This window comes from Mesoplodon bidens (genome assembly GCF_964165515.1).
Source record: "Mesoplodon bidens genome assembly, chromosome: 17".
NCBI classification, from domain to species: domain Eukaryota; kingdom Metazoa; phylum Chordata; class Mammalia; order Artiodactyla; family Ziphiidae; genus Mesoplodon; species Mesoplodon bidens.
In genome coordinates, this window is record NC_138174.1 from 72,365,086 (window position 1) to 72,437,174 (window position 72,089).

Consider the following 72,089-nt stretch of genomic DNA (forward strand, 5'->3'; position numbering starts at 1 on the left):
ACCGCGCCACCAGGGAAGCCCTCTTGTAGGTTTTACAGTACATCACAGAGGAAAAATGTAAACAAACTGGAGAAAGGAGGCAATGGAGCGAAGCAGAAGTTATATATTTAAACCAGAAAAAAAAAAAGGAAAAGAAGAAGGAAATTGGAAGGCAACCCGGCAGTATTTATCAAAATTCCAAATGTGCATTTCCTTTTGGACAGCAATTTCACCACTAGGAATTTACTTTAAGGCTATCCTTGGAAAAATACCTGACAATGGTGAGCAGGTATAAATGAGGGCAGGTCAGCACATGGTGCGGTAACAGACAGCACCCCGGATCTTCTGGCTTACCGCGTAAATTGGAGTCGTCACACGCAGAGCACAGTAAGTAAGGCAGACCAGCAGGAGGCTCTGCTCCATACAGTGACTCGGGACCCAGGCAGCCGAGCCTTCACCGCTTTTGAGCTGTGCCCTCCAGAACTTGTGACATCTTCAGTGAAGCAGCAGGGGGGCAGGGAGCCCTGGATCCCACACCTGCTCTTTTGTCCTTCACACGACATCCCCATTGCCCTCAACCTAACTGCAAGTGAACCTGAGGAAAACAGACGAGTATGTAATTACCTGATGAGCCCCACTGTCTCTGCCGTTAACCATGAGATACGCGTGATGTATTGTGTGTAGGAGCTTAAAAACCAAATTTTGCTAGTGGGTGATGATTTAAATGAACTGTGGTGGTTGAAAAAAAGTGAATCTGAATGTACCAATGAGGAAAGATCTCCTAGATGTATTATTTACCAAAAAAGCATGAACAATGTGAATAGTGTGATCTCTAGAGACATCATTTAAAATAGATAGATAGGGGCTTCCCTGGTGGCGCAGTGGTTGAGAGTCCGCCTGCCGATGCAGGGGACACGGGTTTGTGCCCCGGGCCGGGAAGATCCCACATGCCGCAAAGTGGCTGGGCCCGTGAGCCATGGCCGCTGAGCCTGCACGTCCGGAGCCTGTGCTCCGCAAGCAGGAGAGGCCACAGCAGTGAGAGGCCTGCGTACCGCAAAAACAAAACAAAACAAAACAAAAAAAACCTATATATATATATATAGATAGATAGATAGATAGATAAATAGATAGATGCAAGTATGTACATACAATAACTTTCGAAACAGGTAGACAATATTCTGGTTATGACGGTTGCTTTAAGGAATGGAGGAAGGGATGGGAAAGGAAACATAATTTTTCCCAGATGCAAGCACAGTACTAATTCTTTTTTAAAATTTATCAAATGAATAGTTCTTCAGATAGTAAGTGATTAACACTTTTCTAAATATGTACAAATTGTTTTAACAACTAATAAACGAAAACTTTCAGGTTTAACCACTTAGACAAGTTTTCAAGCATTTAAACATTATAACTTAAATACTTCTAAGCATTTAAACTCCCCCAATTAGTACAGTTGACTCTTGGACAACACAGGGGTTAGGGGCACTGGCCCTCTACACAGGCAAATATCTGCGTATAACTTATGATCTATATCTCTGCTCTTTCAAGTTTTCTGGATAGCTGAACATTTTCAAAGTAAAAAGCTAAGGAAAATGAAATGAAATGATAAAAAGCTTAGCACCTAAGAACAGAGAGCTTCACGAATCTCCTGTCTTTCTGAGGTAGGTGGAGTTCAGAGGTTGTCATATTAAAACGTCAGAAATCAGGCCTCAAAATCTGAAGTCAAGGCACATCACAGGAAACAGTGGTGACAACGGTCTAGTGGAAGGAGTTCTCTAAAAGGATTTCTGTTCAGGCCTATAAAAAGCTGGGCAACCTTGTTAAGCGAAACCAGACCCTTCAAACTGCTTCATCGCAGTCATAAACATGGTACCTGCTTGGCTGGAGCTGCCGTTTGAAAAATTCAGTTGCCCTATTTCAAACACTCTTCTGGAATCTGATCTTCAAGTTAATATAAAGGAGACGCTGAAAAACAAATGCACGGGGGATGAAGAGCCATAGGACTGTAATCCATTCTCTCCTGCGTCCTTGGGGTGGTGGTGACTCACGGAGAAGGTATGTCCCTCCAGGTCATTCTCGGAGAGGCAGGGATGCCGCCATCAGAGTTGACAGCTGCCTCTCTCTGTATCCTTGATGATGCTGCACACAGAGGTTTATGAGTCCTGCCCGCTGAGTTCCATGCAAACCCTGATATTTCCCACATTCATTTCGCTGCAGCCAAACCCTGTCCCCATGGCACAGAGCCGTGGTGGCCGGAGAGAAGGAACTATCAAGGGGTATTTTCCATCATCTGACAAAGTGAATCGTAGCTTCCACTTTGGGTGGTGAGTGGTGCTTCTACCACGTGCTGGAGACCCTTTTAATGAACCTGACACATGTGCTCCTGGAAGGAACACATGTGGCGTGTCCTTGTCTTTTTCTGACACTCAGACAACAGTATAGCGGAACCCGTGTGTGTCAATTACAGTGAGATTAACACAGTCATTATTTTTGTCTAAGGTAGTTAAGGGAGTTGGTAGGCACCCCTTATCTTTTCCTCTCTCCTTTACAAGGAGAGAAGTTAAACGGCAGAGACCCAGGTCTCAGCAGGAAGGGCCCTGTGTCTGCTTGGCTGGAATTCTTCTACTGCACGCAACTTGGAGGTCAGTCTGGCAACCATCCCAGATGCTCAGACTTCATTTTTTTTCCTGCTCTTTTTGAGCTCAGTGCTCACCACTGTTAGCAGACATAAAGCTCGCTGCAATTCTTTCCTCAGACCTAGCTACAAGAAAACTACCAATTATAGCCAAGAAACAGTCTTTCAAATACACATACACATTGTAATGTGGGCTGGAAACCAATTGGAAACGTTTTGATTTGCCCTTTAAGGCCAGAGGCAGGCACTTAAGCAAACTCCAAAGATGTTTTGAAGAAACGTTATACTAAATTTAGCATCCGAACCAGCCATTTGGCATATATGTAATGAAAGATTTAAAAGGAAAGACATGCAAACCACAGTAACAAAGACATAGGTTACTAATGGACAAATACTTTTTAAAAAAGATGCTCCAGGAATAACACATAGAGTGGTTATTATCGTTATTACTTCTTTTCTTTACACGTTTGAGATGCTTCGTTTTTATTCATGAAAGTTTTGAATTGCCGAATGGACCGTGAGGTCCCCATAGGAGGAATCTTGTCTTTCATGTTGCCCTCTCCAAGGCTTAGGATGCTGCCTGGCATATATTAAGTGCTAAATCGATGCATGACGGGTAAGTGAACAAATTAAGTGTGTGTGGGTGTTCACTGGACAGAAGCTTCTAGACTTGTGTAGGGTCTGCTTGGGTGGGCCTCTTGTTAGTGTCTTGGACCGGTGTGATGAAAAGGCTCTTGCTGAGAATGGCTGAAGCCAGTGGCGCTCCTGCCTTTGTGTCTTAAGTGTTCACTGCGGATGAGCTACAGAGATAATAGTTTTTGATTTGTTGCTGTGTTTTATAAGCTACGCTTCAAAATTGGATGCATGTAACTGAGTTTAACCTTAGCAAGTCTCCGTGAGTGTCCCAAAGAATCCAAGTTCAGATGATTGGCCTCAGGGGAGAAGCAGATATGCAGTTTGTCTGGGGGGTCATACAAGGAACCAGAAGTTCCAGACAGGGGTCCCCAGTTCCGTGGGGTGTATGCTTTCTCTCAGGCAAATGACACTTCATCAAAAGGATGCAAAGGAATCCAAATACAGTAAATTGCACATGTAAAACAAAGACAATTGGGGTTATGTTCATAGAAACCTCTTACACCTTTCTCAGCATCCTGAGCAATATGCAGATTTCCCAGGTGATAAAGAACTAACGGACCCAATAACTTACAGACTCGAGTGAAGGATGTAGCAAGTTGGGAGCTTTTCCTGTAGCATTGTTTTTTCTCCCACTTGAGAGATCCTGGAGCTAGACATTCATCTCCACTACTTTTTTGGTTTTCCTTTCATGTTGCATTAATGAAGCTACTATACAAAAATGATATACCTCAGAGGCGTCCTGTGTTTGCCTTACGGTTTCAGTCGATTTTAAGCAGCTTTCTTTGATGACGTGTATCTCCTCTACTGTTCTTGAACTTTTTAAGATAGAGCCACGATGGCTTTAACAACAAAACACACACAAAAACTCTAATCTCTTTATTAAGCATGAATGGCACGTAGGAAATAATAGTTCCACTATCAACCAAAGGATGTTTTTTAGTCAGGCAGTTCTTTGCCACAGACTACAGAATCAGAGGTGTAAATAATAGAGGAGGTATAAATAATAAGGACGTGTTCCAGATGCCAGTGTGGAAAGAATGACAAGTAAACAAATGGATCTCAAGTGCAGCGAAGACAAAGCAGACTTGGGCTCAGTTAACTGCTGCAAGAGAACATTGCCAACAGCTAACACATTGCCTGGCCCCTGGTGGACCTTCGAGAAATGTTTAAATAGAAGCTGGGGGCCTGCTCGCAGTGACTTCACAATGTTTTTAAATAAAGACAAAAGAGTTACAGGCATGCCTCGTTTTGCTGCGCTTGGCTTGCCATTTTTACAAACTGAACGTTTGGGGCAATCCTGAGTCAAGCAAGTCTATCGGAGCCATTTTTCTAACAGCATTCGCTCACTTCATGTCTCTATGTTACATTTTGGTAATTCTTACAATATTTCAAACTTTTTCATTATTGTTATATTTGTTATGGTGATTTGTGGTCCGTGATCTTTGATGCTACTCTTATAATTGTGTTGGCCTTTTTTTTTTAGCAAGAAAGCAATTTTTAAATTAAGGTCTATACATTTTTTAAGACATAATGCTATTGCACACTTACTAGCCTACAGTATAGTGTAAATATAACATTTATATGCATTGGAGAATCAAACAATTCATGTGACTCGCTTTATTGCGGTATTTGCTTTGTTTTGGTTTGGACCCAAACCTGAAATATCTCTGAGGTGTGCCTGTACTTAAAAATTATAGATAAAAGGCTGAAAACACAAGAGCAGGGCTCCCAGTTCAATCAGTATGTGTAGATGGTTAGTTATTGGATCTTTCTGAGATTTAATGCAAGGAAGGGGTGGAGAACAGCAGAGCTCAGAGTCCGGATGCAGGCTCTTGATGGGCAGGGGGTGAACGGTCAAGTGCAGCCCAAAGCGGGGTGGGGCTTGGCTGTGAACAGTCTTCAGAGCTTTGCCCGTGGGATGCCAGGACAAATAGAAGCTTGCATCGAGATGCTTTTGAACAGCTGAAAAGACTAATGGCTTTGCTTCGAATCCTATAAAAAGTTGAAAGCAACCTTCGGTGTGTTAGAGGCCCACCCTCTCACTTTATAGGTGAGGATCTGGGGCGCAGAACACAAAGCAATTTGCTAAAAGGCCATGGAGACAACAGTAGCAGGAAGAGAGCAGGAAGCCAGGTCTCACTTTCATTCATTGGACACATTTATCAACAATTTATGATTGTCCATAAACTGTGCGGGTATCATTATTTCTCATGCTGTGTACTTATGTCTCTGGAGATTTTTTATGAGGAGGTTGGTTGTTTCTTAAAATATAATTAAGGGGAAGCTGGGACGAAGTGAGAGAGTAGCATTGACATATATACACTAACAAATCAGCTCGCTGCTTTGTGACCACCTAGAGGGGTGGGATAGGGAGGGTGGGAGGGAGGGGATATGGGGATATATGTATACATATGGCTGATTCACTTTGCTGTACAGCAGGAACTAACACAACATCGTGGGGCAATTATATTCCAATAAAGATATTAAAATATATATATACATATAATTAACTTCATATGAAGAATTGTTTCTAAGAGGTTCCATTAGTCAGTCCATTTGCCACAGTATAAAAATCTTGAGATGAATATATCTTCAGCTTTGGGGGCACAGTACTAAAAACTTGATTCATCTCCCTGGTATGCTATACTTTACTACAAAAATACAACATTTTAATATCCCCCCAATCTTTGATAAATCATTCTCTACCTGGAAAAATGAGGGGTAGGAAATACTCTTCTATTACAACGCAGAAAATTTGCCTTCGAGGACGTCTATTGTGTAAATATCACAAACATAATCCCAAATTCATTGAAAACAGAAACAAAAGAACATCCAGGTCCTCTGTACTACAGAAGCAATTATGTCTCCTTTTGGGCCACCTGAAGACCTATTTGCTACCCAACCAAAAAGTGGGGAAATTATCCTTTTCTGCATATATTAGGAAGTCAGTTTTACTCCTCTGGGTTTTATTTTTTTTCTTCTTTCGCTGATTCTTCTCTGGGTTGGGTCCAGAGACTGGCAGCAAGCTGCAGAGTCCTGAGACTGATATTTTATTGATTTTTTTTCTCATTTCCATTGTGAACCTTTATCACAGTGTTTGAACGGGCAACTGTTTTTACCAAAAAGGAAATGGACAACAGTGAGAGATGTTCCGAAGAGTTACCAGCTGGCTGGTCAACACTTAGCAACGCAGGGCAGGCATGTTTCAACAGCAGGGTCACTTTTCAAACAAAACGAGGAGTGGCTGCTTTTACAACCTCTGCGAGATGTTTCTGTATGTGAGATTCCTTCTCGCTGGTTGAAAAGAATAAACACCGGGCACATTTTATTTTCCTCAGTTGAGGTTGGCTTATTCAGTTTGGAAAGTGTGGTTTCAAAAACAAGGTGGAAAAGATGACACTTAAATCGTTAACAGGGGTCACAAAGTCAAAGTTGTAAATGCAATATTTCGTCATTGTTTTCTTTTACTCAGACTAATCATTTGTGACCCTGGTAGGTGGGGTCCAGCATTCAGCCTAGTGACGTGGCTGTAAACTGTGCCCCGAAACTTGGATTTGCAGTGGACGGGCAGTTAGGGAAAGTGAAATAACGTGATGGAGAAAATGAAACTACTATTCAAGCATCAACTGAAACTGCGGGCCTCTGGAGAATTTTGTTTTTGTTTTTTGGAAGGAGAGCATTTGTTCGACAAACATTCCTTTAGTACAAGTCTGCTGGGCCAGTGCTGCAGAGATGCAGCCTTTCATGAGAATCTCCTGAGGGGCTTGTGAAACACAGATTCTTCATTTACTGGGGCTGTGATCTCGGGCAAATCAGCCTGGGCTGGAACAATCTCTGGCTCCTTACTTCAGGGGGCCCTTTCTCATCCTCCCAACCTAAAGTACTTCACTCCTTAAGGTAAGGACTAACCAGAGTTAATGCAGCTAGAGATCTGCGCACTTCATGGTGACTAGTAGCTGCTTCTGCCTTGACCACAGCTCTGCCCTCAGATCTCAAAGGAAGATGAGGGTGGGTGTCTGATGATCAATCTTAAGACCTCAAAGACAATGAGAGCGGGGAAAACACTCAGGGCACCTGGTCACCTTCCCCAGGAAGGCAAAAATGGAAAGGGTGGTTACATTCACCACTGGCCCCTGGCTTGCCTCAATCCAGTATCACAACACATGCTTTCACCCATGTTACATTTTTACAGAACGTTAAGACTGTTTCCTTCCTCCTGGGATTATTTTGTGAAGAAAAGTAAAGCAGTCAATAGCAAACTGCTTTGCTTGCATGGAAACTAGATCATCTTGGAACTAAGCGTTGGGATAAGAGCCCCTCTTCTTCTCCTGGCTACTTTCACTCAGTGCAGGTCAAACTGCTCAGGATGAAGAGGATTTTATAAAACTGTATGCTAAAACGTGAGTTCAAAAATTTATGGGGAAACCAGTGGGCTCATGCTGCAATGTTGCAAGATTAACCTTCACGTGTGTGCACGGCCTGATTTGAAAAATGGGCATACACATGCCCGTGGGCGGAAGGGTCTCGATAACTGTAATCACAGAGAAACAGAGAAGGCAAATTAAAATAACAAACAAAAAAGAAAGAAAAAGGAAAAGAAAACAAGAAGGAAAGGAAAATACTTTGAAGGCGCTTTTTCCATAGGAAAAAAGTATTTTATTTTTTTAAGAACAAATTCAGTTTGAAACAGATTTGGAATGTGACTTCACGGATTTCATTTTCGGGGGGCTAACTGCAATGTGGAACTAAAGCAGATCAAAAACTTATGACAGGCTATCAAAATAAAACAAAGAAAAGAAAAAATATTTATAACTCAAGCATAATACTGCGTTACTTACAAATTGGACAACGAAATTTTAAATAAATATTCATGGTACATAATTACGGCACAAATATGCAGCAATTTGGCAACCTTTTATACCATTTTTTTTCCTCATTACAGTGCAAAGGGGAATGACACTGCCGTTTAACAAGCTGTAGCTAAATACATTGCAAAATTCAGATTTTATACAAAACATCTTGCTTAGACTTTATAAAAAACCAACATTGCTCTATGTACACAATCTGGGTAAGAAAAGCCATTTCTGTCTTGTTTTCATGTGTATTTTTATTAAAAAGGTGAATAAGGCTACTGTAACACCCCAAATCCATATACAGTAAAATCTGAACCTATTTACAGCATCTTCACTTAAACATTATGGTGCAAATTCCAAAGTCGGATGACTAGGGATGAGAATACAAGGAAGGCATTTACAGTAACTTTCCAAAGCTGAACCAACTTCAAATAAAGGGACAGTTGGTAGATTGTCATATCCTGCACCACACACAAAACAGACGCACAGAACACTGGTCAATTGCTTGCAGGTAACTCTTCAACAACTCATCTGATTTTTCACAGTTTAGCATATACCCAAAATGTAGCCAACCGATGATACACACCTTTGATTTCAATAAAATCAGACTGTTTCCCATTTTTCCCCTACTTGCCCCTCTCCCCGATCCTAAAGGTAATTTTCGATGGCTTACAAGAAAACCTTGTAGGGATGCACGTACAGGAGAGGTTAGGGTGACGGAAAGAATGACATATGTACTGTGGCCGATCACCATGGCAACCGTCCACAGAAATATGATATATATATAATATATATTGCAGATATATATTATACATATATATACACATGTATATCACACACCCACTCACGCACACACACACGCACTTTGGACCAACATCATTTTCAGGTTCAGGAAATAGAGAAGAATTCCTGTGACAACTCATTTTTGCAGGTATTCACTGGAGGTTTGAGAACCTTAAAATGCTGTTGCTACATTTTTCTTTTCTCCCAATTCAGAAAGCAAAGTGTTACCATAGTAACAGGACTATGTTAAAGATGTCTATTTTGCATAGCACATAAAAAGTAGGTTTCCTGTTTACTCACTTCTTTTCCCAGAAGGGAGGGGGAGAGGGGAGGGGGAGAGAGGAAGGAACGGGGTCAGGCTGAACTTTCAGCCGAAACCCCCTCGATGTGACCCGGTGGATTCTAGCGAACACTTCAGCCCACAGGGCAAGGGAAAACACAGCACAGAAAAGAAATGCCGGCACATCTTGTCATTGTCGAAAACGATGCAGTAACACCGATTTCCTGGTATTTGGGGCTTGCATTTCCTAATCTACGGTGACGCAAGATGCCTTCAGAGGACTGGGTTATTTTTGTGTTTGCTCCCATTATTGTTATTTTTGGAGTGATGTTGTTTTTCCCAGAAGTAGCTGTCCAATTTTTTTTTTTTTAAAGCACGGAGCATTGGGACCACTTAATCGCCACAAATGAATTTCCCATCTTCTGGTGTGGACTGTGTGCAATCTTAAAGTATATATTAGTAAAAATCTTTCACTTTATATCCCTTGTGTTCTATATATCTATTATAAATACATCCTACCTTCCTTCTCCCCCTCGACATCATAATTTATTTCGGTCCTCGGGACTCTTAAGAGGTTTGCCATGTGTGCCTCACCTTGATACAGGGCCCCGAGCTGTGGCCTCGCTCAGTACCTACCCCTCGGCCCTCGCGGCCAGGACAGCACCGCCATAAACCAAAGTGTCGTAAGGCGCAGTGGGGAGGGGCGCGGCGGGGAGGGGGCACTGGGGGGGGCCGGGGAGTCTGACCTACCTTTTATATATGAGAATGCCTTAATAACGTCAAAGATGATGGAATTACAGCCTGTGTGACCTTTGGCTTTTAAACTTCTAGGTCAGATTGGGCTCTCTGCTCATCTCCTACATGCTCTCCCTGTGTTGAATAAAATGTGATAAGTATAGCAGCTGAGTCTGCCTTAAACCTCCCCCGAAGCAGACCGACGACTTTCCTGCAGCTTCACCGCTGCGCATCCTGTTGCAGTACCACGGGAGTCCTGCCGGTGCCCATCCATCCCTCCAAGCCTGGCCCTCTACCAACAATGCCCCTTTGTTCCACCCAGCGTAGAGGGACTATTTTTCTTTTTTTTCCTGTGCATTGCTCCTTGATAAGAGTGAATTCCTTCAAATGCACCCGAATCTACCGTGTGTGTCGTTGTGTCTCCTACTTGCCTCTTAAAATCTTAGCAAAACCAAAGTGCTGTGCTATCTAATTGGAGTTTTCCCTCCCAGCGCTGTTGCAGAGGTGGCAGCGCTGAACTGCCTTCGCAGACGGCCTTTCCCCCGGCCCTCCCTCCCGAGAACCCCTCCCCTTCCCGGGCTGACAGCCTAGTATCTGGCTGGAAGGCTCCTTATTAGCAAACGCAATTTCTATCCTTGCGTCGCCCATTCGGCGGTAGCTGTTGCAAACAGATGAAGCACGAGACGCCAGACGCTAATGTCTCATTAGTGATACGGAGTGTGGCGTGAGAAGAAATCTCATGTGAAGGCCTGCAGCGCCCCGGATGACAGGAGTGTGTGCAACAGTGAGGACTAAAAGCTAGCGCTCTCCGAAGGCCTCACGCGGCCAGAGTCTGTGCGACAAGTCCGGGGTGCAGCTCGTGTGGGAGGGGGGAAGGGCCACGCCCGAGGCGGAGGACGGCCTTTCCAGGCCCAGCAGCCTGGGGGACCTGGGACACCTGCCCGGGATGCTCCCGCCCACCGACCGCTCTGTCTCCCCTCGGCTCCTGCGGAGGCCCGAACGCCCGTGGTACCCGGAAGAGGAGGGGGCGGGGCGCGTGCCGTCCCCACGCGCATCTTCCACGCGAGTCTTCCAGCCGCCGGGGCGCATCCTTCGTCACCGCGGCCGAAACGCTACAGACTAGTAAGCTGTCCGACTCCACAGGGCTCTCCCCAGAAGGAGTGTCCCCTCTCCCCGCTGTGCGCCAGTCCGTCGCAGACACAGGGGGCCTCGGACCCTCCGCGGGCGGCAGCGGGACAGTAAGTTTCCTCCGGGAAAGCGAAGGCACCGCCGAGGCTCAGACCTTGTAGTAAATGTTCGCCGGGCTCTGCGGCGGCATCTCCTGGACTATGTACACGGGATGCCCGTAGTCCCCGCTGACCTTCTCGTAGTGAGGGCAGAAGACACTGTCCGCAGTCCTCAGCGGGATGATGATGTCGCTGGGCTCCGAGCCGTTGTTGTTGCCGCCGCGCTTGGGCGTGGCCAGCGTGCTGAGCGACAGCGTGGCCGTGTGCTGCGGCGAGTGCTTGCGGTGCCGTCTCCGGTACTTGAGCAGCAGGACCACCAGCGTGATGATGATGACGATGAAGATGATGCACCCTGAAGCAATCCCTGCGAATAAGGCCACTTCGGAACCGAGGATATTGTTCCCAGAATGTCCGGCGCTGTTGCCGTCTGTGCTGGAACCTGCAGGGGGTGGGAAAGAGCAGCCAGAAGAGTCACCGCTCTCGCCAGGGCTGGCCGGCTGCTGGCAGGCCAAAGACTTCCCTGGCAGCTAGACTGGCAAACCAAGCGCCTCGTTTAATAGCTAAATGCAGGGATAAATTTAGGAGGTTGGGAATTAACAGATACACACTACTATATATAAAAGAGATAACCAACAAGGACCTACTGTATAGCACCGGGAATTCTACTCAATATTTTGTAATAACTTACAAGGGAAAAGAATCGGAAAAAGAATATATGTGTGTATATATAACTGAATATCTAATATATATATACATAACTGAATCACTGTGCCGTACAACTGAAACTAACACGGCATTGTAAGTCAGTTATACTTCAATTAAAAAAAATAGCTAAATGCAAACGGCAGGAGCCAGCCATCGGGGAGACGGGACTCCAGGTGGGACTCTGATGCTGCTCCCAGACCTCATCGCTTCCCTTCTATACATCATCATCCATCAGCTGCGTGGACAGGCTGTGACAGCCAGCCCTTGATCTTGCCCCACGTCTTAACCCCGGCCAGCCAGCCTGCAGCCACCACCAGGAGGAAAAAGGGAAGTGGCTGATTCTCCAGGTCAGCATCTGCTGCCCAGGCCACGCTGTTCTCGTGCCCTCTCTGGCTACGGTGGCTTCATGGGAATATCCAAACCGCCTGCCTTTAAAGACAAGCCCTGCTGACGGCTGGCGGGAGAGCTTGCAAAGAGGGATGGGGCCTGGGAAAACGTTCAACCCGTAACTCGTTTGTATTATTTGATTTACACTTAAAATATATTTGGAAGGCAGCAGAAACTCTCACACGGAACAGACTGCCAACCCAAATGTTAAGCACTAAAAAATTGCCTGGCATCATCATATTATCCATTTATCAGTTTGTCATAAGAATTTGACACATCTTGTCATTGAAAGTTAGAAATAACAACTTCCCTCCTTGAAGCTTGGAAAGAGATGGAATATTGCTACAGATGCTAAATTCGCACGACTACCAACCAGGCATGCGGATCCCTAATACGGAACTGCTGACGTCTGCTCAGCGACCACCATATAAAAAATTCATTCCCGTGGTAACAAACACATAGCTATAGCTTTGTTCAAAGACTGCTAACAAAACGAAGTTAAACGGCAGTCAATTTTATCCAGTATTCTAAACTTCTGCCAGGAATCCATGTAATATTTTATTTTACACTGAAAATGTGAAAAAAATTTTTGACGAAACTACCTGAAAAATGTGGCCTTATGCAATATTTTAAGATGTTACCATCTCAAATGTAGAAGAGGATCAATCAGGTGCTCTGTGGATTAGATAAAACTAGATGAAACACTGGTACAATTATATATACGTTAACACTGGCTTGAAGCTAGGTTTACAAACAGCACGATAAAGTGTCAGCCAATGAAAGTAGCTTTGATCTGAAAGAGCAGTGCTAATAATTGGCACTTACAGCTGATGAATTCTACTCTTTTGAATGTAAGACTTTTGTGGGAATTAATTATTTTATTCTGGTTGAGTAATTGATAACAACTAACCGAGAGCAAAGCTTACTGACTGCGGGAGCTACAAGTTCATCCTCCTGGTGCAGAAGTACTTGGACTCTGTTCTACCCACTGGGATCCGAGCAGTGTGGAACACACAGACCTAGGCACACATGGGTCACGCTGCTATACCTGGATTTGGTTTGACAAAAGGACTCGTTGTTGAACTTCTCCCATTTGTACCAGCTTCAAGTTCTGGCCGTCTTGTTGGATCATTATGCCTGGTTGACCCAGCGGAACTCGCATCTATATGAAAAACAAGCGGTTACTTACAGCACAGACATCTGATGGGCTCTAGCTTTAGGAGCTGGATCTATATCTCAAGAGGCACAAATAGAAATGAACATAAGATTCTTTATGCAAAGTACTGTGAGATGCAAGAATATAATTTTCCTTTGAAAACAAAACGGTTCTACTAGTTATTTCAGAGGTTTAGATGGTGAGGCCATCTGTGGAAACCGTAGGGATTCTTGCATTTGGCAGGCAGAGCGCTGCAGATGACATTTTAATTTAACTGAGTGAGTTGACTGACTACTATCCCAATTTCTAATTAGGAGAATATTTCTTTCTGCACAAGAGGTCATCTTTGTGTGAAAAGGCTCAGTGAACACAAGTCTTCTGTAGTCACGATGCAGAAATGGGCAAAATGGCAGAAACTTAGTTTGCATTCTGGATATTTTAATGGTGAACCAAAGAGGTGTTTTGCTTTTAAGAAGGAAAAATATATCTGTAGATACAGACATGGCAATAGACATTGTACCTGGCTGACCTCAACTTTTAGAAGTATCTCCAGTAAAAGAAGTGGGTTGCAACAACTTGAGGAAATCTGTCAGTGGCTCAAGGTGCAGAGAAAAGTTTACTTTGGAAACTGAACTGCAGAGTGAGTGAAGGCACCTGTGGGCAACACTGGCGCCATACTAGCTGGGGGCTCGACCAGATCAGTGGCTCCGTGAAGCAGCAGACGGTCTTTACCTTGTCCAACTTTCATGAGGATCTTCATGGCTCTTGTCTGGCACACCCCTCCCTCCTGGTTATCCAGGCCCTCCAAAGACCCATTTGATGTAGCTGATTAAAAATAAAATGGACAAAACAAAAAAATAAAGAAAAAATCAGGAAATCAATAAGCCAAGTTTACATGAACATGAAATGTCTGAAAACAATTTGGAAAATAAGAATTCACTCTTAGTCACAAGTTTTCTGAAAGTATGGGATGCTGAAAGGCAAAACGAAAAAAATAAAGAAATAAAGAAAGATGGATATCGTCCACACTGCCGCACGTATGACCTCTGGTTTCCAATGTACTTAAGTGCCTTCTCCTCCCTTTATAATTAACGGATTTTGTCTGATACTACAGATAAAAGGGACAGCATCTTCCAAAAACCTGACTAGTTTGGAGTCAACCTCCTAAAAGCAGAATAGTAAATACGGTAATTTCAAAACGTGGTAATCATCACACAGCACCTGCTTCCTCTACTATAGATTTCCTGCCTCAAGAACAATTACCTTGATGCTCCCTGTTTGTCAAGCATCCAAGTTCTATAAACACTTGGAGAGGAGACTCCCACGCCCCTTTTCTTTCCTCAGCTTTGCTTGAGCTTAAAGGTTGTACTAGAATGCAAGCGTTCAAATTCTGGAGTTTTCCTCCATCATTTTGTACTCGACCCGAAAGAACGGATGTGTTATTACCACCACCATCGACCTTGGTCAAACTCTTCAACCAAGCTCCCTGGTGCAGAAGAACTCTGGATGCACAGAGGGACTCACAGGTGCCCACTGCTCTATGAGGGGCCTGGGACGGCTCAGGACCTAAGGTGAGGACTTGGCTCAGGTCCACCAGCTTGATGCCCTTTCCACCTCGAGAAGGAGGAGGAGGAAAGACAGAACATTTGACCATTTTCAGTGTCTGTTTTTTTTTCCAACAGCCTATGCCCTACTCTGTTTCAACCCATTGTTCTATCTCTTTAGGATGGTGAGTTCTCTGAAGAGCGCTGTAACTAAAGCTGTAAAAAGATAGGCTGCCAGGTACCTTGCTGAGGGACAGGATTTAAATTACAGGTCAAGTTTCAGAAGAGAAAAGGAGGTGGGGAGTTAGACGTTTTCATTCCTCCACAGTTCAAGGGGCAGGGAACGTAAATGTTTCATAAACAATTCTGCCAGGTAAATCCTTCTCTACTTTAATTATCAAAGTTTTGTCAACTAACTCTACACTTTTAAAAGCACTGAAAAAGGGACAGATTTTCTGAAAAAAAAAAAAAAAACATCCAAAGACATTCTTTTAATGGGCTGTTTGTTTTCCAAATGGTGGGGCAGCAGACAAGTTGGACAGGCATGCATGGAAATATGTATGCTGTGGGTAATTATCTTGGCTGGAAAACAAGGCCAGGATTGACTTGTCTTTGTGTTCTCAAGTTAGCGACTTTTACTTTCTCTGTTTTCCTTAATAATAATCGCTGCCTCTTGTGTGTAAAAATATCTCTTTGCTTATCTGAGTGTTTCCTTAAAGTCCAGCCTCACAATCATATCTCACTCTTCTTCTATTGCTGACACTGAGTTTCTCCTGGGAAACTGGGCAAAAATTGCCATCATAGTTTTTTTTTTTTAGAGTAGATAAAAGTAGATAGTATCCTCTTGTAGATTGTTGAGAAAATGTTTGGCAGATAAATTAGAACAAATACCTAAGAACTCTGCATGCTTCTGCGACTCTTACAAAAAAATCATTTTTTCCCCCCATTTTCTCCATCTTCTTTCCCTTTTGTTTCTTCCAAACATGTACCTAAACTTGAAAGTATCCTTTCCTCCTAAAGGCTTAGAACAGTATGGATATCTACAAGCTGGCACTCCTTCTGGCCAATTTCAGAGCAGTGCTATCATCTTCACTTATTCACAGTTTTCTCATCTGATCTTTCTCAAAATGTAGGATATGCTTTTATATAGAAAAAAACAGTGGAAAGCTGATGTCTTTATCTGGCTGACAGTTTCAAAGGTTTAGTTTACTTAATTCAAGTGGAATCTCCATGTTTTCTAATTAATATACACATAAATGCACCCCAATGCAAAGTTCAATGACTAAGTTTTTCCTGCTAAAAGTTTAACACTAAGTTAACAAATGATAAAAATAAGATCTGAACGGTGGTACCCAGAAAGAAAAAAGGTGTGTGGGGGGAAGGAATATAGATTTACTGAATATTTATTTTAACCTTGAGGTAAAAAGATAAAAGGTTCAGGTCTAAAAGAAAAAAATAAAGGAATACGAGAAAGGATAGACAAGGCATGGCAGAGAACAGTCCCTGGTAAATATAATTCAGAACGGCATCTGCAGAGGCAGAAACTACAGATGACTTCTAGTTTGTCAGTCTGGAAGTGCAAGAGGTGCACATAATTTGAGTGACTTTTTCTTTTGATTTTAATTCGTAGGTCAGTGCCTTTTCTGAATACCAATCCCTTCGTGGAGGGCTCCCTTTGGTTTACTCAAAGTGATATCTGAAGAACTCCCAAATGTAAAGAACTCCAAAAGTATTCAAATTAGACTGCAATCTATAATTTAACATCCACAAACTATACATGGTAGGAAGAAAACTGTGTAGTGTGACATGAAACTGCTTTGCATCTTTCACAGTGGAAACTTTTTTTATGCCTTGGGGAGGAAAAAATCCCTCAAGCCCTGGAGGTGCACAGAAGGCAATCTGAAAATGCTGCCTTTGCTGAGTTCTTGGAGGCTGAGGCCACTGCTGGGATGGGGGAGGATGAAGGGTGAAGGGGGAGGGCAGGCCAAGAGGCAGAACTTTGTGAGTGAGGAGGGTTCTTCTGCTACATTCTGGACTCTGCATCTTTCTCCTCTAAGTCAACTTGGAAGTTGCAAAGGCTACTGGAAGATACTGAAAAATTCATTCCTAACATCAAAACAGCATTCCCAATACTTGGCTGTTTAAAAGGGGGCTAAACTTTAAAATTCAGAGGAAATTCCCTGGCGGTCCAGTGGTTAGGACTCGGTGCTCTCACTGCTGGGGCCTGGGGTTTGATCCCTGGTTGGGGAACTAAGATCCCCACAAGCCGAGTGGTGCAGCCCCCCCCCAAAAAAAAAAAATACGGTTAGATGCTCTGCCATGAAAGATTTTTGCCCCAAGTTAGGTATGATGTAAGCAGTCAGGGAAAACCCTGGTTTTTGTTTTTGCTGTTTTAAACATCTTTCTTGGAGTATAATTGCTGTACAATGGTCTGTTAGTTTCTGCTGTATAACAAAATGAATCAGCTATACATATACATATATCCCCATATCTCCTCCCTTTTGTGTCTCCCTCCCACCCTCCCTATCCCACCCCTCCAGGTGGTCACAAAGCACCGAGCTGATCTCCCTGTGCTATGCAGCTGCTTCCCACTAGCTATCTATTTTACATTTGGTAGTGTATATATGTCCACGCCACTCTCTCACTTCGTCCCAGCTTACCCCTCCCCCTCCCCATGTCCTCAGGTCCATTCTCTACATCTGCATCTTTATTCCTGTCCTGCCCCTGGGTTCATCAGAACCATTTTTTTTTTTTTTTTTAGATTACATATATATGTGTTAGCATACGGTATTTGGTTTTCTCTTTCTGACTTACTTCACTCTGTATGACAGGCTCTAAGTCCATCCACCTCACTACAAATAACTCGATTTCGGAAAACCCTGTTTTAAGATGTGAGCACCAATGGAAACTTCAGAGGGTCAACTTCATAGCAAGTTCAATTATAAAATAACTCAGAGTAACTTCAACTTACTTTATATTTGATCTCCTAGTAAAAATTAATGTCTCTTCCCCACGATCTGCTTAACATGGAGAGGAGAGAGCGTGGGCCTAATTCTAGAGCTGCCTCCCCACCTCACCACCTTGAGAAATGGCGCAGCTGAAAGTCTTCTGTCCTCATGGCGCCTCTTTACTGGCAGCGAATTCTGCAATAAAGCCTCAAGATTAATATTCTGATTTCTGCTGCAACAGTCAGTCACCAAGAAGCTTTAAAAGCCTTAGTGGCTGACTTTGAAATACAACAAGAAATTGCTAATGCTTGGGAATAAAATCTACTTCCATTTCAGGAGACGGTTTTGCAATTATTCTTATTGTTGATTTGAATGTATTGGGAATTTTTAACTTGGAGAAAGTAAAAACAAACGGTTAACCTCATTCTACTTAGTTTTTCTTTGCATCTCTCTATCAGCAGCATCTAATGCCACCACAATCACAGTATTACTGTACTAAATGGATGAAACTGCATTTAATCATTTAGAGATAGAAAAAATAACATTGTTATATCTAAGCTTTTAGTGCCCAACCTTATTTTTTTCCTTGGCCCAGGGAAAAAATAGACTTTATAAAATTAAAAATTACTAGAAAAGTATATCTAGTTAGAAAAGAGGTTTCATAAAGATACATGGGCATTTTACAGCCTGCTTTTAAAAGCTTTTGCTTCAGGGATCTAACTGCATGTAGTGAGTGTACTGAAATCACTAGATTGTTCCCCCAGGGCCTGATTTTAAGTGGGTGGAGATCATTGCTCAGCAAAAAGTACCCTGAGTTCACAACGCCTAGAAGTTCCCTTCACATCCGAAAACTACTCCGCCAACATCCGGGCGTTCCCATTTATTTGTACACGAACTTATCTGCAGTATGTTGGTTGTCTGAGTAGAAAAAAGGAGAACCAGTGGGCAAAGCAGACCGAAAGGGCAGGAATATCTCTGGCTCTGTTTTTTAGACTGTGCCCACGGAGAGGAAGTCCTATCGCATTTTAATGCGTCTTCATTTGGTTGTTATTGCTCTGCATCCCAGGAGGGGTAAGCTGCTGCCCTGGATCTTGGCTGTTTTGATTTCAGTCTATCACTTCAGTAGTCAGATGGAGAATTAACTGCTGGATGTGTGACGAAATATGGGTCCCATGCACAAAGAGGTTAGGCATGAGGGCAGCAGAAAAAAATTCTACAGAGTAAATGCATCCCTGTGAAGGAATGTTCTTAGGTTATCATGGAAAGAATGAAACATCAAAATATACTATGGAGGACATTTTATACTATTTAATTAATTTAATTATTTGTTTATTTATTTATTTGGCTGTGCGACACGGCATGTGGGATCTTAGCTCCCCGACCAGGGATCAAACCCGCACCCCCTGCGTTGGAAGTGCGGAGTCTTAACCACTGGACAGCCAGGGAAGTCCCTATACCAAATGTGGCTTACTGGGATGGGGCCGGGATGGGGGTGGGGGTTTGATGAACACTCTAAAGCAAATAGTTTTTTTGTTTTGTTTAGTTTTGGTTTTTGCGGTACGCGGGCCCTCTCACTGCTGTGGCCTCTCCCGTTGCGGAGCACAGGCTCCAGACGCGCAGGCTCAGCGGCCATGGCTCACGGGCCCAGCCGCTCCATGGCATGTGGGATCCTCCCGGACTGGGGCACGAACCCGCGTCCCCTGCATCAGCAGGCAGACTCTCAACCACTGCGCCACCAGGGAAGCCCCAAAGCAAATAGTTTTTATCAACTTCATCAAAGAGGTCCACCAAAGAGACACAGATAATAAGCATACAGGATCAGGAAAATGAGAGAGCTCAATTTTCTAGTAAGAATGAAAACTTTGTGTTCATATAAACTGCACATGACAAAATTTGCTCTTATTTGATTACGAAACAAAGAGCATTTTATGAAAATCCTCTATCATCTTCTTGGCACTATTCTTGTCCATCATGTCATCCTACGCTGGCCCTGCTAATTCTGATTTCTTAGGGCAGCCTTTCAACATATCAGTCTCCTGAAACTCAACTCAAGAACTAGAAGAACTAGAAGCCTATTACCTGGCAAACTTAGGAAATAAAAGAAGCAGAACCAAGTGGGAAATGTGAAAAGTAAAGCCATGACATTAAAATAAATATGACACATGAACTAGGTTACTGTTTTCTTCTAACAGGGCTGACAAATTTTGAGTGTCTAAAAACAAAAAATTAACTGAGACATGTAAGTTGAAAACCAGAAGGCTGATAAAAATATAACTACTTAATGTGAATATACAACTCAGGAAGCTAAGATCTACCCTACTTCACACCCTGACAGGAATTCAAATTCAAAATATATGATGCACATTCAAAATATGTACTAAAAAGACAGGAATTCAATTTCTAGAACTCAGTGTAGTTCAATGCCTTGGGTATCACGGTTATCCTTTAAGATACCAGCTTAGAAGAAAAATTCTAACCATGGAAATGACAACAACCCCTGACTGCCAAAAATAAATGCCCTTTTCTTTAATTAAAACTTCTGAAGCAAAAACATCTGTATAATGTGCCGAAAGGACGATGAAAAAAATCACTTCTTCTAACTTCTTCCTTTGTATATGCTTTTCTCTGTGGATTTATAGTCAAAGAAATGAGAATATACCACCATGATTTTCCAAAGGCCTCACTATTTTGCTTGGTGTAATATCAAAAAAAAGTTCAGCAGTATTTCAACACATATGGCAGTTTATCCCAGAATGCCTGATCTTAGAGTAAAAGTCTTATAGATTCTTCTTAAAATGGCCTCGACTTGACAAAAGAAAAATACAAAGGAAGTTACAGGATGTGTGTGTTTTTCACCCAAGGAAACAGTGTTCCAGAACAATGGGATGAATCACCTGAACTAAACCTGCATCATTCTGGTTGTGTTTTGAAATTTGAAAGCAGTAAGTCAGGCATTAAGAGGTAACAACCAGCTTAGCCCCAGTGACTTCTTTACAGCACAATTAATTAGTTTCTCCACTAGACAGAACGATTTGGAAAAATGCTTTAAAAAACCAGAGTCACAATTTAGCCCCTCCTCTCATATTAAAATTTGAGTAAAGATACCAAGAATCCAGTGTAAATGGATGTTCTCGAATCAAATGGTATAATTTTATTTCCTCAATGTTAAATGGTCACCATGAGCCATGATAGGATATTCTACTGACAGCTTAGAAATGAGAGTTTTGAGAAATGTAACAACCTTGAAACAGTTTTGTAAACTGCTTTTGTTTCTGTATTCACTGAAAGATTGGATGACATATTACTTTGCCACTTTCACTCTTTTGGGAAGAGGGAAGATACAAAGATACTACAAAGAACTGAGTCTAAAGGTGCCAATATATGTTAGTATATTTCCTATCTCCCGTGTTATGCGAGACTTGGACATTGAGGGAGGTCAGCCTATAGAGAGAACGGTGATAAACACCATCCCTAGAACATAAGAAATTCCACCACAGCTTACTCCTTAAACCTCTTCACCATTAAGAAGTATATACAAAAATTAAGGTAGTGACAATCACTGAAGATGCTAAGAGCCACAGTCATCTTTGACGAGATAGCCCTGAAAAACCACTGACTATATACAACCGGAGTGGAAAAAAACAGGTGGTAAATGTGTGTGTGCAAGTATGTGCACACATAGCAGGGATACATCAGTGACAGAAATACCTTCCAGGCTCAGTGGGTGCTCTGACACTTTCCTGAGAAAGATCAAATAGGCCTGGTAATAAATCACCGGTCCCCTCCTTTTACAAGAGGCATGCTTAAACACACGAGATCATTTACGAGTGGCTTACTTTCTTTCCCCTCAAAATATTGCTTGCAACACCTTGATGTCTTGATTTTTCATAAATTCTGTTGCGGGAAAGCATCCCTTTCTGAGTCTAAAATTTTATTGCTACAAGTTTTGATGATTTATGCAGGTAGAATCTCTCATTAGGCAAAAAAATAATTCAACAAGATTTCATAAAAAAGCTTTACATCTAGCGTGCTTTCAGGGAGTTAATCTTAGTGTCACAATGATTCAGAATGAATTGTGAGAATGTGATAGTCAATGGTTAAAGCATAATTTACCTTTATACATGAGAGTCAAGCTTAATATGGGCTGAGACCTACTAAGAAAGAAGAATCATGTTTTAAAAATAGGGGGCCAGATGACCACTTCAATATAATGACCAAACACACGTTAAAAAAAAAGAATGATGTCAGAGTTCTAAAGATAAAACATAATTCCCTATTGTCTATATTAGCTTTACTTAAGCATTCTGATTTTCTAAGAAAATGAGACTTCCTGGTCAAGAGATAGTGATAACATCTAATAAAAATATTCTGAGCCATGAAAAAACATGTGTTTGCATGAATTATTTCTAGCACACAATTTCTAGCCCACTCCCGAGTTTTTGATGGTCTTCATCCTTGAAATATCTTTGTGGAGATGTGGAAATGTTTAGAGAGCGAAGGGTCAGAGTGAAAAGTTCACAGTGGGGAGGGCACACATCCCAGAAGCCTCGTGCTCAGTCTGCTGTCACTAATCGCCTGCAGTGATATTAATGACCCAGTAATTGGGAGACCGTGGCACTGAAGTGGAAAACCTCCATCTGAGGTAGAGTTCACCTCTGGGTGGTAGGGCTTCACCAGTGACTGAATTAATGTTTGCTGACAGTTTAGAACATAACACTGTAGATGAGAAAATGCACCACTCTGATGGCATAATAGCTTCGATGGACATGATGTTATTTGCTTTGACCATCTAGAGACCAGTGGTAACCTCGGTAGAGTGCCCTGTCTGAATTTGCCCTACACATGAACCTAATTCCGTTCAGGGGACGTGTTCTATGCTCCAAGAAGCCAGAGCAATTTTCCACATGTTTGCTTCAATGAAAGAATACCTTCATCTCCTGGTTTAACATCAGGAACAAACTGGGTTACTCCACTAATGCAAAAAGCCATTTGCGAAGCAGGACTGTCTTTTAGCAACACACAGCCTAGCTCCTCTGTGAAGTGATCAGTTATGCTTCTGACAGAGGCTCTGCCTGTCCATCCATCTGCCCACCCATCCATCTATACATTTATCCACTCATCCACCCATCCACCCATCTGCCCATCCATCCATCCATCCTTCCATCCGTCTCTGCCCATCCCTCCCTCCCTCCCTCCATCCATCCATCCACCTGTCCACTCATCCACCCATCCACCCATCCATCCATCCGTCTCTGCCCATCCCTCCCTCCCTCCCTCCCTCCCTCCATCCATCCACCTGTCCACTCATCCACCCATCTACCCATCCATCCATCCATCCATCCATACATCCGTCTGCCCATCCATCCATCCCTCCCTCCCTCTCTCCATCCACCCACCTGTCCACTCATCCACCCATCCATCCACACAAACTGTAGCACTTGTATACTTGGCTAAGGAAATTTGAAGTTTCTTACTACCTCTTTTGTACATTTGAGAGATTCTTATTATTTTTAATTTTACTATTTAGCCACTTCCCATTGAGGGGCTCAAAGTACATTTGACCCTTGAACAACATGGGGGTTAGGGGCACCAACCCCTACCTAGTCGAAAATCCAAGTACAATTTATAGTCAGCCCTCCATCCCCACGGTTATTCCATATCCACGGATTCAACCAACTGCAGATGGTGCAGTGCTGGAGTGTTTACTACTGAAAAAAAATCTGCATCTAAGTGGACCCAAGCAGCTCAAACCTGTGTTGTTCAAGGGTCAACTGTACTCGATAAAACACAAAGCATAGTCTTACTGAAGAAATGGAATTGATTGATAGTAGCTCTAAAAAGAAAAAAGAAAATTCAGGAGACCTAACAAATTGCTATTACACCCACCGTTAACCAATGGCCCTTTCTCCTTTCCTACTGCTCTGTAGAATTTCTTAGGTCAACTTTGGGGCACATGGCTGAAGTTAGTTATACGTTACAATAAAGGACAGGGCCTCTGGCCCAACACGTCTGATACAAACACAGAGTTGTCTGATATCCAGTTCGAGTGGCATCCTTGCATTGTTATGTATGCACTGTGTATGTACATATGCTCTCTTTACTGTTGCTATGTATGTGACGTGTATGTACTCGTACTCTCTTTACCATACTCTGTAAGTAGTGTGCTTCGGACTAGACTATCTTTCCTCTTGCTTTGTATACATGTAGATGCTTGGTGACCCAGGAGGCACTGTCATAAACTAATGACGTTGGTCTAAGGGTCTGACAACCCGGTTTGAGTTTTGCCCCCGATATTTCATGGCTGTGTGAACTGCACTAAAATACTCACACTTTCCAAGTTCTGTTTTCTCACAGTGATAAAAATTCCTCTGTCACCTGTCCTTTGAGACTGTAAAGTGACAGTCTCAAAGAGTGTGTGAGGCCGTAACACTTCCCTCTAAGTGATCAAACACCCAGCCTGAGATTTCAGACTGTTAGGAACAAGTGTGGGACTCTTAAAAACTATATAAATAAGATTTCACCAAGTAATCTTTTCATGTCTGTCTAATGCCTCTTGGCTATTTCTTAAAGTACTTTATTTTGCTTTAAATTTTGATTTTCATGATAAGTATTTAAAGGCTATTAAGAAAGAAACTCATTCTCATGCTTGTACAAAGAAGTCTCCAGGACTGTTCAGTTATTTACAAGTCTAAGTAAACTTTGAAAAAGCTATAAATACAGGTGCTGGAGATATTGAGATGTATTTTATGAAACAGTAAAGGCAGTTTTATTCTGAGCAATTCCTAAATAATCCTTTTTTTCCCAAGGAATCGCCTTCATTTCTCATCTGCTCTTATTTTACATAGGAAGTTTTCAGTCTCTCCCCATTGCTTTAAGAACCAGTCATCTTGTCCGTTCATGAGTTATTTTGGGAATAAGGAATAGTGCTCACACGGCAATCTCTGTCTAGCTTTAAATGAGATAAGCTGTCACTACTGCCTAGGTGACGCCGTTGAATATGAACAGAGTCTCAATCTACAATAGCCTAATCCTCCTAAACCCTGACAGATACGGGATAAATATCCCAATGGCCATGACTCCATCAGACCCTCGAGCCAGAAGCTACTCAGCACAAGCTCCAACTGAGCAGAAGTTGAGATTTTACTCCTTAAAGTATAAAGAATTTAAGTTGTATTCATATTAAATTGAACAAGGAGCCTTACTGATATACTCTAGGAGAGAGCCTTCAATACGGTCAGAAAAGGATTTTATGTTAAGTTAAAAAATAATAGAAATTTGGGGGACTTCCCTGGTGGTCCAGTGGTTAAGACTCCGTGCTCCCACTGCAGGGGGTGCGGGTTCAGTCCCTGGTCAGGGAACTAAAATCCCACAAGCTGCGTGGCACGGCCAAAAAAAAAAGAAAAAGAAAGGAAATGATGCTTTTCATTACCAGACTAGTGAAATGATGTAGTGTCCCAGCTTGTCTCAGTGACAAGGCAACCCTGACATGTACTTTTTTCTCTAAAAGAATATTTATACTACATTGGAATGCTGCTGAAATGATCAATAAAAATAAGCCTTTCCTTTGTGTAACAAGGAACAGAGAAAAAAAAGGCCCTGGCAAGGCTGGTGAGATGGTAAGTGAGGGGTGATTATATGTGTAGAACCCTCCTCCCAGTCTGTCTCTTTTGAGTCTTAGGGAGGATCTGCTAACAAGCTTGGGCAATTCCACCAACAAAAAAAAACCCATAAATGCGTGTTTCTTTTGCCCAAGGACAAAAGAACTTTTATAACACTCCAAAAAGACAAAAAAGAGGGAAGATCTTATAATTAAGTTACAGCAGCATTACTGAAACTTGGACAATCTCTGGAATTCCATTTTGTGGACGGTGTTTCAAATAAGTGACAGTTTATGAGCCCATCTTCCCCGCCTGCCAGCTCGCAGGAGAGCACAGGCTGTCTCACACCAGCCCCCCACCTTGCCTCCCCACAAAGAGACCCTCAGTTGTCCTTATTTGGTGCCAGCCATGGAAGCTAGCACCAAATACATCACCCCATGTAAATGCACATCATCCCCAGCTGACAGATGAAGAGACTGAGGCAGACTGGCTAAGTTACTTGCCGAAGGGCATTCAAGAAGCCAGGTCTGCCTGGCTTGGGACTCTCAGCTAACTACCATGTTTATCTGTCGTTCTAAGTGCTGTGTGTGTGTATCCTCCAAACACCCAAGATTCTGATGACCATTCTATTACAAAGCCAACTGTCGTAGGTTAAAAACAAAAATGTGTTTAAATGCTTGAATTCACCAAAGGTATGCAAGGTATCAAACATAAATCCCCACCCCAAAGTCAGATAAGTGACAGGCTGACGTTGTCATATCCTTGAACTGGAAGATGTTTAGTGACGGAAATGTAGATGTTGCTGCCTTCATCATATAAATAATTCATCAATCAAAGCACATAATCACGTTACAGGGGCCACACATATATTCTAAAATAAATCTAGGGCTTCCCTGGTGGCGCAGTGGTTAAGAATCCACCTGCCATCGCAGGGGACACGCGTTTGAGCCCTGGTCTGGGAAGATCCCACATGCCGCGGAGCAACTAAGCCCGTGTGCCACAACTACTGAGCCTGCGCGTCTGGAGCCTGTGCTCCGCAACAAGAGAAGCCACCGCAATGAGAAGCCCACGCACTGCAACAAAGAGTAGCCTCCACTCACCACAACTAGAGAAAGCTCGCGCGCAGCAATGAAGACCCAACGCAGCCAAAAAGAAATAAATAAAAAAATAATAATTAAAAAAAAATAAAAGATATCTATATGTAAAAGTACATTTGAAACCTCCCATAACAACTTTGCTAGGGAGAGGGCTTACAGTACGTTCAGTATATTTTAGTGCTACTTGCTACACTTACTCCCAGAAATAAGTAAATCAAAAACAGAAAAGAAAAACACAAACAAACAAAAAAAGGAAAACAAACAGTCAACAAAAATACGGGAATGGAATCTGCTGTTCTTCTGTTTTGATTCTTTAAGAATACTGTTTTGATTCTTTAAGAATACTGTTTTCTTATATTTGTGTGCAAGCATTTTAATTTATTTTGCATTTTTGCTCAGAAGTGGAGTTTATGTCTAAAAAACAGCAAAGCTGACTGAGGAGTTTCCTAATTTTATATGCTCTGATAAAATTTTTTTTTAAGAATTGCTTTGGAGAATGAAACCAGTGAAGGGCCTAAGAAATGGTGACTCATTCAAATTCATTCAGTGCTTCTCAAGGAAGACTTTCCCAGGCAAGGAAAGCAAGGAGTGGCTTTTGGAAGGACCACTGTGAACACAGCAGGGTGTAGTATCAGAGCAACGTTTAATCAAACAATCATTAGAAATGATGACTTTTAGACTATTCCACAAATGCATGTCTTGGCTACAGATTTGAGGTAAAATAATGTAAAAAACCACACAAAGCTAAATTGGGAGGTGCCTCAGGCATAAGGTGTTCTTTCTAACAGCTGGGCTGTGCCTATGGTTCACTTAAAAAGTATCCACACAGTGGCATTCATTTTCATCCATCTCTGACTCACATGATTTTGGTAGTGTGATGACAACCTCTTTGTAGGTATTTTGCAAGGTTTTATGCTGAGGCTGGATGACCAACCCATGGAACCTTCGTAAGGGTAGATACTGCAAAGGGCCTCCACACCAGAATTTCTGACTCATTCAGCTCCGGGATATCACTTCTAAAAAGAAACTGGAAACCAAGCACAGAAAGTGTCTACAAGAAAAGTTTTTGACACAATTATGAATGAAGGCTGAGAACACAGTTAGGAATGCTTGCCTTGTATTAACTGGTGTGTTTTTAAGACAGAGCTTCCCTTGACAATGGGCCACTTCAGAACAGATAGTTATTTTATAAACTTAAAAAATTTTTTCAAAGACATGATCAAAATAACTGTAGGTTATATAAAATGTTTACTTTCATTTTAAGGCAATTAAGAATCTGAATGTAATGAAAAACAGACCAAATGGTCGTAACATCCCCACCTTTGGATCATTTAATATTAGGAGATTTTATTATGCAAATTAAACCCAAATCTAATGACTGAAACGGGTCACTTGAAAAAGTCAATTCTCAACATTAAGAAAACCCATATATATCATTTTGCCACATGTCAAAGCAAATAATAATCTAGGAGAAAAACTAATGAGGATGCATATCATTCTGTCATGTCATTTCCTAGGGGAATTTAGTGGATACTCGGTAGGTTTAAAAATACACTCCCGATTGAAAATTAATATTGACTTCTAAAACTTAAAAAGTGTGATGCCTGTATTTTAAATTTGGTAACACTACAAATCAAATTCAGTGTCTTTAAAGAGTTTACAGCAGATCCTGTCCATTCAATTGGAGAAGAGCCACCCTGACGAGAGATCCCATACTGGATGTGTATGTCTGACCATAAGATGGTTTGGAACTAGAGACTTCCATCATTAGCCAGAATAACAACAACAACAGTAAAAGCAGTTTCTAGAGAAGAAATCAAAATTCAAAGAAATGAAGTGACTTTCTCGTTAAGCTCACACAGCAGGACTAGAACCCAGGTCTCTGGGCTCCTGGCCCAGTGCTCCTGGAATCAGTTCATCTAGGCAATGACCGAACAACACCAATGCCAATTCAGTCCATTGGCAACTTGGACTGTTCCCCTCTGGGGTGATGAAGCACTGCCCCAAACTATCATTTCTCTTCTTCCCTCCTATGGAAAGAAACCAGGACACAATAACAATGCTGTTCATACTAATACTCTTGGTTATGAAGGTGCTTACTAGCTAGACGGGAAGATTTGGAGTTAAACACATGTAATATACTTTGTAGCAACTCAAAAATACCAACATTGTTAACTCTCCCAAAGTTGAAGTGGTGATTTGCAGTGTTAAGGACAGTGTTCCATCATGCCACCTAGTGCAGTACTGTTTTAAGTGGAGTGTGACTCTGTGTGTATGTGTGAGTGATCACTGGCTGTGGAAAATACTGACTCTGAAAAATCTCTTAATTGTCGGGGTGCCTTGTGATTCTCGAAGAAGCAATGGAAAGTCAACATTGACTTTTTCAACTCTTTTTGAGAGGTATGCTTCTCATCCTTCTTTTCCTTTCCAGGGAAAGCTGTCCATCCATTGGCTTTGCTGGAGGATGGGTGGGAAATGGGGCCTGCGTTTCCCGAAGTATCTTAAGTGTCTTCCTATGTCTGTGACGTGGCACAAGTCTTTCAACTCTGTGCTCTGAGTCTCCCTGGGCTCCCGGCCGCCCTCTGAGCCCTGGGCCCTTCCCCACCCAGCCTGTAACAACCACCCAACCAGCAGCATTCAAATTTGAAACCCTCATCTCTATTTTAAGAACAATTCTTTTTATCCCGGGCTACCACGTGCTTTTCCGGGTCTGGTGGCTTACCTCCCTGAAGAGCCAGTCGGCAGCTAGGGCTGCAGGTGCAGTTTTAGAGACATATTTCACTCTGAGGAACATCTATCTTCAGGCACCCCCTCGTCCTTTTTCCCACCCTATTCAGGGGTCTTAACCTGCTTCATGAATTCAGTAGGGTGGGTTTCAGTTCCCTATAAATGCTATGCTAAAAACATTAGCATCCTGGTAAACAGTCCTACTTAAAAAGACTTTTTTTTTTTAAAAGACACTGTTGGACTTCCAAAAGCTTAAGGTTTCCATTTGTTTTGCCTAATGACTATTTTATATTTTCAAAGATTTCCCTCTTACTTCATACACTTTACCACCCCATCTGCTTGTTCCATCCCTCAAAATGCTTTTATTTTCATTTTATGATCATTGTGCTTCTAAATCTATAATTCACCACTTCCTCTTTTTGTTACTTATTCTCACTAAGCCACTCTCTGTGCATCACGTTGGTTTAAAACTACGTTTTCAGCCTCTGTGGCATTTCAGATTCACAGCAAAGAACAAGGATTAGATGGCTATGACCATCTTTGTTTTAATTACTAATGAGTGCAATAAAAAACAGAAGATAGTATATTGCTGAGTATTTAATAAGTAGTCAATGAATTATTGATTTTGCACTCTCAAGAGCAGCTAGGAAGTAGAGGAAGCCAGAGTTTCAACCTGATCACCCAGAGACAGGAGAGCACACCCAGCACACAGCAGCTCAGTACCTCTGACGACCTGGAGCTTATCCTGACGAGTGAGTGCAGACTCCCACCAAAGAAACCAAGAAAAAACATTTCACTGCTTGCCTGATGTGAACAGCTATCCTAGTCACCCAGACTGCACTCTGACAGACCCTGGGCCTGGAACAATCCTAACTCTGTGCCGGCTCGTGACCTGCACCTAGTAGGCACGTGTTTCATCAGATTTCACAGCCTTGGGAGTGAACAGTAGCTCAGATAGGACCCAAAGGATACACAGTATCTGTTCCTAAAACAATGTGTCAAATTATTGTATAGGTAGATAAAAAGTAATTCATCGAACAAACCCAAGTTTTTTCTTATTCTTCCAAACCTGGTTTTAATGCACCCATGTACTAGTGTGGGTTGCCTGTAACTCCCATTCTTGGAACCTACAAGCTCCATGAGGAATGGGTACCATTTTACCATCTTGTTCACTGTTGAACCCCTAGCATTTATGCAGTTTCTGGCACAGAGTAAATACTAAATGAATGAGTGAGTGGATGGACGCGTGGATGGATGGATGGATGGATGAATGGATGGATGAAGAGAAAAGTCATTGCACAAGATTCACCTATCAAAATCTCACCAATGGTTCTTAAAAATGGTTTTGTCAGTAGAGATGCTGAATATATTCATATATATCCACTTATTTCAATACTACAAAAACTCTAGGAGGCTTTTTCTCTTTGGGTATTTATGTTAATGAGAAGTACTAGTACAGGGGTCCCTCATTCAATTAAGGCTTCTTTAAAAAACTTTTCAGCCAAGATTCCCACCAAATTATTTGCCACAGTAATAATTTTAAGGAAACAAAAATTGATACAAACCTATTTAGCTTATCCTAATTTCTATAAAATAAATGAATAGAATTATACTTACATATAATGTAATAATCTCTGTTCTTCTGAAATTCTAGACCCCAGAGGTTAGGGCTGAATTCTTGGAACTTGATAGTGAATTTTACATCTTGATCTGGTCTGGCACAGTTGAGGAGAGGGGTATTTTCCTTCTTAATAGTGCATCTGTCTGCTTGGTCTTTATCCACCATATAAACTTTATAATATTCATACTGGCCAACAGTTTTAGAGTCCACTTTGGGGCAAATAATATCCAATTTGTCTCCTATCTGTGGGTATAGTACCAGTCCTTGTCCAGGTAGAAATCTAAAAGCATAAAAAAAAGGCGCCATTGAGTTGATAAAAAAATAACAGTATTAATGATGGACAATACAGCCAGACAACATCAAGAATTCCAAACTACAATTTTATAGAGCCACACTTTTATTGACCAAACATCTCTGAGTTCAGATCGGCATGGGATGAATGTATTTAGGAATTAAGCTTTAAAGAAAAAGAAAAAGAAAAAGAAAGAAACCACACTCCTGACTTTACCCAGTAGGATCAAGTCAACCTACTGACATTTCTTTACCACCCCCTCGCTTGTAATATTTCTGTGCTCCTTTGTGTAACTTCACAATGACTTTTCCTTGGTGGTGACTCAGACCTTCCCATCTGTTCGTTATTTTTTAACCACTGGCAGCCTCAGTTTATTGGGCATGCCACAGAAAGAGGGCAGCAATTCCAGGGAACAGTGGATGCACTAAGACTCTGTTGTTCTGTTAGTTTCCATTTGCTGTTGATGCTAATTAACAGACAAGTTTCATCAAGAATGTTTCAAATTACTTATCATAATTAGTCAGTCACTGATCAAATAATGGGTTTTTTTTTATTACCCTGAACAAAAGAAACATCTTACAAACCCATAAAAGATAACCAGAAATAATTAGTTGGAGTACTGATTCAGCTACAAGATGAAAAGTCCCCGACTCGGGAAGACAGCAACTACTGTCCCTGTCCTTGCCCCACAAACCCCTTTTCCCCCCTCCCTTGAGATGTATTTGCTCCAATTAATTCTTAGAAGCAAATCTTTAGAACCCAAACTACTGATACACTATCCCCTTAACGCTTACAGTTCACAGCGCCCTCCTCCCCTTTCTCTTTTTTCCCAGCCATGCTGCTGAAAGATCTTCCCTAACGGGGAGTTTCTCGGAGAAAATGAAACAAGAGCTTCGTAATGAACATCCTTCTACAAGTGCTAACACTAAAAACACACTGAGAAATCTCATCTTGTTCCTTCCGAAGGAGCCAAGCCTGCAGGCTCATTAAAATATTAAAGCCGGAGAACAAAGCATCAGGTCTGAGTCCTTCCAATCCAACCTCTTATTGAACCAGGGAAGCCCACCAGCCATGACGATGAATGGGTCATAATTCACAGAGAGAGAGGGAGGGAGGGAGGGAGTGAGAGAGAGAGAGAGGGAGAGGGAGAGGCAGACAGACAGAAAGACAGACATGGTGGGGGGGAGCAAGAGAGAGAGAGAGAGAGAGGGAGGGAGGGAGGAAGAGAGACAGACAGACACAGACACGGGGTGAGAGAGAGACAGACAGACAGACACGGGGTGAGAGACAGACAGAGAGACACTGGGTGTGGGGGGAGAGAGAGAAGAGAGAGAGAGGGAGGGAGAGAGAGAGAGAGAAAACCAGGATGACGGGCATTGCCAATTTCAAATTGATACTGAGGGAACAGATGATGATGAATGCTAATGAACGGTATTAATTTTTCTGAAAAGTGCATGAGGTTGATTATGAAGCATCATAGAACATAACAGAAATTACATTACAGATTTATATTAAAAACCAATACTCTTTATGGCAGGGAAAAAAAATACATGTTGAACACAGTGGCTTGTCACTCTTCCTTGGGAATGTGTTCTTTTACAATCCCAAAGGGAGGGCGGCCCCCTTTCTTATTTTTTTTTTTAAACTGAGCTTGCTAAAGCAAGGATATATGACATTTATTTAAAAAAAAAAGTTGAAAAAGTAAAGTGAATGAGAATCACCTAACAAATTCTTTCTGTGAAGTAGCACTCAAAATGACTATTTTTTGTAACAATGACAAATTTCAGACCATCATGTGTGCACCCTTATAGAATTATCTAGAACTGTTGACAAATGTAGATCACCACTTAGTAAGAGCCTCTCTGTGAACATCTTGGCCATTTCTGCAGTTTTCTGGGGAGGCGCATGGGAAATTCAACTCCAGGGGACTGAAGGCCACCAGGGTCTTCTCCCTGCCCCCCAAAAGGCCAGTGGTCTCCATCATCTTTGTGGTTGAAACACAGCTCTGGTTTCTGATGAACAGACTGAAGGACTGAATCTGAATATCTGAGGCTTTTTAGTCTTTGCCCCACACCCCGGTGCCCCAGTGATTCTGCTGGGCTTGGGAAGCAGGGGCAAAGTGCCTGGCAGTTGATATAAACTAGCTATGGTGAGTGCTACACGGCTCACCTTCCTGACGCATCCTTCTCCTCATGTCTTATTCCTCGACCTTCTTAGGAAATCTTCACTGCACCCAACAACCAGAGGCCAGCTCCTGCCTGGGGTTTCCCACCCCCATTCCAAACATCTTCTCTCCTAAACCAGCTTCTTTACCAGCCGACAAAGAGCAAGCACCATGTTAGCTGTAGTGAAAAGTATTCATGAATCACAACAGAAGTCTGCAGCCTGGACACCAGTACCTGCCTCTTCTCAGCTCGAATCTCCACACTGAGCGACTTTGACCCTGGACCACCTCCCCGGGGGGCCCACCCAGGCTTCAGACATCAGGATCCTGAGCAGCCAGATGGATCCATCCTCTTGTCCATCCATTCAATTCCTTTAAGAGAATGCATCAGACCTGCCCTCACCCCCAAGCTGTGTATTGTCTTTGCACATCTTAGAATTCTCCCACATCACACCTATGTCTGAAGCTCGGCTCACCAGACTCTTCATTCAAAATGCTCCCAAGATCCTGTCTCCTTCACAAAGATTATTTTTTCCTGCTTAACCAAAGACTCACTGTTGATTTCCTCCCTGCCCATGTGAGAACCTCATGACTCTCTCTTCACTCACCAAATCCAAGTTCTAGTTTTTGCTGGGGCTGATGGGGTCAAGTCAAGAACAGAGGACACATGGGCTGGTTTGGCTACAAGGATCTCTGCACTTCAGTCTGTATTTTCAGAAGGTAGTGATCACGTAAAAAGCTTTAACGGTCAGTGACAGGGGAGCAATGTATGCCAGAGGGGTTAACCCATGGGATGGCTTTTCAAAATAAAAGAGAAAGGGAGGAATATCCATTTCAATAGCGTATTTGATACACTCATAAAAAGTGAATCCTGATAAATCCCACTATTCCTAATGCTTTAAAAAGCATTAGTTCACTTTTCAGAAGACACTGTGGCAAAAAGTTAGGCAAGGATTTGCTCCTTCACCGTGAAAAATGGTTTCACGAGAACAAACGTATGGACACCAAGGGGGGAAAGTGGGGGTGGGATGAATTGGGAGATTGGGGTTGACATATATACACTGATAGCTGTAAAATAGATAACTAAAAAAAAATTTTTTTGCCTCCTTATTTAAATCCATATAAAAGAACCCAATATTTGAGTGCTTTAGTGGTTTACTTTTTAAGCGTATATAGGTATACAGATATACAAGCTGGTTAGCACACCAGTCTCTTTAATTGCTGACATTATGGTTTCTCAGTAGACAAAGGCTGTGGTTGAGCTGAGAGCCCAAATCATAAGTTTCTTACGTTATCCCTAAGTACATCAAGCCCAGAAGTCTCTTTGCTCCCCTGGGGCCTTCACAGTTTTTTTAATTGAGATATAGCTGATTTACGGTACTACATTAGTTTTAGGTGTACAACACAATGATTCAAAAATTTTAAAGTTCTCAATTTAAATAATATTATTAATAATTATTATATATAATAATCAATTATATATAACATATTAATATCAATTGTTATATAATTAATTATACATATAATTGATTATATTATATATAATAGTTATTATAAAATATTGGTTATATGCCTTGTGCTGTACAATATATCCTTGCAGCTTATTTTATACATAATAGTTGTACCTCTTAATCCCCTGCCCTGATCTTGCCCCTCCCCCCTCCCCCCACTGTAACCACTAGTTTGTTCTCTATATCCGTGAGCCCTTTTCTTTTTTCTTACATTCACGCGTTTGCTTTGTTTTTTAGATTCCACATATAAGTGATTACATACAGCATCTGTCTCTGTCTGACTTATTTCACTAAGCATGATACCCTCCACGTCCAGCCATGTGCTTCACAACATGGGAGCAAACAGAGTAACGTGAGTGTAACAACTAAGGCACCTCCACACCAGATGCTCTGAGTGACAGAAAACTAGGATCTGGATCGTCAGGACTTTACAGTCTAGCTTCCTGAAGGCAGGCAGGTCCCACGTGTGGCTGACTCAATACTGAATGCCCAAGGTCTGACATCTGGTAGATGCTTAAAATATGAAAGAACAAATGGCAGCTAAGATACACACAATAAATTTAAGTCAAATTTAGTGCCACAAACTATTGATATTTGCAGATCACAGGCACGGAAGGAATTCTGAAGATAGGATGAGCTCGAGTTGGGATGGGGGTTGCTGAGAGCAGAGCGGGATCACCTCCGGTATGATGGTGCTTCTGGACGGCAAGGAGCACTGTGGATGGAGTTCTGGACATGTTCTCTCAGGATTTAAGAATATTGGCAGTTTTCTGGAATCCCTTCCTAGTTAAAATGCAAGGCAATTCACCACCTCCAGACGCACTAATAACAGAAGCACTGCTGCTTTTGAGCACTTATTCTTTTTTTTTTTGTGGTGCGCGGGCCTCCCACTGCTGTGGCCTCTCCCGCCGCGGAGCACAGGCTCCGGACCTGCAGGCTCAGCGACCATGGCTCACGGACCCAGCCGCTCCGCGGCATGTGGGATCTTCCCAGACCGGGGCACGGACCCGTATCCCCTGCATCGCAGGCGGACTCTCAACCACTGCGCCACCAGGGAAGCCCTGAGCACTTACTCTTCGCTAAACACTGATCAAAGCACCTTCCACCACTGTCTTCATTCAGTCCCTGTACACGTGCTTGACACGCAAACCAGATGAAGACATGCCAGGCCAAAGGTGAGATGCGACAGGAAAAACCCCTTTGCCTGCACACTTCTTACCTCTCACTGCATCACATTAAAGCATAAATCTGGTTTGGGGAAATGCAGCTTTTTCTAAAAATTGAGCTTTTCATAGACAAGCCATGAAGTTAAGGGAAATTAAGAGAAAGTCCATCCACATGCAGGCATCTGCCCAGGCTTCAGAGATCAGGTTACTCGGCAGCCAGATGGATCCACCTTCTTGTCCAGCACAAGGGCGGCCATCGGCTACCCCTGCCATGTCCTGGGAAGCCAAAGGCCAAAGGGTGAGGAAGAAACTTACCACACATGGAACTTGTGTTTTAAGTGTAATATTATAGATGGATCCAGATGATTCATGAGAATTGCAGAATGTACATGGAAAGGAAACAGGGTGAATTTTTTAGTAATATCATTTTCAAATGGAAAGCAATGCATCCTATAGGTTATAATCAAGCCAGTAACCACAGAGTTCTATTTTTGAAGCCAGGTCACTTATATTTGGATTTTGTCACCTCAGGATTGCTCAGAGACTTTAACAAGTCAGACCACATAGCACATCTATGCCCTGAATATTTGGTAATAGTCAACAAGACTTGTCTTATTATTGTCTTTGGAAATGTTTTTCTATTTTTTTTTAAAGAATAATTAGGGTGGTGACAACTAGCTAATTTTAAATTACTACACTGACTCTGCCTAGTAAATATGAAGTGCAGATTTCTTTTTGTATGACGAGATAATGTCCATTTTTGTGGCCAAAGACACCTAGAGGAAAATCCCCATGTTTGTAACCCATACCACAGAGGTGAGGTTGTTTCTGTTAAACCATATCCAAAAAACAAAAAAGTGGTCAGAAGTCTTCTTTAATAGTATCTGCTGGTTTTTAATTCAAAACAAAAAACAAAGGAGACTCACAGTGCTTCTGTCTTATACAGGAGAGCGAACACAGGAGGCCAGATCTCTTTCTGGGCCACGTACTCAAAGTCTGAGCAAGTCACCCTGCTGTGCTCCTGGGATGGGGAAGCTGCATCTTCCTCCCCATCAAGAGAGTCTGGGGTCAGGACTGCTTCCTGGGCATTGGTGCTGTCGTTTTGTGTCTCTCCCTGGAGGGTTTCCCTGGGATGCCACAGCAGTGGGGTGTGCTGAGCAGAAATAGGCAACTCCTATGGTTTTTTCCAGTGAATCATTCCCAAGCAAGACAATAAGACGTGATGACTCTGAACTAAATCCAGAGACAGTATAACATGGAATAAAATGGAAACTCTGAGTAGGGTTTCCAAAGTTTCCCTGCCCGAAATGAAGTGATTGTTTTTTGTTTTTTGTGGGTTTTTCTGGCCACACCATGTGGCAGGCAGGATCTTAGTTCCCCGACCAGGGATTGAACCTGCACGCCCTCTGCAGTGGAAGCTCAGAGTCCTAACCACTGGATCGCCAGGGAAGTCCCTGAAATGAAATGATTTGATATTAGAATCTGTTTTTACCTTCCGATTACCTATCAACCTGAATCCAAGGTTTTAAAAGTTATTCACCAAACTAGATTCTAATACTTCCACAGGGAATCGATCTAATAACACACATTAGACTTTAAACTTTAATAATCTAAATTAGATCTCTAATAGTCTCAATCAGACATTTATACTTCATATTCATCATTGTAGGAACTTCTGAAATAATACAGCCATATGTGACACAACATTCTTTTTTTTAAATCTACTTTGTTGGAGTTGATTTACCATGTGTTCATTTCTGCTGTACAGCAAAGTGATCCAGTTATACATACATACAAATTCTTTTCCAGATTCTTTTCCATTTTGGTTTATCACAGGATATTGACTAGAGTTCCCTGGCGACACAATATTCTTTAATGTTTTAACCCACTCTAGGAACACATGCTCGTTTAAAAAACTAGCATAATATGCATTTAAAGCCCAAACCTGCCACTTAAGAGTTCAGGGGTCACGACACACAGCTGTCTGACTGATCAGAACATCACATGTTTTGATCTCAAGTCTGGACCCTTCTGTCAACCAGCATCGCATCCCCAGGTGTCACAGGGTAAATCAGATGGGGACAATGGTTGCTTGATTGACTTCTGAACCTGGCCCGATGGAACAGCAAGATCCACGGGAGCAGGGAGCTGAGATGCTCGGGGCCCGCTGGGTAGTGGAGCCACAGCTGCTCTCCCCATCCCCCCATGGATGCCCCGTTTTCCCTGCTTCTCTTTTTTCCCCTTCCCGCTGCTGCATCTGCACCTGATCATAACACATGCACCTCAGGACAAACGTGCAATGAGTTCTTACACTTGTCTTCAAGGTTGCCAAAAACATGTAGGTGAACCTAGAAGAACAGCCAAATCACTATGGTCCCTTGATGCTGAAAGAGTCTGTGAAAGGAGATTTGAAGTAAGAAGGCCTTGTTCTCCTGAGGGAAATACTACGTGGCGATATATAATGGAAGGCTATGCCAAACTACCATATAAACAAGGGCAAATCAATATATTGTAGCCAAATGCAAAAATATCCAACTGGCACAGAATGAAAGAGATCAGAATGAAAGGATGTAGACAGGAATGACCACTTTCTCTGTCCAAACAAATAACTGGGTCACGTAAACCCCCTCCAGACAGACAGGATCACAGTGCTTCTCATTTAAAGAGTGTCAGCTCAGATCCAGAGCCATTTCTGTGTACCGTTGTACACGTACAACTGTAACATCTATTTAAATGTCTTATCTTTCTGCATACTTATGGCAGTTATCATCCGCCTGAGAAACAGGACCATCTTACTCACGTAACAGGACCAATGCAAATCCTGCCAATGTGCAAAGTAGGGGGAAAGAGACCTACAGATGATGACTCTTCTCCCTCTGCTAAGCAAAAGAAGATTCAATGTCTGAGTGAACAGACTTTACTTTTCCATGGAGAACTGATTTTTCCTTTCGTTTCAAAACTACATCATTAGAGTACATGATTATTTTAAGTAAATGGCTAAGTTCAGTTGAAAATATACACACATACACAGTAGGTGGTGTGTTCTTCTGCTCATTTTGCTGGCGATACAGACACAGATTTGGTCAAACACAGGGCCTTTATCTGCGTCTGCTTTGGGCTACTGGATGGTGGACTTGGGGTAATTTTTAGCTTTCTGTATTTTTCATAATTTTCTGCAATAAACATCAAATGCTTTTGCGATCAGACTGGAACATTCCGTTTCAATGTACAGTTTCAAAGAACAAACCATCGTGCTCTTGAGCAATCTTTCGTCACTCTGGTTTAAACAGAATATTCAAGGCCTGTAGACTTTTTTAACTGTTTTGTGACGTATTTTCTGAGAATGCAACTAAATAAAATTCTTCTTCTCTGAATTGTGGTCTATTTAACAATCAATTCTTGAGTCTACAAAAGCTGTAGTAACACACAACTAGTTTATTCAAATAGATGAAAAATGTGGGGTACAGTTTATGCTTAATCATTCAACTGCACAGATCTGGGAGTTGGCTAACATTTCAGCGACACTGAATCCCAGCTTTAGGAACAAGTTTATTACCCTAGCAGTTGGCACACCCCAAATCATACCACAGAATACGTTTATTCTCAAACCAGAGTTGTGTATTAAGTACACTTCGAGTTTACCACATTTTGGAAAACATGCAATTTTCCCAGAAAATGCTTTTAGTTTTAATGAAATGTCACAGGCTGTGGAGGAAGAGCAGTCAGTTTGTAAACTGGTTCGTCTGATGAGGACAAGCCACTGCTGCTTTGCTGTCACCGAGGCTCATCTTCCCCGCTCCTTCCTGACAAAAGATGCTCGCCGCTAGGGATGAGCCCAAAGCCTTGAGCCCATAACCTCCCCACGCACTCGGGGCCTTCCAGCTCTAAGTGGAGCTAACACAGCATTAACACAGAAGCCCGACATTCCTTTCAGAAATGCTCTGTACACTTGGGAACATAAATCCCCCAGAAAAAAAAAAATGACTTAAATTCACGAGTATGTGAATTTGATGGCATATTTCATCAACAGGCAGGATATCTGGGCTTGCCTTACTTCCGTTTTATGTTAGATTGCTGCCATGGCTTAATAAGATCAACTCCAAATGCCCCAAACAGAGGAGTTTGTCATAAATGAATAAAACTGGGGCCCAAGAAAGACTCAGGTAATATCGACCATAAGAAATACTGGGGGAAACAATTTTTCTGTTTTTGTGGATAGCACTTTACTGCCCCCTTTTGCACTTTCATATCAGAACAAGTTTCTGCCCAAACTTATTCTGAAACCAGACAGATAGTGGGGTGTCACTATAGGGTGTCAGGCTGATACAGAATTAGGTTACCAGACACCACGCTTGGAGGAACAAGTAATTACCTTAAAACTTCAAGTAAATGCACCACTATCTTCTCAGTGGCTTTAAAGCTCCAAGAAATAAGGTAGTAATTGGAGGCTTTCATTGGCATTTTCTGCTGTATGGGTGCTGGGACAATTGTCTATTTTCACAGGTGCCCCTTCTTTCACACTTTTCTAAAAACAAATATCATCTGCAACATGAAACTGATGTATTCAAGGAAAAGAAGAGGTGCCTAAAAGCAGGCTCTACAATTCAGACCATTACAGGGTTCCAAATCTGAGAGCTGAGGGTGGGGGGCAGGGTGCATTTCAAACTTCACACTGAGGACAAAAGCAGCATCTTTTCAAGGCAAGGAAAGCTGAGAAGCACTGAAATCCACAGGTGTTGTGAGCCTCTAGCTCCCTGATCCGGTTTTGCAACTCTTCCCGGGGAGGTGGCCTCTTCATCTATGCAGACACTCGAAAGAACCCTAAAGTGCAGTATGAAGGAAAGTTTTATTTATAAAATTCTGATCTGCAGGGACAGCACTCAGGGGTCCCATTCTTGGCCCAAAGACCTCCACCTGCACTGGGTAGTCTGTGTGCACTGCGGTGTATCCTTCTATTTCAATTTAATCCATTTCCCTGTGTCATTCTACAATGACCATACAAGTCAAAATAATATCAAATTTCACAGCTCACGATGCTGCACAATGGAATGGAAGCTGACCCCTTGTGATGTTAATCTTGTTTGTTATTTGCGATATGATGCTCAAAACACTGGGGGCGAAAGTAAATTTCATTTTCCAATGCTCAAAGATAAATAAGATGCTCACCATTCAAATTTTCGTTCAGGAAAATAACACAAGTATGTATTTAATTTTTTATCCGTACCATAATTTCCACTGTAACAAAACCCTCCAATTCACAGAAGGATCGACTGTAACGAGCTGACGTTGGAATAGATATCTTCATTAGTAAGGCAGACTTTAAGCATGTGATGGGCAGAGATCATGCTTTTCTTTTCCCAGGTTCACAGAGACTAGTTAATCTCTGGCATGGAATTAAAAACAAAAATCAAGCACCTAACTCAAAACAAAACAAAACAAAAAATCAAGGTCTTTATTTATGAAAGTGATCCAAACATCTCCTCCCTCAAAACTTTGAAAAAAAAAAAATCATGCCATGAATGTCGTAGCTAGCTGAGGCAAAAGTTGGTGGGGAGGGCGGGGGGTGGCTGGAAAAGGAGGGCTGGGATGCTGAGATATGCAGTGGGAAAGTGGCTGGGGAGTGAATCCCGGAGGCCAACCTTTGTCATGCTGGCCTGACCATGCAGCCCCATCATCCAAACGGGGATTTCATAACCCTCGGAGGCAAGAGACGGTGCAAGCTTCTTTCCCAAGTGTAATTTGTTTGCACCTGTACTGTCTTGTTCCAAACCATGCTCTTAGCAAGAGTCTACAAAGGAAGGTGGAACTCTCATTATTCATAGGTGAGGCCCCAGAAAGAAAACTGGCTTTCCTATAGAAAGAGCTGGTTCTCTGCTGTTTTAGACCTAAGTGTGGACACTCCTGTGCTCATCTACCTGAGTGCGAGCACCGCAGGGAAGAAAAGCATGTGGACGTCATACAGAAAGAAACGGACTGGCATTTTAAGAACCTGAAGAGATAGACTTCAGATCTTGGCGTGGTATGACAATCGAGCGCTCAGGAGCATCTCTTCCATCAACGCTGCTCATCCCTTTCATTTCCATCAACACTTTTTTTTTTCTTTTAACTTCAAAGAATCTTGCCTATTTAGAGAGACCATTCACCCATGTTTTATGGGTGAATGACACCTCTCCTTTTGGTGGGGAAAACAGCCCTGAAAGAAAGTACACACCAAGGGGATGTGATGCCCGCTCTCCAGGCTGGAGTGTGACCCCAGGACTGAGGCTGTCGTGGTCCCCACTGGACCCCGGGAACCCCACCCCAGTGCCTTGCGTCAAATGGGTGTTTGTGTAATCATAGAAGGAGCACTTTCATAAGTAAGGTTTAAAAAAGAGACAAGACTAGTTCTCTCTTGGTATAAGCAGAGATCCCCCTTGCCAGGCAAACATAATCTACCAACACAATTTATGCGGCTGTGCGCTAGCCCCTCACAGCGACCTACACGGCCGCCTTCTAGACACTTCCTTCTTCCTGGCTCCAGAGAGGGTCAGGGACGCGTCTGTCGTGGGCGGGTGACAGCAGCCGTCCCCCTGGACCTCTCCTGGCTCTGCCACAGCCCAGAGAGCAGGGGCAGGAGACAGAAGAGAAAGAAGGCAGCTCCACAAGTCAGGTCTGCGCCGTGAACGTCAAAAAGGAGGAAACCCGGGACTGGGACACTGACTCCTACACAGATCACCCCCAAACTGCATAAAGCAGAAAAAAAAAATGTGAATGGTGTGCCACTGTAACTTTGGGGACAATACATTTCCTGCTCAGTCGCCCCAAGCAGCCTGGAATGAGCTTGACCAAAAAAAACCCACAACGTTACACACCCTGAGTTATTCAGGCTGCTACTGAACTCAGGGAGGGGGAACTGGACCATGACGGGGTGAGAGGATGCCTGAGGCCCTGAGCTCTGAAAGGAAGGAGGACCCGGTGGTGTGAGACCCCTGAGGGCTGCAGGTGAGCAGACCCTAAGCCCTGGGGAGATGCAACCAGAGGCTGCTCAGGAGTCAAGAGCACCCCAGGCCCACCGATCCTCCCGCCCTGCTTCCTGAAACAAACTGCTCCAAGCTCACAGAGCATCAAAAGCCAGATGGGCTACACTGAGTGAATCCACAGGCAGGGAGCCAGAAGCCCAGTTTGCTGTAGAAATAGGCCTGGACTTGATTTGAGTCTTCTCAGCTCTGACAAGCTGGAAGCTGGCACCGATCCCCAAATCCAAAATAAAATGGCATTTAATTGACTGGACTGTAAAAAAGATGTCATACTATCTCCTTAGCGTGACACACGCGTGGCATCGAACCTCATGGAACTCTCCTCTGAAACCTGACCTTGTCTTCTGCCAGCAAAGAAACAATCAGATGTTCCCATTTTTAAAAGGAAAATGTTAAGAGTCAAAGGAATAGCATGCAATAAATGCATTAATATGATAGACTTTCATAACTATCTAGTTTCCACCGGGTAGAACCTCGCTATCAAAGATTCAAAGGATCCATTTAGAATCGCATGCCCATCATAGGAAAGGTTATAAATCAAGGTGGACAGGGAAGAATTATATGCAGAACCTTCTTTTAATCCACCTCATATGGACTGCTTTGAGCAAATACAGGCTTCATTTAATTATGTGATTTCTAATCACTCCATGTAACAGCCTAAGAAAGAGAGCTGGAGAATTTCGAGGAAGGACCCCGGAAACAGCATACTCAGGTTCAAATACAGATGGTACCCAGTTATTAGCTATATGACTCTGGGCGAGATAATGAACCAGTCTCTGCCTTGGTTTCCCCATTGGGGATCATGAAAGTATCTCCCTCAGATGGTTATGATGAAGGTTTAATGAGTCAGTATTTGTGGAGCAGCTGGAACAGCCACTGGTCCCTAGTACGTGCTCTATACCACCGTTATTAAATGAAACAAACTGTGTCCACCAGGTGAGGAGGTTTCTTAATAAGAAACAGCATGTACATTAATGCAAAAAGGCTACACTGCTTATCCCTATGGGTTGCCTTCGTGTATTCATTGAACAACCCAATCCCTTACTGTACCCTGCACATAAAGGGGATTCAGCCCAGGCCCTCCCCCATCCACAGTGGAGAAGCTGAATGAATTGAGGGTTACAAACGTTACAACAAAGCATCAGGGTAGGAAGCAGAGGAGAGAGCATCTAACTTGGCAGCTGAAGGGAAATAAAAAGGTGCCTCTTGTAGCAGAGAGGTCTGCAAGAATGAGTGGAAGTCTGGCAGCTAAACAAGGTACCATATAACATCAGGGGCTTGAAAAGGTGCAGGCGCCATGGCATAATCTTTTCTAGCATTTTATTTATTCTGCATTTGTATGTAGAAGGCAAACTGAGCCAGAGACAGGCACACAGTAGATGCTCAATTAACTTTCAACAGCATGAGTTGACATTTATTGGTTCTCTGTGCTAAGTCCAGAGCTAAGGTCTTTAAATCCTGACCACAGTTTTATTGCTTTTCTTCAGTCCTGTTAGATTACTGTCCCCATTTTAGAGACGGGACAAGTGAGAGACACGGAGGATTCTGCTCCCAAAGTTACACAGCTAAAACAATGACAAACCTGGGAGGAGGCTCATACAGCCAGATTCCAAGGCAGCCCTCTTCACTAAACTAAAATAGCACTGGCCCGGCTCGCTTTGCTCAACTGAACTGCCTGACCTTTTCCATTATCAGCACAGGCCTTCTGAAAACCAAAAGGTACTGCTAATTCTCATGAGGATAAGGCGGCTGAGATCGCTGGGGTAGCTCTCCCACAGGGTCTATTGGTTCATTTGTGGGGATCTGTCTTTGAGCTCTGCTCAGATGTAGGAAATAATGTAGATGATTACAGAAGTACAGTGCAGATACTCGGCTCCCTTACCTGAAATGTGTTTCTTTGACTTGCTTGCTGTGGTTTTTGTTTCAGAGCTCTCCCTGGACCGCTGTCTCTCCTGCCTCAGTTTCCCCTCCCCGGGGAGGAACTCCATCCCCCTCCTTCCTCTGTTTTCACGGCCACACTTGCCACGCACCACGGCACAGAACGTGTTTCTTGCACCAGGGAGTCCCCCTACGTCCTTAGGATTTAAGTCTCTTGAGGGTAGAGATTGCTCTTCACTGTATTCTCAGAGCTTAGTGTAACAGACCTCACAGTTCATAAATGCTTGTCCAACAAATCAACGAATTATCTACCGTCAACAATCAACCAAGCAAGAACGGAGGCCGAGAGTAGGGAGGCAAGGGCCATGGATTTCTTCAGGGATCCACAACAGCCTTTAAGAGGATGATGATCTAATCTTGAGTTGTTCCCCCCAAAAAGTTGTCCCCCCCCCCCAAATTCCATCCAGGGCAACAGTTCTCAAGGTGTGGTCTCAGAGCAGCATCAGCTGAGATCCTGTTAGAAATGTGAATTTCAAGTCCCACCCAGACCTCAGGAATCTGGATCTCTGGGGGCGGGCGGCAAGCCTGTTTTAACAAGTGATTCTGATGCCCTAAAGTTCTAGAGCCGCGGGGCTGGAGGTAGATCTCCAGTAGCAGGTGATTTGTTAATGGGAGCGGCCAGAAACAGACATCTGGGCTGTGTCTGCTCTTCCGACTAATACTCATTGGATGTCAGTGCTCACCGGCAGAGACTGATGACACGAAAGCATTCTGGTGCCTGCCTCTTAGGGATAGGCAGGGTGCTGAAGGGGATTAAGACTTGCATATGAATCATGACAGCGCCACGTACTATGTTCCTGCAGTGCCCTCGGTATTTAACTAAAGTGCTGTGGGATTACAGAGAAAAGACTTAAAGAAGTTATGTTTGATCTACACCATAAAGAGAGAGCAGTCATTTCAGGGAAATCGTGAACTTTAAGGACAGTCCCTTCTCATGGAGATCCATTTTCCCATAGACAAAGGGGGATGCAGGGCTTAGGAGTGCCTGTTTTTATCTAAAATGTACCCCAGATATAGTTCTGGTAAGCTAAGTGAAAACTGGCATTTTCTAACTTCTTCTGCAGGTAGATGCCTTCTGAGCGGGACTTGAACGTAACCGGCTCAGCCCCACTCACTCATCAGACAGTTCTCATTCAGGACAAATGTTTCAGACCACAGTGAGCCACCTGAACAGGGGGAAAGAGCCAGGACCGAGATTCAGAAGCATTTCAGCAGGTGGTGGTGTCACGCTGGACCTCGGGTTCCTCAGCTGGAACACGAGAGGCTGGAAGGTGGCATTTCAGACACTGGCTCTGCAGGTCAGAGCTTCTGATGTGTACAGGGGTATGTGGGTAGCACTCATCACTACTCTGGCGGAATACGGGAGTCATCAGTAGGTGAAAAGCACAGAGTAATGCCTCAGAGGCAAGAGAGGCTTAACTAGCAAGTACTGGTAGAAGGATCCAAGGACTGTAATTAAAATGGGATGCAACCAAACGTGAATTGAGAAAATGAACTGGATTGTTTCAGAGTTCCATATAGAAAACATGAAGAAAAGGAAGTTTTCAAAGCACAGTTCATGCATAGCCTTCTGAATGCCTGCCCACCCCTGAGGAGTTAGAACACTTACCTACCCGAGCTCTCGAGAATGGAAACAGCAAACTATTAACACTTCACTACTGCCAATTTTTTCTTCATGTTTTGTGTGCAGGATTACTAAAAGCAGAAACAACTTGTTTCCCTTCAACGGCGCTTTTTCTCCTACTATGGTTTTTTATTTGAAAACAGCATGTCTGTGTCCAAAGCCACAAAACGCTTTGGACTAGAATTACATATTTGACATCTATACATGAAAAGGGAAATAAACAGCCTCTGCTGATTCTCTGCAGGAGCCACAGAAATTGGTGCACCTGGCATTCCGTGTGCACGGAAAACATTTCATAATTTATCACCTACTCTTCTCACTGGGTCGCTGGATCCAACCATCCTTATCCCTCATGCTCCTGCAAGAGGCTCTTGCAGGTAGAACGCAAAGCTATGTGTTGGATGCTGGTTTGTAAACAAGTGGCACGACTTTCCTATATCATTTCTTTAATCACTTTAACCCCGTTCCTCATAGAAAGCTGGAGGCCAGGGCAATTCAGCCCCTCCTTTTGTCCTTTGCCTACCATAAATATGCACCAGTCTGCATCTGAAAGGCGGAAGGAGGCCGCAAGCTTGCTGGACATTTATCATGCTCTGTTCCCTGCTAACAAGCAAATACTCTGGCTGAATGGACCATTAGCAATCATTGTCAGATGTAGAATGCAAGGTGCTGGGATGTGACCAGCTTGTAAATTAGGGAGTGTCCGTTCTCTTTGATGAATCTGGACAAATGCACTGCATCTTTTGATACGTTTTCTGAATTAAATTAGAAAGGAAGGTAAAGTAGCTGGCACTGGGTAGGGCAGGTCTCTGTGCAATGTTTTAAATGTTTTTAAATGGTGAAAGCGACACAGTAATCACCAGAAAAACAGGCAACAAATGCAATAAATTCATAGCTCCAAACAGTTGAGTCAGCTCTCTGAGAATTAGCAACAAGATCCACGAAATGGGTCTGAAATAGAATATTTAGGATTTAGTGAAGATCTTCAGACATAGAATGTGTTCCTCTAGAGAGTCCCCATGTTGCTGTTCAGAGACCAGCCCTGAATCCCCTCCATCCACGCCAGCAAGACAGACACTTGGGGTGTTTGTAAGCTTTCAGTATTGTCAGCGTCTTAAGAGTTCAGACTTTCCTAAAGAAATGCTGGGACTTTTCTAAGGCCCCAAATAGGGGGCCATAAAGCACAGATCTCCTTTCCGGCTTGACGCAACTGCGATGCCACTCTGCCCGCCAATCACAGCTTCAATGGCTGATTTTGGGTAACGACTAAAATGGAAAGTGTGGACGGCCAAAACAAAAGCCCAGCTTATTTACAAAGTTGTTCAGGACAGAGGGCAATAAGATTCAACAGCCTGGCGAGCTTCTGCTGTTTTTAACTTTCAGGCTGGCAGCACTTACACTTTTATAATCCTATCGTTTACACGAAGAGGGCCCGTCCCATTCAGCTCAACTCACAGGAGTGAAACGCCATCTCCAAAGGGCCCGTTGGTTTGCGCATATTGGATTACTACCGACTGGAATGAAAACTCAATTCCCCCGTTATTTGTTTTATTATATGTTTTTTTCCAGGGTGGGAGAGACAGAACTCAGAGGAGAGCTCTCTGGAAGAGGGAGGGGGACAGTGTATCATGTTTACCTCGGCTTCTCCGGGGCTGAAAGATGGCTGAAATCAAAAGGTCTGTGTATTCTTTTCGGATCCCTCTGGGCCTACCTAGCCCCTCTGGGCTCTGTTCCTCCCCAGCAGGTCCCTGCCTGGAGCCCAAAGAGATGAAGGCAAGCACCGCCAACTGCAGCTAATCCTACAGAACGGCCGCCACCGTTAGGCCAGGAGCTAAAACGGAAAACCTTGCAGGCCTGAACTAACTGCAGTGATCTGAAGTTTTAATCAGCCCCCAATCTCAATCTCTGGAAAAGGCAGTCAATGGAATCTACCTTTGCCATATTATCCGCCACCAATGAGCAAGAACTGAGCATCTTTTCTTCCCGGCTTCAACCATCCCAGGCCACAAATGGGGCTTTCATACTTCCTAATCCGAGTTTCCAAGTCTGTGTGGCTCACACATAATAGCCAACAGCCTGGAGCAAGGGCCTTCCTTTCTACACCCTTTTCAGAGACATGTCATTGCCGACATCCAGCTAATCTATATGTTGCCATGGCTTCACCCTTTATCTGCCTTTACATCTTATGAACTGCATGGATTTACCACATTATTTTTATCTGAAAGACAGAAAATGGTGGTTTTATTGCCATACAATCAGATTACCGCTGCTAGTTTCTCTATGCCTTTTTACCATACTTCAATCAAAAGGGATCAGTTTCTTTATACTCTGCCCTTGATTTACATTACATCTGTAAAGACCCAGTCTGGGTTGTAATCCCCTTATTAACTATGACCAGGGTTGATTTGCCTAAAAATAAAAGCAAATTGTGTCAGACCCTTTCACTTTGTTTTTGATTCGGAACTACAAAATGGATTACTAAAGAAATCTTCAGAGTTCACACGGCTCGTATAGTACTGAATTTAAAATGAGAATTAAACAAGTCAAACAGGAGAGCCATGTCCACGGTTTACATTTTCCATCATGGGAGAAGGGCTGAATTGCTTATGTCTTTGTGTTCTTTGGCTTTAGAGAGACAATGAAGCCACAGGAGTTTTTCCAAGCTGTTCGGAACCCTGTCCCATACCCGACCCTTCCCTCTTTGCTTTTCTTCCACCCTTCTCCCAGCCTCATTCTAATTCCTCCCCTAAAAAAAAAAAAAAAAAAAAAAAAAAACTGGGATGGGGGAGCTCTTCCCTGAAATAACTAATTCTCGACTAGAAGCTTCTAGTTCTATGGGTTCTGCATATTTTAACCAAAATATTTTAAACAGTTGAACACTCCTATTTAAGGCTCTACCCCACCACACAAAGGGCGAGCTCGTAAGCAAATCTATGTAGATATATGATAAATGACCTGAAAAACAGGCTCTTTAGTTCAGCAGCCAGCGAAGGCGGAGACTGGGTGGGCCCGAGTACCATTTCAATGATTAGTTTCCTTACAAGAGCCCTCCTTCTTTTTGTCTAATTTGCAGTGGGAGAGTTTAAGAATAAAGTTTTCATGAAATGCTCAAGAAATGTCCTTCTTAGATTTTTTTTTTCTTTTCTGACGAGGGTCTCCAGTCTGTTTTTCCTTCCCCCGCCACTCCTATTCCTGTGACGCGTCACTGCAGTCACGCTGGGATCTCAAATCATTTCCCATTAGGTGACCTCGCTGGGAACCGCTGCCAGATGGTGGGTGTCACCCTCAACCTCCCCGGCGCTACCTGAAGCATTTCAGTGCAAGGCCAGGTAGCGATGCCCCTCTGCAGGTAATTATCACGCTGACCCACCGACCAGAGGATTCCTCTCTGTAAATTTCTAGATAAGAGGTTTTACCGATAATCATTCTAAACATACCATGTACTCTCCAGCTGACTCTGTATGGAGAAACCATGCCCATCGGCAGTTCTCAACTGGTCTGGGGCTTGATAGCTAATTTACCTGTCTCCCTGCTTCAGCCTGGGAGTCAGGGACACTTCGGAATGCTGGAGTCATTTGCATTTCTTTGCATCCTGGGACAAGTGTCAAGAGCTGCGCTTTGTGAAAGATTTAGAAGCAAGTGCTTAACAGAATCATCTTAACCTCCAGCTCCCGTTTCTGAGGCTCCAAGCTGTAATTGCTGAGGTTACAAAGTACAGTCCCTGGACACACGATTCCCAAATAAATTCTGTTCTCATCTGAAAAGACGGCTCCCAAACATGTTGTGCGACCTCGCGGCAGCCCCGTCTTTGTGCTCCCTTCTCAGTCGTCCCGTGGAACAGCGACAGTCCATTACCTACAGTTTATCATCCTGACAAAATGTGAGGAATGTGGATGTAAAAGCACTAACAATTCCACCCCTTGGTGCTTTGGGCTTTTTCCCCTCTCTATATTAAAACCGACAAGATTAACCCAAACGCAAACTGGGGAGCACAGTTCAAGGAGCTATTCAATCCGTGCTGAATGTGCATTTGTTTACCTACAAAAATAAGAATTTCAGACACAATGGAAGGCAGGCTGGCTTATATATGGTACTGAATGGACTGTTTAAACAGCACTATCAATTGTAGTTTATTTTATCAATCTCTGACAGGTCCGTATTTATTCAGAGCCTGACTGTGGTGGAGCCCATGTATTATAGGTTATCTGGATATTATCCAGCCATTCTTTTGTATCAAGGCAATCAATACCAGGAATTCACCATTATGTAGAAGAAAATGACCTGGGAAAAGCAAAATGCTTGGTTAACTAGTATATGGTGCCTAGGGAATAGCACCCCTAGACATAAAAAATGAATGCTCTGCTGAAATTTTCAACAAAGTCAGTGTAATTCACTCTAGAATACCATACCAATACTTTTTAAAAAAAGAGCCAACCATTTTACTTTGGCAAAAACATCGTGCTGGAAAAAAATTATTCTACTGAAATGCTAAGCCAGGCTTTGCTTTTCTCTCCAGAGTTAAAAAAAAAAAAAAAAACAGAAAAAACTCAACAAACTACACAACCTGAATGGCTACAACTGACACAACTCTTCCAGAATCTATGGGTGCAGTGATTACCGTTTCAGTACTTGGAACTTCTTCCCACTACTGCAAAAACTCTCGGGGGTGGGAGAGGCAGACAGTGCGATTAAAGTAGTTATGGAGATGGTGAATTTACAAAGGATTTTCTGGACCCTGTATCCAAACAGCTGCTGCACGCTCCCTCTGTCCACCACCTGCTAAAAAAGCTGACCTCGGAATGAAACAAATCTAATTACTGATGGCTGCTTCATTACAAATGAATTGTTCCACAGTTCCGAGGAACTGATGTGCAACTTCAATGCCTTTGATTACCTTCCTGCCACATCCCATTTACTGACCAAAACTTTTCCCTGTAAATAAACATGAAACTTCCCCAACAAATAGAGCAACTCCTTGGCACCGGGTTTTTTTGTTTGTTTTTTAAATTCATTCTCAAACTTAGAAAAGGCTCTTTCATATCATTCCTCCAGGAAGAAATCTTTCTGATCTCTCAAGCTAGCATTGAGCTGCAAACTTTGTTAAGCAGACCTTTTCCAGGGGACAAATTATCCCTTCCTCTAGGCCAGCCATTACGTGCGAATTTTAAAAGAAATTCTACGCTTGAGGGCAGGAGCAATCACGCCAACAGCAACATCGTCTGTGCGGGGAGGGAGGCTTCTCCAAAAGCAGGCCTCCAGGAGGGTCTAAATCAGTGACCGCAGCTCAGAAAACCAGCCCGACCCTCACAGGAGGCTAGTGAGTAAATATCAGTCACCCCTTCCCCCAGCACACGAGGGAAAGAAGACATTCGTGTCGAAACCTTAGGCTGAAATAATGACTGCTCTACCTTTTTTTTTTTTTTTTTTCCAAGTAGGTATTTGTGATCCTACCAGCCAGTTAACGTCTACTGAGCCGAACGTTGAAGGGATTAAGGGCAATTTCTTTAAACAAGATAGAAATGTAAAAATTAAATCCTGTTGGGGGGCGGGGAGGGAAACCCCAAACCAAAAACCAGCTCCCGAAGACGAGAGCGAAAAGCGAGCGAAAAGCGCCAAGCGGAGCAGAACAGGAGGCCTGGGGGGGCAGAGGCGCGGCGAGCATCGCGCAGGAAAGAGCGACCCCTGGAGGCAGAAAGCGAAGCCGGCGGCTCCCCCGGCTCCCGGCCCGGCTCCCGGCCCGGCTCCCGGGCCGCAGGTCCCAGCCCCACGCTTTCCCGCACCACCCGGCGCCTCACGCTGCGGTGGTGGACGAGAGCCGTCACTGCTGCGACTTTCTCAGCAATTACGATGATCTTACACCCAGGGGAAAAAAAGAAGTCCATCCAAGATCAGGCTCCAGGGAAGGAGGCTGCATTAAGTAACTTCTACACAGGAGCAGTGTTGCGAAGTGCCAACCAGCATCCTGCAAGAATCTCTGTTTCATCCCACTTACAGCGGTGACGTCTTTCGCCCTTTAATAGGGAATTCTTGGTTAACATGTTGGTGAATTTGAAACTGACCACTCTTAAGAGTGGATGTAATTATTTAATTACGATGTGATCTTTAAATCGATCCCCCATCCCTTTATTTCTAAATCCATGGCCGATTTGCTCAACTTCAAATAGGTCATTGATTTTGCTTCTGACAAAGTATGAACAGCCAATGTCTTCATACTTTCCCCAAGTTTCCCAAGGTTAAAATTCATGATTCTGTAAAATATTTTTGGCTAGGATTCGAAATGTATCCCCAGAATGAGGTACTATGCAACCCTGAAAGCACAGATGACTACGAGTCACGGCCATATATATTTATGCATGGATCGCCTCTTCTAAATTCTAAATGTACTCTGGTTGCTCGGACTGAAAACCTCCGCAAGGCCTGGCTTTCTCCCGGCTGCACAACTGTTTGATAAAAGCAAGTCAGATCCAAGGACCCCATTCCCGCCCAGGCTCCCCAAGCGCGAAGGCTTCAGGAGCTGCGTCGACTGGGCAGGGCCTTAATTAAGCTTTTGCAGACGGCGTCCCTAAAAAATCAAGTTAGCTGTCGGGACCACAGAATTCGGGGCCATCGGTTCAGAAGCGAAGAGAGAGGCCGACGTGCGGCCCGTCTCCCGGGCGAGGAGGAAAGGGCCCGCCGCCCGAGTTGTCCCGAGCAGGAGAGCTCCCCGCGCACCCCCCGGGCAGGCGGCGCGGCGCCTAGGAGCGCGAGCTCCGGGCGTGCCAGGGAGCACAGGCTCCCTTCCCCACGGTGCGCTCCACTGCCCCCGGCCCGCGCTCCGTCGCTCCTCAGGAGCGCAGCATCCCTGCCTCTCCGGAGCCCGCCAGCCCCTGCGTGCCGCTCAGCCTGTTGGTGGCCCGGCTTCCCGTCCTCTGGAGGAAGTGAGGGTCAGGCCTCGCCATCGGACACCTTCCTGGACGCGACACCCGAGTCAACAGGGCTTTTTTTTTTTTTTTTTTTTTTAGAGCCGGGGAGCTCCCAGGGGGAAGGAGAACGAGGAGAGCGCCCCTTAGGGCCGACTCTCCGGCTGGAAGGCCGAGCGGAGTCTCCACGAAGTAAAATGTGGTGGGGGACCCGGGGGCGCGAGGAATCGAGGGTCCAGAAACAGGCTCCGAGGCTCCGCAGCCCGACCCTTCCTCCCGCCGGGAGAGCGCGACGCGGCGATCGAGGGGGGTCGTGGACGCGACTTACTTGGAGTTCGAGGAATTCCAATAGATGGGCTCTAAAACTATCGATCTGGAAATCGCAGTTCTGCATAAAACCATCAAAACTCCCCAGCAGTACTTCCACACGGAGTCCCTCCTTACGGCCATGGCCAAGCCGCTCCCAGCTCCGCGCACTCCTGGCGTCGGAGGGACAAGGTGCGGGCCGGGAGCCCCAATCCTCTGGGCAGACGAGGGAGAGACTGCAGGCAGTTCCGGGGCGCGCCGAGCAGCTCCAGCGGGCGCCGAGGCCGGTGGCGCTCCCCTCGGGGCCCTCAGAGCTCGGGGCGGGAGCGCACGCGAGGGGCGCGGCGGCGCGGCGGACTCGGGGCTCCGGGGCGCCGCGCCGGACGCAGATCGGACAGCCGGCTCCCGTGCGGCTCCAGGGTGCCGGGAGCGGGGCGGCAGGGAGGGTGCTTGGCCGGGACACAAAGGCCAAGAGACGGCTCGGCGGAGGCAGCGGGCCGCCTCGCACTATAGATCCAGGGGGGCGGGCAGCGGCCCGAGCGCGCGGGCGCCGCTTCGGCGCGGTTCCATGTCCCGGAGCGCGGAGCGCGGTGCGCGGGCGGCGAGGGGCGTCTCCGGGCTCACAGGAGCCTCCACAGTCCTCGCGGCTCCCAGCCCGCGGAGCAGGCAGGAGGGGCTTGGTGCTCGCCGCGGGCGCCGGATGCGCGCGGGCCTTTGTGTGCGGGGAGGGCGCCGGGACCAGCTCCGCGCGCGTCTCCTCGCCTCAGCCGGCGCCGCCGTCCCCGCCGAGGAGAGTCAGCTCGGCCGGCGCGCTGTCAGAGCACTATAAACGCGGGGCCCCGCCCCGCACCGCGCAGCCCATTGGACCGCCGCTCGGCAGCCGCGAGCCGGTTGGGCGGCCGGCCGGTCCGTCAGCAGCCCCCGCCCGACATTGGGCGCCGCGAGGCGGGGCGCGGGCTGACAGGTGAGCCCCGCCCCCTGTCCCGGGCGGCGGCGCGAGCGGCGCGCGGGGGAGCCCGCGAAGGAGACGGGCTTGCGCGTGCACCCGGCGCCCCCCGAGATGGTAGGGGCGGGCGAGTGGGGAGCGGGACAGCCCGGGGCACCTGCCCCCGCGCCCAGCACGCGCTCTCATTGCCCGGCAAGTGTCCAAACTTCAGCAGAGGGACAACGTCGAGGGCGAAACTTTCCCTGCGGAACAGAAGGCAGTGGGCTTCCCGTGGGTCTCCCTCCTTCACTGCAGAGCCCCCTCTGCGTAGACTGGCTCACAACCCGCTTGCGCAGCCCTTCGCCGCGCCCACCAGGCCTCTCAGTGATGCGTTTCACACCTGGTTTCGGTACCGAACGTCGGCTGGGGCCCGAGCTAAGTCAGTGGGGCCGGGAGACGCAAAACGACTCCCGGGGACGCGGCGCCGGCGGGGCAGCGGACTCCCGGGGCGCGGCCGCCCGGGCCCCGCTCCCTCCGCACCTCGCATCCCCCGAAGGCAGCACCTCACCCCCGAGTGCGCGGCGGCACACCCGCGCCCGCCGCGGGATCTTCTCCTTAATTAGCCTCCGGGCCGCCCTTATACCTCCCCAGAGTGACCGGGAATTTAGGGGTGACCGTGACGAATAGCGCCGAAACAGAGAGGCGGCAGAAATTCTTCCATTGGATTCCCGGCGAAGCGCCTGCCTAAGAGCCTCTGGGACGAGCGCCACCGCGCCGCCGCTTCCGCGGACCCACAGCGCCCACTAGCGGCCGGCCTGCGCGCTCTGCGGGCGAGAGCACGACTCTTCGGGCCACCCGGACCGAGAGCCCGCGCAGCTAACCGCGCAGAGGGTTCGAAGGAGAGTCGGCAGAAATGACCTGACCAACAGCAGGGAGAGCTCGGCACAAATCAGGCACAGTACAAATGGAACAGTTCGCATCTTTAACGTTTTAAAAGCAAAGGACCGGCCAGTATTCCTACAAATTCTACTTTTTGTTTTTAAGGCAAATTATCCACGAATTTAAATTTAAAAGAAAATATATATGGTAAAAACATCTCGTTTAGATACGTATTAGTTTTCACTCTTCTTTGTAATAACTTTTGTAGGGCTTTATGGTGAGTTAAGCATTCGTTTTTTGAACATTAAACGTTAATGTACATTTCAACTGGGAGTGTTACATACTTGTGAAGACTAGTTTGTTAAGACCGAACACATTCATATTATTCCAAGTAGATCTGTGAACGAAGAAAACAACTTTATTTTCTGCAGTCCCTAGTTTTAAATGAAAGCCTCCACTTTGAAGAATCATTTTTCTTTAAAGGCTCAAAGACAGTAAACCGATTCGAAGTCATCGTCAGATTCCCAGAGGACTGAAAAACCAGGAAGGAGCAGGCGATATTATTTCACAAAGGCAAAAGAGTCGTTTTCTAATAAGCTTACAACATTTAAGGGATTCATTTGAAATTTAATATAAAGCTAGTTTAATATACTCTTTTAAAAGAACTGAGTGTATCTCAGTAGCTGTTTCACATTTAGCAAACCTATATTGTGAAATTTAAGTTGTGAACTCTTAGCACCTACATGCTCTCTCGCCAAGTAAACTAGAGGAAATAAAGGAAATTTGCATTGTCTGAAAATAACCCTGGCTCCCATTTTTAGTAAATCTGATACTCTCCAATCCAAAGCCCTTTACCTTGGGAAAAATGTAAATGTACATGTTTAAACTGCTTCCTTTTTTAAAAAAAACGAAGTGTGTATTTGACCAAAAAATAAAACCCTACACAAAGATTCCTATTGTATAGTGTGTGAATATGTATTAACTTACTTTCAGTAAATATAATTAGCTGTAGAAACTATGTGAAAAGTATCAGCAGTAGCAACTCCACTGCTCTTTAGAAAGTAATTTCAGTAATTAAAAGCATCACCTCAAGCCACTTGTATCTATTGTACATACATCATGCGAGGAAAAAAAATCAACATCTGCGTGTACAAGACAAAGTTGAAACTTTAAATCCTCAGTCACATCAGTTGAGTACCTCTTTGTATTTGGACTTTTGTTTTACAATTGTTGGAGAAACGTGGTTATTTTTGCAAATCTGTAATTCTACCATATTTAACCTGACATCAAAAAATGAGATTTTATTTCAGCAAAGAAAGTTACTTCAACTGTTTCCAGAGTTAAGGAAGAAATTTCTAAAAGCCTAATTAATAAAAATTGGGGGGATTTCAGAGACATAGCCAAGTATAAATGTTGATGGATATAAATTTGAGTAAATGTAGAATGAAGTGACAAATGTAAAAGTTGGATAGTTCCAGTTTTAAAAATAAGAGGGCAATGAATTTTGCCCAAGTAAGTGTGCCTTACTAAATAGTCAGGTTTCTGCCCCTTTTGAATCCATACGCAAGCTTTGGTCTTTAGAACATATAGTTGTTTCTTACATATTCCTTGTACAGTAATCCACTGATTCTAAGATGTACTTCGAAAGACATCTTTAACTCTTATAAAAACAAAGAACAAAAGCTGTATCTAAATGTAACGTTACAGAAAGATTACTGTGATTTATGTATGTTGATTAAATCTTGTCCAAGCCATGAACTTTCTACATAGCTGGAAGACTCCACTAAACTGCATGCAGTTTACCTCGTACAAGTCACTGAAGTTTTTAGAACTCTCCCACAAATGACACTTTACTCGGTTTATTCCACGGGAAGACCTTTCAAAACAAGAGTAAAACTCTTTAGATCAACTTCGCCATACATTTCTGCCCACCTATCTGCTTCTAAAATTCCTATTATTACACATTGTAGCACGTTAGTATCTACTTATTAGTTTGGTAGGAAAAGTATTAGTCATTACATGGGGCTCTTGGGTCAAAAGAATCATTTTTCCCTTTGGGAAGTTTTGTAACTCATACCTTACAGACCATACCTATTCTTTATGGAATCAAAATAACCATTATTTTCCACTACAGTAATTTAAATCTCTAGCTCAAACTATCATTGCTTTTATAAGATTAATGCAAAAGCAGCCTATGTGGAAAGAATACAGGTTTGGCTCCAACTAGGTAGGGTACCTGGCTCAAGACCTCATTTCCTTATATGCAAACCAACAAGTTGAGAGGGCCAGCCATTTCTAGTCACCATTCCAAATTGGCCTAGGTAGTTCGGTGGAGATAAACACGCAGTTTACAGCTAGCTGTGCAGTTTTATCACTCATTAACTTCAGCATTTCTGTGACTCCCACTTTGTGGACTGATATGATATAGACATACTGTATGTTATAACAAAGTTAACTTCTGCTCTCAGCATATGAGGGGTATTACTGACAGCCGTCATAAGGAGACAACCCATCCCCTATTACGGGTCCATCAAATCATTTTTGCTCCTTTATCCCACCTTACAATAAGCTATTCAACAGAACCAATTGCAATTATATATTCCTTTGTTAATTAATGTTGTCATAAATTTGATGGTGAAAGCCTGGAAAATGAGGAAGGCAACAATCATCATGCAAATGTATACAAAAACAAGCCCACTTTATTCGAACCCTAATAAACCAGGTTTAGTGATCAGCAGTTGTATTCATCTTAGAAGATACTGACACTACTGAACACACACACTTGCCTGAGTGACAGTAAAACTACTGAACGTTGATTTTACTCTTTTACTCTGAAACTTACTGGCTTCAGACGTGAAGATAAATATGTATAAAAAACAAGACTGTTCCAACATCCTCTGGTCAACCACTGGAGGCTCAAGTAAGGAACAATCTTCTTTTAAAATGACATCCCATGAATCGCAATCACACACACACCAACTTTAATTTCTATTGGGCCCACTGTATCCCCCTTCCACGGCTTCCTAGCTGCAAGTCAGTTACTCTAGTAATTATAGATACACCATATATAATAGATCAGACAATGCCATCTAATATCTAAAAACCAACTATGGCAAATCTGCTACAAAACATACAGTGCGGTGTTATTAACAAATTACTGCACCACTAGCAACTCCCTATGGACAACAGGATGTTAAAAACAAACAAACAAACCGGGCTTCCCTGGTGGCGCAGTGGTTGAGAGTCCGCCTGCCGATGCAGGGGACACAGGTTCGTGCCCCGGTCCGGGAAGATCCCACGTGCCGCGGAGCGGCTGGGCCTGTGAGCCATGGCCGCTGAGCCTGCGCGTCTGGAGCCTGTGCTCCGCAACGGGAGGGGCCACGGCAGTGAGAGGCCCGCGTACCGCAAAAAAAAAAACACAAAAAACCACAAACCCCCACACTCAAGACATTAAGAGTAAACAAGAAACATTACAAATAACAAAGGTGATGGTGAAGAATCAATGCTGGCAATTCAACAAATGAAAGAGTGGGGCCACCTGCTCGGACTTCAACACCCGTCCTAGATTTTTTACCTTCGGTGGTCCTTCTGCTAATTAATAACACTCTGGTATTTGAGTGTTTATAAGACTCCTGGATGGACTGGCAAGTCTCAAAAGAATAAGATATACTGTTTTCAGCATTTCTTATGGCCAATACAAAACAGATGGATGGTTCTGGGGTAAAGGAGCAGAAAATTGGGACAACTGATAACAGAAGCTCTGGTTTTATTAAGAGCGTTGGAGAAATTTTAGTTAAGAAGGACCCGAATATAAAATGAGGTATTAGAAACAACATACAGAGTTCAATTGGCCAGGATTCTATATTTATTTTACCTCAGAAAATTAAAAAGTACAAACTTCCTTTTGCAATTTTTTTTTTTTTGGTAAACTATTGTTATTTTTTTGGGAAATCCTTGAAGTAGTGGTGGCCATACAGAAAAGCTATGGACATATGTTACTAGCACAACTAACTCGGAAATTAACTGAGGACACAGAGAGCCTAATTTGCTACATCTTCGTAAGAGAAACTGGAGCAGTAAACCTTTAACTACAAACCCCTTCCCCTCTTTGCAAGCATTAAAGAGTCCTCACACATAGCTAATTTAAAGGTTTAGTTTATACAATTGATTTAATTCTGCAAACTCCACAATATAAATGGCAATAACTACATATATTAAATACTGTAATAAAAATAAACAGTCATTAATTCTATAATGCATTAAGAGCAACTTTAAAAAACAAATGGTGAATAAAGGCATACTTAATAAATTAGGGAACATCTGAACTGCTAATAATTTGGGAAAGAATTTGAACTTTTTACAAAACCAGTGGAAACAAATGAAGAAAACAAATTACTACACATTGCTGTAGCACAGAAAGGAGTGGGTGCGTTTTATTAACAATGACATCCTCTTTCCTGCAGCCTGACACAGGAACAATTCCATTATCTGATGTGAGTCTCCAACAGCAAGTAGATACTGCAGCATGTTACTAAGCAACTTACTGTGATTTCACACCATATGTGGCAGGAAGAAATTTTTTTAAAATGAAAAGGCAGGCATAAGCTTATTTCTAATATTTTTAAGTCCAGGCTACTCTCTTAGATACAATGTTTAGAACACTTGTATACCAAAACAACTTTTAAATAAACATTTCCAAAAATTTGCATATACAACTTAGGTACAATGGATCTGCACCAAAAAAAAAAAAAATACTGTAAGAATCATGAAATAATTAAAGCTAACCTAAATTCTTCAGGTAAATAAAGTGGATGTTTTAGAGTAATAGGTATCACGTTTACTAAAAGTCAGTTCTCACTAGAGTTCATGCCTATTTAAAATTCTATCTTTAAAGATATTTAAACCTATTTTATGGTTCCTTACCACAATTAGACTTATGGAAGAGCTCAAACTAAAGCAACAGCATTTTTCTTAGCATGCACAAACAAAATAATCTACCATTTAGTCATCTCATGAACTTATGTTTTCACGTTTAAAAGACTGATCAAACTGTCTCAAAAATATTGGAAAGTTTCTCTACTTTGATGACATATCTATGCATCTCAGGTAGCATTTTTATATCCATATTCTTTTCTTGAATAAATGTTTTAATACCAGTTCACTTAAACATATGTAAAGATAAATGAAGCAGATTTTAGTGTATCAAAGTCATCCATAAGATATAACATGCAAAAACAAAACAAAAGCTTGTAAGTTTAAATGTGTTTGTCCCCCCAAAAAACGTGCAGGTACCCTACACTGAAGATGATTTGACTACCTTAGCCTTCTGTAAAAGTACAAAGCCAAGTTCTTTCTGATGGCCCACTTTGAAAATAATCTAATAGTATAAATTTTAAAATCATTCTTCTAGTCTTCATTAAGTATAATTTGTGGTAATAATACTTCTATCCTAAAATAGAGGCAGAGGATTGAGAATTTAAATCTTTTTCTGGGTGCTTAGTCTTTCTTAATGGTTATAATTTGTTGTATCAGCATAAATTAGGTATCTGTAAAATAGCCATTAAATACTAATTCTCAAGTATATTTAATGTACATATAAATCCTATGTTAAAAGTGAAAAGAAATATACAGCATAGTCCTAGGATTTCTAGATTGTTGACCATCAAAAAGTAAACCACCCTCTTTTAAGACTTAACAGAACTTTAAAAAAAATGGCTTCAACATATGAATTTAAGACTTTACTTTATTCAGCAAAATCATTTATTTACACAATGGGGAATGCTGGTTTGATTTTGTCAATGAAATAAAAACAAGTTGAACAGAGACAATACTGAACTGTATATGTATTTTGTATCAGAGCTGACCAACTGTTTCCTTACCTGTGTCAGGAACATCAAGAGTTACAGTATCACGAGGACACTGGTTAACAATACACCACAAAGGTCCAGTAACACCCTGGGCGCTTCCAATGCAATTACCAACTTTTTCTTTTTTTATAAATATATAAAAAAACAAAAAGTCAGCAAAACCAGCATTATGATGTAGTACACAGAGTATAACTCTGAAGTCAGTGAGTCAGTAAAAACCTTATCAGACCATCCATAGTTTACAAAGTGATCTCCTCTTCTTCAGATCACCAATACAGAATCCAACAGGTGAAAAAATATCGCTTTTTGGAAGATAACAATGATCTGATAAGGATTTGACTTAATGGACATTAAGAGGGGGGGGAGGGGAAAAAAAGGAATTGCAGAGCATAGCCCCTATTAGAACAAGCTAACTTTCCAGATTTTCCAAATTAAAAAAACAAAAACAAAACAAAAAAAAACCACTTCAACATGAAGCTACCATACAAAGTTTTTCCATTTTTTCTTTGTAAAAAGTTCAGAGTTTGCAATTTAATCCTGGGTTTTTAATGAGAAGGACAGTTTTGGCCTGGACTTCCCCTTGCCCAGGATAATTTTTTGTTCTTCTTTTTGTTGACGCTGTCGCTCTTGTTCTAGTTTCATCCTTTCCTCATGAATCTTTCTTTGCTCTTCAACAATTCTCAACTGTTCTTCAGCCTGAAAGGTAAAAGTAAAAAATTAGAATTTCATGTCTTCTATTAGTAATATTCCAGAAATTGGGTGACAAATTCATCAACAGGAGCACACAAAAGTATATGTTTAAAAAATCTTGCCTAAGATCACATAGAAAGTATCAGGAAAAAATACCTAGGAATTAGAAAAGAACTCCTTATTAATTATTCCAACATGTTCTGATTTTGTTTTTTATGAAAAATATATGAACAAATTGTAGGAAAGCACTTGAACATTTTGAAAATGAAAAGAAGTTTCTACAAATCATGTCGAGATCAGTATACATTTTTGTCCTATTACCTATTTTTATTTTATCTACACCCTCGGTGCACCAGATTAACAAACTGTCAAATAGGAATCAAGGCATGAATTTTTCGAAGTATGTTATAACCAATTACTGTAACTAAATTTATAATTAGAAAGGCATGCAAAAAGTATAGACAGAAATCCCCAACAGAGCTACATTATATTGTCAATATACAACCATGAAATAGTAAGTTTATTTCTGGAGAGAGAAATGAGACCTTTTTGACCTGGCTAACTATAAAATGCTATCTAATTTCAAATAGATACCAATAAAATTCCTGCAATGCCTTCGACTCCTTCACAACTCCTTCAGTCTCAAGCAAACGACTTCCTTCCTGTGCTCTCTACAGAAGACTCCCCTGTGCACCAAGAAAATCAGGTCATTCTCACAAGCTCCGTCCTCATCAAGCTGCTCCCTCTCCCCAAAGATTCCATGTCCACTCCCATAACTCTCAACCACCTGTAATTTTACTCCTCTCCCAGGGGACATTAGGAAGTGTGTGGTTGGTTGTCACAACGGGCGTGTGTTTCATGTGTATAGTGTGTGTGTGCATGTGTTGTGTGTGCATGCCATGTGTGTGTCATGTGCACACGTGTTGTGTGTGTGCATGTGTCTTGTGCATGCGTTATGCGTGCACCGTGTGTGTGTGGTGTGTCATGTATCATGTGTCCATGTGTAGGTGTGTGTCGTGGTGTGTGTGCGCATGCCGGGTGTGTCATGTGTGTGCCGTGTGCACACTGTGTTGTGTGCGCATCAATGCCTCATGTGTGGTGTGTGCGCATGTAGCGTGTGGCGTGTGTGCAAGTGTCATGTGTGTGCGCCATGTGTGGGGGTGGCGCTCCTGGCACCCAGTGGGCAGAGAACAGGAGAACAGGCCACCAGACGTCCTACAAGGCACAGGACAGCCCCCCTCCCCGACAACAAAGAACTATCTAACTCCAAAGATGAACAGTGCCAAGGTTTAGGAAACCTGCTCCAACCCTTGACTTGTAAATCTCAGCTATCATCACTGAGTTGTCCTTTTTTCCCCCTCCTGACCTTGATCTTAAAATACGCACTGCATCCTTCGAATGCCTTATTTCCATTCAAAGTCAAATTTTAAAAATTCACTGCTTACATCTCCATTATTCTACTGAACTTGTTTTTTAGATGGTCAAAAACTAATAACAAGTTTAGTGGCCTTTCCCTTTACTCATTCTTCTGTTCACTTGAACTTGTGTTTTAAAAATTTTCTCTCCTCCCATAAATGAAACACTAAGGTTCAAAAGGTTAAGGTCCTCCACGGATAGGTTTTTCTTTTCAGGAATACTAAAAGTCAATGTGACTGAATTATAGGCTTCACCGCAGAAGATGGGAAACGTAACAAGTTCTGGTATTCAACTTAATAAAACGTTTAAATTTTATCTTGTAGGTAAAAAAAAACCAACCCAACTTTTAAAGACATAAGTCACACCAGAAAGAGGTTTGTTCTACTTTAAGATGGAGGCCGGTGGGGTGGGGAGCAAGTAAGGGGAAGGACCGTGACCCTAAAAGGTGGAAGACAGTGGGCCGAATCCACTGTTACCAAGTACGGTCAGAGGTGAGGAAGACCCAAAACTGAAGAAGTGGGAATCAGGTGGGCAGGCAAGACGGGCAAGTGGATTTTCACAACCTTCTGTATCTTTGTGTTCTCCTAAGGTGGAAACCCAACAGAGAGCCGAAGTACCTCTCCCATACCTTTCTCCTAAGCTACATTTCCAGCTGGCTAAGGAACAGCCAACTGGGAAACCTCCTTAATACCTTCAGAACTCCACATGTTCAAGATTTACATTCTTCCAGCTGAACCCTAAAAGGTATCGGCCCTTTCTGCCTCCCTCCTGCCGCGCACCCAGCATGGCCTACTTCCTTCCCCCCCCTCCCTCTTCCCCGACACCACCCAGCGGCTCTCAGGTGTGTCAATCCTCCCCTTACAGCCTCTCCTCCTTTCTACTCTCTCCCCTACAGCTCTGTCCCTTCCCCTGCCGCCCTGCCGGCTCGGGGCCCCAGATCTCGCGTGGTCCTAAAATGGTCTTGTTTCCAGTCTCTCTGCCCTTCAATCCACTCCACACAACGCTGCTGGCTTCACCTTTCCTGAGCACTGTGCTCTCCTGCCCTCAGACTTCCAATGATTTCCACTGTGCACAGACATGGCCTAACTTCCTAGATTAGCGTACTATTTATGACTTCCCATATCCTTTCTACCTTGCCCCCAACCAGCTCAGCTCATGCCATTCTTTTCTACGACAATACTACCTGTGTGTCAAAGTCCATTGCAAATCACCATTCTCTTGTTTAGACTTTCACTGATAATTACAAGAGAAATAATCATCTGCTTCTGATCACCATTAGTAAATTCATATGCAAATTTATCCAGTTTTAATAAATCATCCCACATTTGGGGTAAGAGCATGGCACATGCAACTCAATCAAGACTTAATAAAGACTCTCAGGGGGTACGCTTGTGCTTTGGAAACTCTTTCCAGGATAAACACCCCAGACTCACTTTTCCATAAGGTTCTAACTCAGCCCCTAGGAAAGCAGATTAGAAAGAAGCTTGGGTGGGGACTAATGGGTTTGAACATCACAACCTCAACCCATTTGAGAAATTTATGAAAACTACTTTGGCACTATCCACCCCAAACTGCATTTCACAGTACTTTTATATCCAGCAATTTAATTTTCTAGATTTTATACTGTAAACATACTTGCATACATGGAAAATTGAACAAGTTTATTCCAACATGGTTTGTAAAAGACTGGAAAAACCCAAATATTCATCAATATGGACTATTAAATACATTATGGAAAATATATTAAAAAATACTGTGTGAATCATGTGATCATATTACCTAATCAAAAAATTAAAGATTTAAAAAGTAACTTCCTTCACAGACAGAAAATACTGTTTCTACTGAACTGAAATTATCTTTAGATTTGAGTGAAGAAAAAGTCAAGGTTCAGTTTCATTGAAGTCTACAAATACAGGAGACAAAAGCGTGTCTGTGTGTACAGAGGGAGAGCTGTAATTAACCAGGAGTTACAGCCACAGTGTTAGCCCCAGTGCTAAGCACATAGTGCCTAGTACAAGTACCTGACAATGGAATTGTTTTAAAAAATGAAATCAAGCAGGTCTTTCCCGTCTTTATGTCTAAATATTTGTATCTTGTTCTATTACAGCTTTAAACTAAGCATATACAGTTACACCTTGGCAAAGAAAGAAACAAGATGATGGATTTTCACTAACCTTACGGTAATCATATGTAAGTCAAACCTTTATGCTATACAGTGCTGTTATGTCAATTGTATCCCAATAAAACTGCAGAAAGAATAACAAAAAAAGACACTTCCAAATAAAAAGAATGATACAGATACAAGTGTCTTTACTTTATGTAAAAAAACATGTATCCTAAAATGTGGCCTGTACTAAGTTTTCAACAATTCTATTTGTAAAACTTACTCATAAGGCTTTTTTTGTAAAACAAAAAAGAATTTTATGACACGCATAGCTGGTCTTTAAGTTTCAGTACTTCAATAATCCTGGGAAAATCTTTTTTTTTTTGATCCTTACTATATATATAAAGAATGGGCTCTAACAGCAAGGACAATAACAATGAAATTATCACAGGGTAATTACGAGATGAAATAAGATAATTATGAGAGAACACACTGTAAAGTGCAATACTTTAAAATGCTGGGAATTATCTTTTAAACCAAACAAAAAATATTTGAGGGCCTAAGTACAGTGACCAGAGAAGGAAAACAACTATTTTAGCTCTAAAGTAAGAAAACTGGGGCTTCCCTGGCGGCACGGTGGTTAAGAATCCGCCTGCCAATGAAGGGGACACGGGTTTGAGCCCTGGTCCGGGAAGATCCCACATGCCGCGGAGCAACTAAGCCCGTGTGCCACAACTACTGAGCCTGCGCTCTAGAGTCCGTGAGCCACAACTACCGAAGCCCGCATGCCTAGGGCCCGTGCTCTGTGACGAGAAGCCCACGCACCGCAACAAAGAGTAGCCCCCGCTCGCCGTAACTAGAGAAAGCCCGCGCGCAGCAATGAAGACCCAACGCAGCCAAAAATAAATAAAATATAAAATAAGAAAACTATGTTGAACTGAAAGTTACAAAAACTTTTTCAACCGGAAGTTAATGAATGTCTTGGTAAACTGATAAATCTTGACAATAAAAGTAAATTTTAAATATTAAAAAAAAAAAACAGGCTATGGGCTTCCCTGGTGGCGCAGTGGTTGGGAGTCCGCCTGCCGATGCAGGGGACGTGGGTTCGTGCCCCGGTCTGGGAAGATCCCACATGCCGCGGAGCGGCTGGGCCCGTGAGCCATGGCCGCTGAGCCTGTGCGTCCGGAGCCTGTGCTCTGCGGCAGGGGAGGCCGCAGCAGTGAGAGGCCCGTGTACCGCAAAAAAAAGAAAAAAAGAAAAACAAAAAACAGGCGAGTTGAGAAAAACCAAACCCGTCTCTCATTTTAATACAGTGGCTTTCAAGTGATGAAAAACTGCCTATCCAGGGCTTCCCTGGTGGCGCAGTGGTTGAGAGTCTGCCTGCCGATGCAGGGGACATGGGTTCGTGTCCCGGTCTGGGAAGATCCCACATGCCGCGGAGCGGCTGGGCCCGTGAGCCATGGCCGCTGAGCCTGCGCGTCCGGAGCCTGTGCTCCACAACGGGAGAGGCCACAACAGTGAGAGGCCCACATACCGCAAAAAAAACCCCCAAAAAACAAAAAAACTGCCTATCCATCTGTAAGTGTGGTATGACTCTACACCTTACTTGCTAGGTATTCTTCTAAAGCCTTGCCTCCCACCTCCCTCTGCAGTTAACTGTCTGAAAGGCTGCTTTGTTCCTGATGATCCCATCTGCTGGCACATATACACTGTTCCTCTCCCCTCGCTTCAAATGTATGCTAAATTATTCCAAATGGTGGGAGGGTATGCACATTCGTATTCATACAGGTGAACAACACTAAATTCTCCTACAAGGCTAACGTGGTGGACATCAGGGAGGCCAAAGAGAAAGGTAATACACCCACCATACTAGAGCCATTACAGTGGGGCAGTCCTTCCCAGCCACTACACCCAGGACCCTGTTTGGTCTCAAAAAGGCTTTCAACCCTGCACCCCATGCAAAAAGAATGACTGCTGAGATGAAATACACAAGAGCAAGACATACGATTATAGTAGAAGGGTCTACCTAACCCCCTTCCCAGTATCTTTTGTCTTCCCCTCCCACTTTACCTAGAAGTCCTACTGCAAAAATCTAAAGATAGAAATATTTATCACGAGTGATTACTGGGATGATGGGAAGAACTAAAAAAATCTTACAGTTAGGAATCATGCCCCTACTCGGAAATGGGAATTTCTGCATTTTAACCTCCCAAAACATACCTCCTGTTTCACTCTGCCATTCTGAAATTTTGTTTCTTTAATGCACCCTCCCCTCCATAACAAGTATAACGTATGTCCCCTTTTAGATAAACAATGAGTAAAAAAAATATTAAAAAGAAATTTAATGTAATTAGTTTTGACCCTTAGCAAACTATCATGATGTTATTCATGTACAAGGTTTAAAAAAGAAAATAACAAAGAAGGAGTGAAAAAAGCAATTCCCTCTTTTCCCCCAGGGGCCATGGCAATTTAGTTATTCTGATAGTTACCTCCTTAGGATATACACTAACTATCATTACGGGATATCATTAGCTACTCATCTAAAGAGAAATCATACCACCACACTCCTTCTAGCCCCCTTTTACTTAAAGTACAAACAATTGCTTCAAGAAGGAACAGACTGACAGTTGAGCTTGGTTTGAAAAGAAACATTGGGTACAAAACTCACTGCCTTCCAGACCTCTGGAGAGAGTGCTGTGTTACTGCCAAAAGAGAAATCTGATACCTTCAGGATTTTATCATTCACGTCCTATAAATTTCACAAAAAAACTGTACTCTACTAGATGTGGTTCTTTTAATATTCTGTAGCCTAAATTCTCTGTTCTTTTACTCAGTTCTTCTGTTTGTCTTATTCAGTGTTCACTCCTTTTTGAGAAAGTTCTCCTAATGCCTGGTGATCCCTGGCTCTTAGCACGATCACATCAGGTCCTCCCCGGTTCCCACAACAGACTTGACCTTCCTTCCTTTTTCCTCTTCTCCCGCCCTCTGTACACCCTTATCACTCGCCAAGCTCAACTATTCTCGTTACTCTTTCTACTCCCATCTGATCTAGTGCCTACCTTCTTCACTGACCTCAGTGGCTTTCTCGTTTCTAGTCTCCATCCTTCACACCACCCCACACAACGTCAATACATTAATGTCCAGAAAGTTTTTAAAAAATCGTTGCCAAGAATACATTAACATCATTAAATCAGCTTTCTACCTTATCAACTGGGAACAAGCCTCTCAATGATTTAAAAATCCTTACCTAATTTGCCCACTCCTTCAAATTAAAATATTTAATTGACATTTACATTTGATGCCATACCATATTTTCCTATCTATTAAAATGTATAAATATGTCATTACGAGCCATCCTAAGTACTGTGCTCTTTCAACTTACATAATACACTCACTCTAGCATAAATGCCCCATTCTCTTTCCAACTATGTTAGTTTCCTGTAGCCACTGTAACAAATTACCACAAACTGGATAGCTTAAAACAGCAGAAGTTTATTCTGAAGGCAGGAAGTCCAAAATCAGTATCACTGCAACAAAATCACAGTGTTGATATTCCAGGGCCACATGCCTTTGGCCAGTACCTTCATATCTCTCTTCTGACTTCATGTCACCTTTTCCTATGTTAGTGAAGTCTGAAAGCCTTTCATCATTAGGTCTTCTCTCCCTTTCAATCCATGTTGGCAGTGCTTCTGCTGATATAACACCCTCAAAAACACTGTGAGTCTCCCATGTATATCAGGCCACTAGACAACAGGCTCTTCCACAGGTCTTTTCTGGACAATCTCATCTAATCCTGGCTTTTGCTAAAATGGCCGAGGTAACCTATGAGTCACAGGCATAAACTCTTCAGCATTAGCAAAAGGATGTCCAGTCATACCCTTAGCCTTCTTTCCAGAGCAAGTTTTTCTAATAGTGAATCTAATTTTAGCATCTTTTGCAATCTAAATAGGCTAAAAATTTCCCCAAACATCAAGTTCTCATTTATTTTACTTCTTGGTTCTTTCCTCAATTACTCTCCTCTTGCATTTTACATAAATATTGAGAAGAAACCAGATTGCACTTTGCTTAGAAATATCTTCAGCTATATATGAACTTCGTCGCTTAGATAAGTTCTGCCTTTCACACAACTGTAGGACACAGGTTCAGTTGGGTTTTCTTCCACTATATAACAAGGAATTCCTTCCCTCCAGTTTGAATAACATGCTTTCATTTTCTTTCTAACCCTAACCAGAAGTGCCTTTTTAAAAAAGGGATTTCTTTCTTCATGTTTGGCTGTGTTGGGTCTTAGCTGCAGCACCCGGGCTCCTCTCTAGTTGTGGCACATGGGCTCCAGAGTGCATGGGCTCTGTAGTTGTGGCACGTGGGCTCTCTAGCTGCTGCAAGTGGGCTTAGCTGCCCTGCGACATGTGGGATCTTAGTTAGTTACCCGACCAGGGATCAAACCCACGTCCCCTGCATTGCAAGGCGGATTCTTAACCACTGGACCACCAGGGAAGTCCCCAGAAGTGCCTTTAAAGTCCATATTCCTACTAACAGTCTAGGCATTTTCTATCATGTACCTCAAAATTCTTCCAGCCTCTACCCACTGTCCAATACCAGAAACACTTCCACATTTTTAGGTAACAAGTTATCACAAACTAGGTAGGCTCAAAACAGCACAAGATTATTCTGAGGGCCGGAAGTCCGAAATCAGGATTACTGGACCTAAATCAACGTGTCAGTAGGGTTGTGCTCCCTCTCAAGGATCTAAAGGGAGTCCGTTCCTTGCTTCTTCCAACTCCTGGTGGCTGCTAAGAGGATTCCCTGTCTTCTGACCACATCACTCCAGTCTTCAAGGCCAGTATCTTCAAATCTCTCTCTGTTCTGTCTTTGGCTTCTCCTGCCTGTGTTCTGTGGTAGAATCTCCTTCCATCTCCCTCTTATAAGGATACATGTAAAGGCATTTAGGGCACAGTAATAATCCAGGATAAACTCCCCACCTCAAGATCCTTAACTTATTCACATCTGTGTAGACTCTTTAACTGTCATATAAGGTAACACTCGCAGGTTCTAGGAATTAGAACATGGATATCTTTTTTTTTTTTTTTTTTTTTTTTTTTGCGGTATGCGGGCCTCTCACTGCTGCGGCCTCCCCCGCCGCGGAGCACAGGCTCCGGACGCGCAGGCTCAGCGGCCATGGCTCACGGGCCCAGCCACTCCGCAGCACGTGGGATCTTCCCGGACCGGGGCACGAACCCACGTCCCCTCCATCGGCAGGCGGACTCTCAACCACTGCGCCACCAGGGAAGCCCAGAACATGGATATCTTTTTTGGGGGGCAGGAGACATTTTTCTGTCTACTACACAAACATTAAAAAATTCTTTCTTACATCTCTCTAAGAACTCTTTTCAGAGCTATCTCTTAATTGCAAAGTGAGATCTGTTTTACTTGAAACTGAAGTATGTGGAATACATTTCCTATACAGTCAACCTGTAAACATGGTACTATCCTTTCACCTCTCAAGCTGGTGAGACACCACGTGTTATATATATAGCACAATGAGCACGCTCACTCTCCCTGACTGGCAAAAGGGAAAAGGGGAAAAGTATTTCAATATTAAAGAGAGGAAATATACTATAGACCCAGAATTTCAGGGGACAGTTTGAGGGGTCGTTTTTCCTACTGACATAACCTCCTAGAACATTTCATTCCATGGCAACACCTACTTACCACCTTCATTTAGTCTGTTTCCCATTCTGAATAAATAAGACTCATACACATTTCAGAATAGTATCTGGGCTTTTCCCAGACGCATCACTAAAAACTGTGTGAAGAAGAGGACTGTGAAAAATTTTAAGTACTACTTTTAACGTTTTAAAGAAAATTAAAATTCTCCATCATACTAACAACAGCCTTTCAAATGTCTGATGATAGCTGTGCAATGCCAATACTAACCCAAGAACTAGGAACCAATCTGCCAAAAAGCCAAGTCAAGCCAATCCACATTTGGATTAATTTTTGTTTGATTTTATAAACCAAATACGTATGTTCGTTAATATTTTCTTGCCTCCTTATGGACAGATAAAATCAAGTATCTTGATAAACAACTTGGAACTAAAATGAGCAAAAACTACTCTTGGTCTAGACCACTTATCGTGTATCATATATGAGAGTCCGTATGGCTTAGCTAATCTGTTCCTTATTACAGACATTACTGGGAGCAATCTTTGAAGTTTTGTCACGAGGGCTTACTTAAAAGTTAGTCTAAGTGTGGCTTAAATTTACTTTCTTTACTAGTTATTCTTACCTGATCATAATGGTGATACACATTACTTGTAAAAAAAAAAAAAAGTAGAAACTGGAGAAAAGTATAAGATTACTTATAGGCTTACCAATTAGAGAT

General features: G+C 43.2%; 2 protein-coding genes across 3 annotated transcripts in view; both read right to left on the bottom strand.

The window, feature by feature from the left end:
- Positions 1–10,469: 10,469 nt before the first annotated feature.
- On the bottom strand, positions 10,470–54,101 carry EFNB2 (ephrin B2). Its single transcript, XM_081214497.1, has 5 exons — positions 53,849–54,101; positions 30,907–31,190; positions 14,108–14,200; positions 13,268–13,381; positions 10,470–11,566 (listed from the first exon to the last, which is right to left on the bottom strand). Exons 1-5 carry the CDS (start codon positions 53,968–53,970, stop codon positions 11,178–11,180), a joined length of 1,002 nt encoding a protein of 333 aa, XP_081070623.1. The 5' UTR covers positions 53,971–54,101; the 3' UTR covers positions 10,470–11,177.
- Positions 54,102–61,355: 7,254 nt separating this feature from the next.
- Positions 61,356–72,089, bottom strand: part of ARGLU1 (arginine and glutamate rich 1) — a 25,828-nt gene continuing 15,094 nt past the window's right edge. The window contains exon 4 of one of the 2 annotated variants that reach the window (XM_081214498.1): positions 61,356–62,193. In XM_081214498.1, coding sequence (XP_081070624.1) covers positions 62,029–62,193 — 165 coding nt within the window. In that variant the 3' untranslated portion in view covers positions 61,356–62,028. The remainder of the gene's footprint in view (positions 62,194–72,089) is intronic. The other variant, XR_014013569.1, reaches the window with a different exon arrangement.

What these genes read in the sequence shown, in the direction of transcription:
- EFNB2 (XM_081214497.1), bottom strand. Translation starts at nt 53,970, where the DNA reads ATGGCCGTAAGGAGGGACTCCGTGTGGAAGTACTGCTGGGGAGTTTTG. An exon ending in CAGAGATTATTACATTATAT is followed by an intron (nt 14,201 to 30,906) that starts GTAAGTATAATT and finishes ATTTTTAATCAG; the next exon opens with CTACATCAAATGGGTCTTTG. An exon ending in CCTCATGAAAGTTGGACAAG is followed by an intron (nt 13,382 to 14,107) that starts GTAAAGACCGTC and finishes TTTTTCATATAG; the next exon opens with ATGCGAGTTCCGCTGGGTCA.